The 71,398-nt window shown below is 37.3% G+C and overlaps 1 protein-coding gene across 1 annotated transcript; it reads right to left on the reverse strand.

The window, feature by feature from the left end:
* Positions 1-9,164: 9,164 nt before the first annotated feature.
* On the reverse strand, positions 9,165-48,791 carry kita (KIT proto-oncogene, receptor tyrosine kinase a). The gene is made up of 21 exons (XM_088627426.1): positions 48,629-48,791; positions 43,355-43,618; positions 42,147-42,431; positions 40,235-40,374; positions 39,684-39,846; positions 39,191-39,377; positions 38,322-38,437; positions 38,110-38,224; positions 32,268-32,452; positions 24,234-24,340; positions 24,010-24,136; positions 23,099-23,203; positions 22,878-22,988; positions 21,248-21,389; positions 19,975-20,072; positions 18,845-18,972; positions 18,405-18,527; positions 17,852-17,963; positions 17,669-17,768; positions 14,121-14,226; positions 9,165-13,452 (listed from the first exon to the last, which is right to left on the reverse strand). The coding sequence occupies exons 1-21, from the start codon at positions 48,690-48,692 to the stop codon at positions 13,294-13,296; spliced, it is 2,937 nt and encodes a 978-aa protein (XP_088483552.1). The 5' UTR covers positions 48,693-48,791; the 3' UTR covers positions 9,165-13,293.
* Positions 48,792-71,398: the final 22,607 nt, after the last annotated feature.

The following is a 71,398-nucleotide window of genomic DNA, read 5'->3' on the forward strand; positions in this document are numbered from 1 at the left end:
GGATCTGCGCCTGTGGCTGGAAGGTTGCTGGTTCCTATCCCATGGCTGGTGGAGGAATCCTACTCTTTTGGGCACCTGAGCATGGCCCTTAATCCCAGCTGCTCCAGGGGTGCTGTATAAATTGTTGACCCTGCACTCTGACCCCAAGCTTCTCTCTCCCTGCCTGCGTGTCTCATGGAGAGCAAGCTGGGGTATGTGAAAAGACAAATTTCTATAACAAGAAATTGTATATGGCTAATATAGTGATCTTATCTTAACTGTTTGAGGGATGACAAAGTTTTACAGAGCAGGAGAAGGCTGTGTGGGAGGACATGAACAAAAGTGTAGCTGATTGATTGATATCAATTGGATTTCTACTTATTCACGATGATGAGATTTGTGCTGTATGCAGTAGGCTGAGGTGAAAAGTTTGAAAGTGTTTTTTAAATTGCATATAATGGCTTTGAAGTGGCTTCTCTGCCTGAAACATTAATTTCCCAAGGCTTCTCTTTTAATGTAGAGTGTAATCAATAACACATCTTAAAGTTGCTCTATGAAAAACATAAATTAAGTGAAATATTATTGATCTAAAGACCTGTTGTGCCCAGTGCAAATCATACACTGAGTCAGATAGCTTCTTGTTATTGAGATGTACTGACTCCTTGCATCTTAGGTCTTACAGAGATGGCAAAAGGTAAACAGTTACCACTAACTGTTTGATGGGTCTGGGAATCTGTTACTAATGGGGTAAAAATTGTGGCAAGCTACAGTAAGTGTCCAGATTATTAGCTTTCCAACATAAAGATTTTAAATATTGATTTTAAGTTAAAGGATAAATAAACACCTTATTTTTTTTAAAAAGAATGTGTTTTATTGTATTTTCTGAATGATATGATAAAATGTCAAGGATGGAGAATCCAAAAGTCATATCAAACTCAATTGACCTGAACTAAACAAACTAGCAAAAGCTGAGGACAGAATCTATTTTACACAGATAGAATGTTAACAATGCTTAAGAAACTGATTTAAACAGTATAAAGGGACTGTTTTGTACAGTGAACAGAACAAAAGAGAATGTACAGTAATTATGATAAGTGAACTAATTCTGTTGTAATAGGTCACAGAGTTGTGAGAGGTTGTGTATGTAAATCCTTCAAAGTACACCATTTCCCATACTTTGTTTTTATTATGGTGCAGTTCCTCTGCAATATAAGTGGTTTGTCTGAGGGTGTTATTGAAAGCTATAGATCCCATTTAACCTGCCCCTTCTTGTCTCTGATGTATTCTTCAATGCAGCTCAGGTTGAAGAAAATGCCATCCTGCAGCATCCTTTGGTTAGCGATTGCCTTGGGATACTGTTAAATGTTTATGAATGCTCATGGTTATGCAGGGCTAGTTGCTCTGACCAGATCCCCATTTCAATATCCACCTTAATTAGTAATTATTCAATTCCTGGTTTTCTATTTAATGCCAAGGTGCCGCTTTGGCAGTGTGTCATCACTATTCATTTCACCCTGGGTTTTCCACACTTGCAGTGCTGCTTTCACTCTCCATATTTCTCCTCTGAACCAGGCTCACTCTTCACAGAGGTTGCAGTCTCAAGCCTGATCTTTGAACTTTCTAGGGGGCTTGCTATTCAGTTTCTCCAATTCCTGAGGCTCCCTTTTTCCCAACTTATGGGCTGTGTTTATCAGCAGTTTCAGCCTCTAACCAGCACTTCTAGTTGTATAGTAGTTTTCAGCCTCAAGCCAGCACTTTGCTCTTCATAGCAGTTTCAGCATCAGGCCTGCTCTTCTAGCTCATTTGGCTCCCTTTTCAGGAGGCTCACTATTTGTTTTTTTTCTGTACCCAGGGCTCCCCTTTCTGACTGGATTGTGTGTTTCTACCTCAACTTCAAGCCCGCACTCCACTCCAAACTTATTTTCACTGTTTTACTCTTTTATTCAACCCCCCAGCTTGCCAACCTGCACCCCTGGCACTCCTGAGGGCTGCTCTTCAAACTCAAGCAGTTCTCTTTTCAGGGGGCTTGTTATTTGGTTTCTTTCGGTACCCGAAACTCCCATTTTCCAGCCAAGCAGGCTGTGTTTAGCCTTAGTGTTTAGAGGGGTACGGTTTGCTGGCTTCTCCTTGGAGCAAGGCACCTCCCTGTTTCCTTCTTTTCTATTACTGACAGGTCTGGGCTGACTGAGCCCCACTGGCCAATAATTATTCTATTAGCACCTCCTTTCACTCTTCACTCTCCCTCTGTCCCAGAGTGCTCACACCCCTATCAGTTGGGTCTCTTCAGGTATTCAGTGGCTCGCCGGTCTCTTGCTCTTGGGTTCTGACACATCCCCACACAGCTGTATCCTGCCCTGCCATTACAAATACAGTTCTTGTCTCTTCTTATTCAATGCCAGCACTTGCCACTTTGTCGCTTTTTCCTTTCCATTTAACTGTTTATAGAAAGGGATGCACAGATGTGTACAGTATACCAATGCACATGGTGAAAAAACTACATTCTCTACATTTAAATTCTGGAAATGTATGTGCCATACAGAGGTCACAGAAGAAATATATCATCAGTGTTCAGGTATATTTCTCTAAATGAAATTCAGGAGGAAGGTTTGACTCTTCTTTCCTTTTTATTCAAGACTCACACCCTGGGACTTCCTGTAGTGCAACTCCCTTGTACCTCTCCTGCCACCCCATCTACATTTCTGCAGCAGTTCCCTTGCTCAATCCTTGCAATATAGAGGGAGAGTCTAAGCAGCCTGTCCCTGTTCTTTTCTCTGTAGGATGAACGTCTAAAAGACCAACAAATTATCGGTTTTTATTAACTTGGAAGACACTAAATTTGATCTACAATGTTTCAGAAATTATGTAAGAACTGCTTCAGTGTCATGAGACTTTTTTAATATTAAAAGGAAAAGTCTTTGATTGAACAGATGTTTGTGAGATGTTACTGTTATAGTGTTTAAATTTAATACCAGACTAGAAGCATGATCAGCTCCACAAGTCTGGCTTTAATAGTATTTCCCCTGAAGGCAGTTTTTTCACTGCTTTGTGCTTTTCAGAAAACATTTTCAAAAGAAAAAAGAAGTTCTTTATCATGAAGGGTTTTATCTGTTATCTGTCAAAGGTTTAGTGCAACTGAATTCCCCTTTTTTAGGTCAAAAGGGAAAGAAGAAGTTCATGCAACGGTTATCCCACACCAAATTCAAAATCCAAGACCCATTTTTGTGGTGGTACTTAGAGTCTAGCCGACTGCCCACAAGCAGAGTGAGAAACATCCAGACAGACCATGGAAGTACAACATACCTACACTGCCCCTAAAAGTAAGGTTAAACAATGTACTTGAGATGCTTAGATATGGGAAACAATCAGTGGTATTTTACTGAAACTCTTCTTAAAGTACTTCACATAGACAGGGACACAAGTAAACTACATCCCGTACATTGTACAGTATACAAGTAACTAAAGTGAACTGATTATAAGGAATATACTGATGACTCATTATAAATAATGAGAATAAGTAATATTGTTTATGAAAGTAAGTCTCTGTATTTTTTATGAACCACCCCTAGGAAAACAAACTAAAAGCAGTCTATAAATATGGAAGGTATGGCACATTTGTTTTGTTCTTACTGCCAAGCTGAAGAGCTAAGGAATAATTGAGTTCCTTCTAAAGAAATTAAAATCTTCACATTGTCTGTTATTCTTTTGACACTTTGAGCAGTATAAACACAAATCAAAGTTTTTTTTTTTATTCACAAGATCAGGCATCCAACTAAACAGCCTTAACCCCACGTCAAATATTTATTCCTTGTAACTGTATGCGTCCCCTTTTCTACTCAAAGAGCTCTCTAGTGCTCTCAGAGCTCTCAATGATTTTCACTGTCATTTTTACTGAAGGAGATAGGATTAATATTTTTTTTTTACCTGGAATTAATTTAACAATTTTAGGTGAATAATTGCTTAATGGATGATATGTGAAGCACTTAAACAACTGATAAGTGATAATGCAAACCTTTCCCTGCTTTAAGACGTAGGCAGTAGGAAACCAATACCCTAGATGAATTTTAGAACAAAATTACTAGATAATTTAATTCTTAGAGTTGATAAAAACGGAAGCTGAATTTCCTGTATCCATTAGAAGTATCACTTCTCAACATGACATGACTGGGACTTCTTTAGCATTTTTATAACAATTTCCCATACATATGCAGGTGTACACAGACTAATCTTTGATTTAAAATGAGCGCAAGATATCCCGTGGCGATTGCATATCACTTTACACATGTTGTGTATCGTGTGTATAGTGAGAAAATTGAGCTTGTACAGCCTTCGTAACACACAAGAGAATCCCTTACAATAATAACATATTGTTTAGAGGAAGGCAACATCTGCTGACTGCTTCTTAACTCCTACAGGACAAAAGAAGGCGAAGAAAACATGACCAGCTCTAAAGCAATAGCTCTGTAAGCCAGTGCCTTTCTAAATTATGCACTCCTTATGGCTTCTGAAAAAGGCTGTGTGGTTTCACACACTATATTTAGCGAAGACCAATAATTGCAGTTGAAATAGTGAGATGGTTTTCTTCATGTTTTTGTGATAGAACACAAGCACGATGTTCCTCCTTGGGCTTCTTATAAATTACAAGCCATTAGTATTTATAGACTCGACTCTGTTTTTTTTTTTACAAGGAGGAAACCTCTGAGAACCACAGCCCAGTGAAACACAGCTTCTTTAGACACAGCAGGACCATAATTGTTACACTGATCTTGCTAGTTATTAAAGGAGTAAGGAGTTGGTTGTTGCAATGTTCTTTACTGGAGTGGACTGAAAAAAGCTGTAAGATGAAGAACCTTGATCTTTATAACACTAATATCCTGATAGCATGACTGGTAGAACGAATGGCTTTTTCAGAATGGTTTTTTTCATGAACAGCAGTTTCACAGTTGTCAGGGTTTTTTGCAGTGAAAAGCAAAGGGTTTATAATACAAAAAAAACATTAGTTCTGTACTAATAATTGCACCAAAACACAAGAGCTAACTGTACTTTCTCTGGGTTTTTCTGCAAGTGGATTTTAAACTTTCGCTTTGCATTTTAATTTTTAGAAGGTTTATTGTTTTCCTAAGCTTTTGCATTAGCAAGAAAACAACAGTTTCTACTTAATTTTGCAGTTGGACGTCTATAGCCTTAAAATATCATCTAATATACTGAACCAAAACCATTTCCCCTCCTTTTTAAAGAAAAGTAAGAATAAATGGTGCATTTGATATAAAGCTGATCACAAGTTGATTGCTTATTTGTATCCCCATTTGTTTTTGAATATTTTATTATGAAACCCATTCAGTTGTGCAACTGAAGTGGGAGGTCTTGCCAAATCGGAGCTCGGGGTAGAAGGAAGCTTGCTGCACCTTAGATAAATTCTGTAGTTATTCTTGATTGTTGTTGTGGTTTTCATGTCCAAGAGCATTGCTAAAAACATTTCGGGTCAGTCTGAGGTAAAACTGTAGCAGGCCAGTTCTCCATTTTGTACCGAAAAGTGCTAGTTTCCTGAGCATCTGTGTGTTCATGGGAAGTTGGTAGTTACGATCTAGCAGTCTTGGTGCCCCATGTTTCCCCTCCTTAACTGTTAAAAACATAAAAAAAATTACACTATACGGAGAAATATTAAACTGAAGCTTTAAAAAAGCAAGAAAATCATCTTCATACCACCGTGTCACTGATAGTATTTGGCATTTATAAAAATGTATAGCAAGTTTTTCATAGTACAATTTTTATGTGAACATCATCCTAACTTATAAATTGCTGTTGCTTTCAAAAAGTCCAATTACTTCAACAACATAGCTTAATTGTCTCTTATTAGCATATTCTTGCAAAGCTTTCTTCTTTGATGTACAGTTCTAGGAATTCTAAAAATGCCATTTTTGTCTCTGCCGCACATTCACATTGATATCTTACCTTTATGTAGAACAAGAATCATAAGAGCTCAATTTCTTTCCGGGACGAAAGAAAGCACAGTCAGTTTAAATATGCTCTTATTTACGTTAATTGAAATCTGTACATCACTTAAAATTTGTATGTCTTCTCTTGTCATTACTTGTGTACTTCTTTCTGTATTCTTCATTATTTTGGGATGTGCTTTGTTTAAATTAAGGATATGAATGGATTCACTTCCTTGCAAATTGTTGATTCACCCTGAAAACCTTTGATATGATGCTGCTTTTCAGAAACACAGCATCTCTAAACCTAAAACAATTGAAATATCCAGCAATGAAATGTAATGTCCAATTACATAAGATTATATCATGCTCTAAACATGGTAAAAATCATCCTTTTTATCATTTAAGGTTGAATGACAGAACATCAACGAGTTCTTAAGATATTTTAAAATGTCATGAATTGGAAAGTGTGCTAGAAAATTGAGATGGTTAACACTGCATTGTTAAATTAAGGTTTGGGGTTTTTACATCTTTCTTCCAGGATCTTTATCGCAGCAGGTCCCCTGTGTTGGGGCCTCACTGCTTCTCCACCTTCAGAGTCGGGAATGAACCGTCCCTGTTGCCACAGAAACCACAGGAAACTCTGACCCTCTCATAAAACATAACAGAAGTGTGCAGAGAGTTGGGCAAGACTAAGGAAAATGGGCAGCAGCAATATGAGAAATCAATCCAAAGTAATTTGTAATACCATCTGTAATTTCTTATGGTTACTTATTATGAACAAGTGGTTAGGACCTTACACTGTTTCAACATTTACAAAGTGACCCCTAATTTGAAATGAAGTATCTCATGACTGCACATCAGAAAAAGTTGAGAATGTTTCTCTTTTATTAACATACTGTAGTTCAGTGTTGTTCAATAACATAATGCATTTTAAATGCGTAATAAACAAAAAAAAAAACTCAATAGAACAGTTAACAAGTTAAAAATTCTTTAACTTATTGTAAATCATTACAGACTACAGATAATCTCCATACATACTGTACAACCTACAGGAAGTCTTCACCAATTCACTTTACAGTTAAATTTACTTACATATGGGCAAACCACTCTATAAACAAGCATTAGAGCCCACCGCAATACAAATTACATTGACTCAATGGATGAGGTGGATCTTCTTGAGATCAATAGAACTGTTTCTTACTAATGTGATTCACACATTTTGGTTCTGATGGAAAATTAAGTTTGTCATTTAGTAAAGCTGTTATTGTAATAGAAGACTCTAGTGGAAGTTTTGAGTGCCTTACTACATAATATGTAAAAGGGTTTGTGCGTAATGTACATGTCGCATTGTAGTACAATCTAATTAATGGATTGTAGCTATCCTGATTAACTATGCTATCAGGTACCTCATTATACCACCATAAACCTATAACGCATTCCAATCCTGGTACTGTACCTTTTGATTTTCATTTTACTCTATCAATCACATAATTGAACCCTTGACACACATAATAAGGGGCTGAATTTAAACTTGGCTTTCATTACCTAAAATGTAAGAGGTTGCCTTTTTACTTTTCATTCTTAAAGTAACTTGTCAGTCTTTTAAGTAAATTGCCAGCCCCCTTTGAATGGGGAAAAAAACTTCAAATGCTTCTCATATCACAAAAGTTGTATGCTTTAGGCATGCCTTTAAAAAAGTGATAGTACATAAATTAAAAGGTGTGATGGAAAAAGAGAAATACTTAAGTCATACTTTGGTGACTTTGTAAAAGGGTTTCAGGTATTTTTAAGTTGTTATTTTGAGAGTATTATCATAAATCAGTCTTGTATAGTTGGTGACTACATTTGCTCAGCATGTATTAATCAGCATACCAGACAAAAGTTTACTGTATGTGTAACATTCAGAGCTACTGTATGTGGAAAAAGTGTGACTATAATGCAGCTCCTCCATCACACCGTCACATAAAATGTCTGTTCTATATTAGTGTATTAATACAGAAAATCAGGAAGCAAAAAGGACAGACAGAAGGTCACAAAAGAGAGGGGTCATTCCCCTCATGTCCTTTGGTTTGGACTAATCTTGAGTTGTTCAGAGCTCATCCAACTGTTTCCTAAAACCAGGGTATAGGTCTCAACAAAATTGTCAGGATTGCTGGATTGCAATTGCCTGGATTGCTTTAAAAAATGTCCCTCAGTTCAGTTTTAATCCAAATTCGCTTTTCCTCTGGTTCATGTTTCACTCTTGATTCTGTAGAAGTCTATTGAAATGACTGTCAATGCTCTTGCTTTGCCTTTGAATTTGGTCTTGTGATCATGATTATGGAAATGTTGCGCACTATTAGCGCACTGCTTATTAAAAAAATATATATTTCAAATTTAAGTGCCTGTTTTTTATACATACAGTACATGATCTATAAGTAGTCAAATGTATAAAAGCACAGGTCTTAAACAGTATAAAAGCAAAGGGTTATGGATATTTGTATTTTATGAATGTTGAAGTATATTATGGTATACAGGTGTGATTTTTTTATTTCTCACACCAGAATCCAATGAAATGGCAGTAGCCTGTAAACCCAGCCAATCGGAACCATTTTTACAAGCTATGATTACCCACTGTTCTACTGCTACTATTCTACTCTATTATTACCAATCTGACGATAAACTAAAATATAAAAATGCAAGTAATCTAAGGTTATTCTAGATATTTGAAATGTATGAAAATTCAGCATGAACGCTACTTTGTGGTTAGTTGCTTTCAATATATACTGTAGTTCAGCTAACTGATTTAATTTGATAAAATGTTTACATTTGACAGGGAGCACTGTGCCAAATTTAAAAAATGCTATCCTGTTGAGATATACAGTTGTTCACGAGTTAACGAAGGCAATTTAATTGTTCTTAATAAATAAAGTTGTAGTATTGCAGAATGTGCCATAGGTTACTGTGTTCAATAGATTCCCTGGATAGTTTAAGATAAAGAGTAAACATTTTTTCCCCCACATTGCTGAATTGTGATGAGTGTGGTATTATTTCAAGCACACAAAACAAAATGAAATCTGCCTGTAAGGTGTTCACTGTATGATATGCTGTATATACGTTTGCTGCCCAGTCCATGCCTTAAAGCCTTTAAAATAAGTCAATCTGTTAGTAATTATCTATTTCCTAATAGATAATATTTTATATCTATTTCAAGGATAATTAGCAATATTCCAAAGTTTGTGTGGTTGTACAAATGACAGAGAACAATCCAAATTTCCTTTTTAAAATTTACAAATTTATTGACATTTAATTGCCAAAGCCAAGGGAAAAAGGCTGATATGGACCATCAGTGGATTTAGCCTCCATGAGGAGATGTCTCCAAAAACCAGTTTATCCAGTAAACAGGAGGACTTTATTCCAATATACACATCAGAGGCATAAAATAGTTTATTCATGAATTTAACTGTACAGAAATGTTTTTAATAACTAAGAAATACTTCTGATATCTCAAATATACAGAAAAGCTAACAGACATACACAATAGTGGTAAACATTAAAGCAAATCTTATTTACAGATGTACAAAAAAAAACAAACACGAAAATAGCTCTACATTGCAAATGTTTGTGCTTCTAGAATTACACATAGAGAAATTTTGTACTTTTCTTCTCAATATCTCTCAACTGACTTTTGAAATGAACAGAACCACTAAAACATGGAGACAAAATTGTCAGGTCATTTGACATTTGCATTTGTTTCAGGCAAATGAACCTAAAATAGTTTTAACCGAAATGGAAATGCTCAGAAAGATTGTGTATTTGCTTCAGTCTTTTCAATCCTACATGTTTCGGTTAGACGTAAACTTAAAATGGATCTTCCTGTATAAAAGAGATTCCAGAATCATTTTAACTAATAGAACAAAATTAATTACAACTATATCAAGCAAACAAACGTACAAATTACAACAGGAAAAGAAGGAACAAGAACTTAAATATAGCATCAAACTATGCCCAATGAGTAGTCCAATATACTCCAGATTTGAGCTTTACTAATTCTTTTTTACTTCTGTGGACAGTTCAGACTAAAATACACCAAAGAACTATATATATATAAAAAGACAAATTTCAGTACCAGTTTCCTTATTATTTTATACTTACAGATTAAAAAAGCCCTATACTGTTTATTACCTTTTTTTGGACGAGTTCCAGTTTCTAAAAGGCACAAGCATTAGTTTTCCCATAATCATTTTTTAAAACTTCTGGCTAAATGAATGTATTCAGTGTCTTCATTTTCTTGATCAAGCCAAGAGCCAAAGAAAATTACAGAAATATCTTAATGACAGCATTTTTTTAACATAATGTGTTTTGAAAAAAAAGAAACCCCAACCCCTCCAAAAAAGCCAAAAGGTGCTGGAATTGGGGAAAAATACTACTGGTCTGGATTTAGGGAACTACAGACAGTATCTGCTTGTTCAAGAAGAACAAGACTCACTCAGCCTTCTTGACTAGCCCTGACCCCACATCAGTTTAATTTGTATATTCAGCATAACTAAAAAACCTACAAAGCAGCCTTACCTTTATCTTTAATTTCTGATAGATTAGCTGCCAAAAGGTAATCTACACCGATATTAGCACATCTATGAAGAAAAGTATTCCTGTAAACTTGCCACATCTGAAAGATGAATCTGAAACCATGCAAAGCGTATGATAGAAAATACCCTTTGTCACTAATCTTTCTGCCCCAGAGTAGTATAAAACGATTGGCGTAATGATGAAATCCAGGCAGGACAACAAGTTTTTATTGTCCACGGTCATTTTATATATTGAATGCATTAGGCTTAATTAATGACTACTGTATGATAATATGCATCTGCTTTCAAGTTTCTTACAAGTACCGATATGCACTTCAAAAAGATGTAACTAAAAATGTGTAGAAACACTCATATTACTTGAAGATGCATATACAGTAACATCTTTCAGCACAAATTGAAAGTTTCTAAAATGCAGCAATGGTATAAAGGATTTTGATGTGTGCAAAACATCTACACAAAGCCATTTTGTAGGATTAAGGAAGTAAAAGCTTGTACTTGTTCAGGGCTGTGATGAGTAACACATAATGACAACACGTGGAAGTGAAACATCCTTGTAAGGAAACTGGAAACAAAGCACAAGAGACTTGCTGTGTGTAACTCAATCCTGTCAGGATTCCAACAGGAGGAAAATGTTTGAGACCAGTGCCATTTACTGATCACTGACTCAACAGGGCTGTTTTACTTTAAATATGACAGTTTATCAGATTTATATTTAACACTTGGATTTTGCTATGCTACAGTGTTGAAAATCATAGTAAATATTTCTGTATCTTTAGTTATATCCAGTGGAATATCTTCACTTTAATGTCTTAAAAATAACAATCATTTTGATAGTTATGCTGACATCCTTACAGAATAAACCTGTGGTATAAGGTACACATAAAAAGAGATTTTGCAAAATGAAAATAATATAAAATATTAAAAACCAATACAGGTTTGATTTATGAATTGAGATTTGAATTTTAAAGATGTACAGTATAGTAGTGCACCTTTCAGAACAGGAAGTTTATGGTAAAAGTCAGTGTATCAGCATAAAGTAAATAAATATACCACTCAATGAAATAACTACAACCAAGATGTGCAAAGAGGGTTATAAGTGACTCTGCATTTTTATACTGTACCCTCCACCACAACAGCAAATTAACCTTGTAAAGAAATGAAATTTCTCATGTAATAAAATGTCTGTTAGATTTACTATTCAAAATGCCTGTTTGCTTGTATCTTCATAGACCAATTAATAGAAAACAGCTGCTTATGTTAACAATATTCTTATGTCAACTACATACAATACGCATCCTCGCCCAAATTTCTCCTATATCGCAGGCTCCATGTTTGGTTTGAGACCCTACAATATAATTTTTTATGTTGGGGTGCTCATCATTGTTGATGAAAGATGCAAATCTGCTGCTCTGCAGTGCCATGTGATCATGATATGCAAGCTGGACACATCAGGCCGTTTGGATCACCACCATCCACACTGCCAGTGCCAGGGTGGAAACATCTGTCATACAGACAAAAGCACTTGTATGAGAGGCTTTCTATTCCTGAAATCTTTAGTTACAAGTTTCATTTCACTTTGACTCAGTGGTTCATTAATAAGATTTCTTTCCCAATCAGACACATCAGCCTGCCTTCTGGATCTCGCTTGTTACTACTTGTTAACCTAATAAGAACAAGCCAATGTAAGTTTCCTGAGTGTGGAGTATTCCAGTAGAAGACCCTTTCAGCCTCCCTGGTAGCTCAAGTAGGAACGGCACCCAGAGCACAGCTTCGAGCTCTACAGCTCAGATGTAGCCAGGTCCAGTCTGGGCATGTTGACAGTCGACTGGAATTCCCCACGTGCAGAGAGCGCCAGGATAGGCCAAGTGGTGGCTGCCCTGAGTTTCCTCAGATTTCAGTGAAACATCGACTCCTGGGACCTGACAAGTGCCGGAAGGTTTACGGTGATGACAGAGAGATGGACCACTCCTTCAGGCAGCTCCAGCTCTTCTGTCAGGCTTTGTGGAGCTCTTGGAGTGTGACAGGGCACAGTGTTCTGACAGCTGTCTGAACTGTGCCATTACCGAGCCACATGAACTAGAAATCGATGAAAATCCCAGTTTTGAACAACATTGCTTTTGAAAAAATGTGTTGTGCTTCCTATTTGACATATTTCATCATTTCATGAGAACACAGTACAACAAACTCATGTATTCAGCTTCAATGCATATTTGTCACTATCCTCAGATTACTGTCTAGCTAATTACTCCAAAGATCTTCATAATGTTCCAAATAAAACTCTGACCAACAGAGAAAGACATGGCCAATTTTGTTAAACAACATAGTTATTACATGTCATACAGCATTGGTGGATAGGCACACATCTGCAATTCACTTGAATACTGTTAGTTCTGAAATTAAATCTTCATTTTAGTCTAACGGACACTAAATCTACCTATTGGCTTAGAAGCAGTGGTTTAAATAAAGGTGCATCAGGCAATAATTTTATGCAACAATATAATTGTTTAAACTTTTTTCTAGCTTCATTTAAACATGGAAAGTTTAATAGAGAGCTTATCTGAACCATTATAAATATTTTAAGAAAAACGTTTGTGACTATCTTTGAGTGACACAGGAACAACAAAGAGACTGAATCGCATATATAAGCAAAGGCAACAGCCACATTCTGACAGCTAAAAGCACTACCTGCATTACACAGTTTATACCCCTTGCTGTCTCTTTAGAAGCTTCCTTCAGTTTCTCTTAGGCACATCTGAAATACTCTTCTGAAAAGTTTAGTAGACCTTTAGCGCTCAGGCCAGCCAACAGAAGGATCAGACTCTCTGGTGTCTCTGCTCATCCTCAAAGACCACATCTTCTCCCACCAGGAGAGGCTGCGTGGAGGCGGTGCTGCTGCCAACGGAATTGAGCCGCCAGAAATGGGAGTGCAGCTCCTCTATGTTTGAAAACTTACTGGAGAAGTTTAAGTAAATCTGAAAAATAAACCAAATGGAAAACAAATAGTTTTACATTGTGTTCTCTACGAGACTAACTCTTCTGCCATTTGCCAGGGATTAAGGTTTACCAATTTTCTTACAACCATGTAAAGAATAATAATTTATAGTGAGAAAAAGGGATGATTATGGAATAATGAAGCAAGTCTGTAAACCTGTGACCCTATCGTAGAAATTCCAGTAGGAGACAGACTGGTAAGTAGCAAGCCAAAAATGGTACTGGCCAGGTCTCCATTGGATTGTTGGTTACTCTCAGAAGTTAAATGCTATGTCTCCTTACTACCCAACAAACTTTAGTTTGTTGGGTAGTAAGCAAGCTCTGAAGAAATATGTAAATTCCTAAGCTTCTTGATGGTTTATAAGGCTTATAATTGTTGGAAATGTCCTATGGAAATGTCTTGGAATAAACATAAGGACAGTTTGACATAAGGTCGAAATAATTCCAAATTAAATGTTACCTCTGCTATTAAAAGTCAAATGTATTTTATCTGGAAAATTTTATTACTAATAGCATATCTGAACAAATCCATAAGTACAGCAAACTACAATCAGTTGCTTAGATCTTTGCTGATTTCCTTCTCATTGAGATTAAGGGCAACACAAATACACTATCACTAAAAATAAGTAATACAGACAAATTAACTCACATGTTTAGTGCTGTCTGACAGCTGAAGTTCAATCATCTCAACAATCTTTGCAAATGATGGTCTTTGAAGAGGGTCTGTATCCCAGCAAGCCTTCATTATTTCATACCTGTAAGAAAGTGTTATATACAAAATAAAATTAAAAACTCCAAAAGAACATCAGAAAGACGTGGATGGTGCAATGAATGCACAAAGAAGAGGCCCGTCAAGTTAATTCAGTTTTTCCCAGCCCTGGTCCATATCTCTGGCTCTTCTCTTTGTGTTCCAAACAAACTCTTAATTAAAATTATTGAACCTTTAGCTTACCTAGATTTTAACAATTTTCTGCAATCAGCTCTAAGTTCCAGAAGTAATCTTTTCTGTGTATAATTATCAAGAAATGTAGTAAACAGAACTCCAGATATCAATGAATGATATGAAGAAACAGGTGGTATTGACACTGTGCCAATCTCTAACTTTATAACTGTTTAAATGAGGGAACTGTTGAAACCCAGCTTCTGCCACAGGTTCATGCTATTACTAAAAACCTTAATTTCTCAATAACCTTAATCAAGAAAGATCTCAGTGGACACAGGCATTCTCCAGGTCTAGGTTAGGAAACACTGTTTTTCCACATGTAGTCCCATAACAGTACATGGAACAAACTACCCAAGTATAAAATCCCAGGGACCCCCAGAGCACTCAGTAAAACCCATATGAACATGAACATGAACATGGGGGGCATGTGGCCTCCACAAAGACAGGTACCTCAAGATGGAACTGAACCCCAGGTCTATGGGGCTGCAGCACAGACCACCAGAAACACTTGTCAAAATCCCACGCAGCCCCTGTGAGGCAACAGAGCTAACTAGCATGCCACAGTTCCAGCCAGACGAATCATTATCTACATGCTACCATCGGGTCATTTTCTTCACAAGCATGGAAATCCATGTAACCTCAAAACCTCAACCTCCTGCATTCTGCTGCTGCGCACCACAGACATGAAATGCTTTTTTGAAGAAGATAAAAGACATATAACTATCCTTATTCCTCTTATTATAGTCTTGGACTTAATTATTATTCATCGTAATATAATGTTTTATTACTTTTACAACGTACAGTGTAATATTATATTTTTTACACAGCACCATTCCTTTGTTTTTACAAAACAGATGCTAATGCAATTGCACAGTACTTAAGGAAATTGTCATTATTTACTTCTCTCTCAGATTAATCATGATGTGTGCTTACAGGAATTTCTAGTGCATTATAAAACACCAGGTAAAGTTCCCTAAAATAAACTAAACAATGAATTGGATAGGATTTTAAAATGTGTAATAGAACTCACTCCAAACAATACAGATATTTTGATTAATTTTTGCAAGGTATTACTACAGGAATGTTTCAATCTCTCATTAATGTCAGACAAAAAACCAATAGACACTACTACTATTAACCAGACCTTTTCTTGATTGACACAGTGTAAAGAACACCTAGCATTCAGATTAGATAGGCAGGTCCCTTTTCAGGCCATAAAGGCCCAGGGGAATGGGGGGCAAGAGCCAGCATTTTTCTTTGACCATCCAACACTGGAGATGGAGGAGATGTGGTCAGCATCACACACCAGCCAGCCTGTTACCCCCAGAAGGATTAACCACCAGTACTCATTTGGAAAGCAGGCTGAGTGGACCTATTTTAAAATCAATTTACATCTGAGAACAGGAGGCAATTCTTTGAAATCCAGCCAAATTGAAACAGATTTTCAGCCATTTGTTGAGAGAAACCAGGGTGAGATCCTTGTATCACTTATCTCCTAAGACAGGGGTTCTTAACCTTTTCGAGAGTGCGACCATTTTTTGGGGGTTAAAAATATTTTTCAACCCCCCCTTCCACACACACACAGATTTAAAAATTGTCAAGTTGTATCAATTGTAAGCCTACTCACTTAATAATGATAATAATAATAATTATTATTATTTATATAGCTAATAATGATAATAATAATAATTATTATTATTTATATAGCACCTTTCATATAATTTTTTGCACCTCAAAGTGCTAGTTACCAAAAAATTTAGTTAAATAAACTTTAAGGAACTTAAAATAAGCAACAATAACAAATTAAAAGAACCATCCACAAACAATACAAATAGCACTGAAATTATACAAGACAAATCATGTAAAAGCAAGAGTAAAAAGTACGTTTTGAGCTGCCGTTTAAAATATCCAAAGAGGCAGCCTCTCTAATATTTTTAGGAATACTATTCCACAGTTTGAGTGCATAGTAGCTTAAGGCTGCCTCTCCAGTCATCCTATTCTTAATTTTTGGAATAATCTTTAAATGTTGTGCACTTGTTGCACTGGCCTTGATGGAATTTACAGTACAAACAGGTGCATCCATTACTTGTCTGAGTTCGGGGGGCACTTTCTCAGGTGTGAGGGCTTGTTTATGAATCATACGATGACTCCACAAAGCGAACAGAGCAATGGCCTGTACTTTCAAGACTGGCCCACTGTGTTTGCCAGTCATAGCTCGTGCACCGTCTGAGCAGATTCCCACACACCTGTCCCAGTCAATTTCATGCTCACGTACATATGTGTCCAGCCAAACGACAAGTTGAGCGCCAGTGACACACTCGGGAAGAGGACCACAGAACAAAAAATCCTCATTAATTTCTTCCTCCTCAACAAATCTGGCGTAAACAAGCATTTGTGCATCTCCGGAGACATCAGTGGTCTCGTCAAGTTCTAAAGAAAAATACACACTTAATTTTATCTTAGAGATCACCTGCTTTTCCATATCCCTTGTCATATGCCCAATGCGGTTAGACACAGTTTCATTTGACACTGGTATCAATGCCAGCTGCCATGAAGTGCTTTTCCCACGCATGATTGAAACCGTTTCCTTAGCGCACGGTAAGAAAAAAGTCACCTAACGTGTGTGACTTCCCAGTTTTGGCAATCCAGTTAGTTATGACAAAAGATGCCTGAAGTGCCTTCTGGTTCACAATGTTGGCTTTTTGGAGGGTAGATTGTTGGCCTCTTAGCTCCTGTAGCTTTTGTTAAAAAAAACTCATTTTCTTCATTTTTCATCATTTTTTTTCCTGTTCTGAGTTTTCTGCTGTGCGATTTTCCACATCGTCTTCAGCTCTCACTCTTCCAGTGCCACCTATTAAAAACACTTAATTGCTTGGCTAAGCACGACTACCTTGCACAAAAGAAAAAAGTGCTACATATATCAATGCAATCATGGCCCACTCAATAGAAATTAATGTAGCGCCCTCGCCAGGTGCACTGCAGAGCAGGCTAAGTCCACTAAGTCACCCTGCTAACGTAAATAGTCTTAACCGTGCAGATGTATATAATAGTTAATTGTTTACCTCTTATCCATACAGAAGTGTGCTCACAGTCTCCAAGAAGGATACTCTGTGATGCCACTTTGGAATTCCGGTCAAAGTTGAATTGCCCATATTCAAACCACAGAGTTCCAGACTATGACTACTTTTACAGGCTCAAGTCCCTCATGAGTTCCTGAGCTACAAATAAACACTCCTCGTTTTTTTTATTCTTACATTTCATTGGGTGCAAATTCAGGTCCTATCATCCGGTAACCCTCCTTGATCATCTTGTAGAACTTGGAATCCACAGGCATTCCGGGGTAAGGGCTGCTACCTACAAAAGTTGAATGGTTTGAATGTAATTTTTTTTGAAAAGATGAAAAATTGAAGCTGTTCAATGAATTAGGCAAGACTCACCTAATGAGAATATTTCCCACAACAATATGCCATAAGACCAGACATCACTCTCAAAGGTATATACACATTCAAAAATGCTTTCTGGTGCCATCCACTTCACAGGAAGCCGAGCCTGAAGAAAAACAAACACCAGAATTATTCCAGATGGCAAAACTGTAATAAATACATGCAGATGTTGCTCCTGCCATCCATGATTGCAAATATGCAGTATATTCAGGAACAAAACAAAATAACTTTACAAAATGCACACTAAACTACAGTTATTGTGAAACACACTTAGATGTGATTAAAAAAAACTGCTCCACATACAAAATAATATTAAAAAGATATTTTGGAAAAATAAAATAAAAATAAAAAGTAGATAAGCATGAATTTTAGTTTAAGCTTTACGTCTCACACAAAATGGATGGGGTGACTGTTGTGGTATTGAGGTCTCTCTTTCTAAAAAGACTGTAAGATCCATATTAGGAAATGTCTGGCCTCAGGTGAAGGGTCCAGAATCCTAGCCACTGCTACTTCTCCTTCTCCATTGTAAAAACAGAATTAGACTTACGTTGCCCTTTACAACATAGTTGGAATCATTTTTGATGTCCCTGGCAAGACCAAAATCACAAATCTTAGCCACCCGCCCTTCTGTAAGCAGAACATTCCTTGCAGCCAGGTCTCTGTGAATGCACTGTGAATGCACAGAACAACATCCATATTGCAAAAGGTACAAGAGTAGGGTAATGTAAAATACAGACCATGTAAATATTATTTCATTATCAGAAATTAAACACTCAACAAATAAATTCAACCAAATGTGGCAAACTTCTACAATAAAGCAAAAGAAAATGTAATAATTGTTTTATCTAAAGGAAGACTAAACTGTACAGGAAGGTAAGAATTATCTTGAGATATTTATGACCATAAAAGAATTTCACAATACAGTTCACTATTCATTTATAGTTTAGATTTAAAAAAAGCTTTATCACAAATGAAATGTAATCTTACATTTTTTGAAGCAAGGAAGTTCATTCCTTTTGCAACTTGATAAGAAAAGCTTAAGAGATCTTCTGTATCAAGTGACCTTGTATCTTCTTGTAAAACATCATTGCTGACATCTTTATCACCATATGACCCTAATCAATAGAGAAGCAAAAACAGAAAGATATTTTAGTGTTACAGTCTAGATCTAAAAAGCCTGTTTATTGCAATATACAACCCTATTTTATTAATTTAGGGATGTATTTAGTGGAAAACACAGCAGCAGCAGACAAAGCACTGTAAAATCACACTTGCACACCTTTTTCTGCCCTTGCAAAGGCCTCCTTTCATTTAAGTTCTATGACAGGTTATTGCTCAGCTTTAAGTCTTGAAGCTTGAGCTGCTCACTGTATCTCCGATCTTAACCAATAAACCCCAGAAACAGTGCTTTCGTGAGACCGCTGACCTCTTGTCAGGAATTCTGTCCTTTTTATAAACAAGACGCCTTAGGTGAATGAAATGTAATAATAATAATGTAATGTTTATTAGCCCTATACAATTTCTTGTATTAGGAATTCGTCTTTTTGCATACCCCAGCTTTTCTCCATGGAGACACAGACACACAGACAGGGAGAGAAGTTTGGGGTCAGAGCACAGGGTCTGCCATTGTATGGCGCCCCTGGAGCAGTTAGGGTTAAGGGCCTTACTCAGGGGCCCAACGGAGTAGGGTTCCTTTGCTGGCCCCGGGATTTGAACCGGCAACCTTCCAGTCACAGGCGCAGATCCTTAGCCACAGAGCCACCGCTCTGCCCTAATGAGTCTGGAGTGCAGTACAGCTCACTGTAGCCTTTGCATTCTGACCTCTGAAAGAATATCTAATTGGTGTTAATTAAAACTAGGTAAAATCTGATACTTAAGGAAATTCATAAGCAGAAAGTATTCTTAAACAAGTTTTTTTTTTTCGCTGCAAAAAGAAAAGTAAGTTTAATAGAATTAATTTGACGTTTAAAATGACTCTGTGTATTTACTCTAAATAGAACTAAGAAACTATAATGAAAATTGTACATTTTTAAGGATCTAAGACTAAAATGTACTGTAAATAGGAGGAGGTCTTTAAGCACTTCCAATGTATTTTAAGACTGATGACGTGCACTCACCTTTTCTCTTTAATCTCCTCTTCTCTGATGGGGCACTGTGTAAGCTGGGGACAGCTGTGGACGGTCTCATTGTCATATACCCATTTTTGCTTTCCTCACTATGGAGAAGTGAATAATAGAACAGACATCTGCTTTAGTTACATATAATTATTCAAAACATTGCATGTGAAGAAACATCTGTCTTTTTATCTCAGCAGCGTCAATTACAGAGAACTGCTGCTGTCATCTCTACCCACTAATAAATACAAAAGCATACCAGAACATGCAATATTCATGGTACATGACTACTGTTAAAGAAATCCAGAGCAGCAACATTAGACACAACAATTTTTAGGCATCATGCAAGAAAAGTAATACTTTATTCACAAGTCATGTGAACCTGCCCAGCATTAACACTAACAGCAAAACCTGTTGCCGATATTACACTGATCGTGTCAGTTTGCTTATTAAATCACACCACAAAACAGTAACATTAAAGAAAAAACAGATATTAAGCAATTTTTAAACAATTTTCCAGAAAATATTCCTTACAATCACCAAATGTTTTTTTTTTTTATTGCACTTGGCTGCACAAAAATCTAAATAAAAAAATATGGCTTTGCTGACTTGTTTAAAGGTTATTCTTTCCCTATAGTACTCTCTGTACAACTTGTAACAGCTTTTAATGTTCTAAATACAGTTAAGTTTGGGTGAGAATAAGGCAAACTGGTCTTTTAGCATGAATAACATACATTGATCTTCAAAGAAACTTAAAAGTCTTGGTCACAACAACTCAGGGTAAAGTAGGCATAAGCAACCAGTTTGAGCTGTAACAGCTAATCCATCACAGCCCCCAATCAAATCTAATTGACTCATTGCCAGGTGGTCCTTGTAATCAACATATATTCCTTTCTACACATCCATAAGGCTAAAATACTATTTTTTGTAGGATGAAACACAGATCTAACAGGATTAACTTTTATCTTTAAATATAATTCTGATTATTAGATTAATCAATTCTGATCACCACAGAACGTTTTCTGCATAAATACAGAAAGACAATGAGAGAAAAGAGTAGAAAGATGTATAACCAAAATATTTTTTTTCATAGCAGTATAATAATGTGAAATATTGTATATGTTGTCTATTTTAAGTATATTCCTAGTGGAAAAAATACAACCTATGTCAGTTATGTGCAAGACAAAAACATTCTTAACTTTGAACTCATGGCCCAGAAGCAACAGGAAAGTTGTAAAACAAAAGAAAGATGTTTTTAGATAAAGGTGACCCTTACTTTTCAGTTCCTCTTTTGTTCTGAATATTCTTATAATGTGAGTCATCTCCCAGTCTGGAGCAAAAGAACATGTCTCTTTTCCTTCTGAGAAAGTTCAGGAGGTCACCAAAACAGCAATACTCTGTTATGACCAACGTCGGACCTGAGAGTAGAAACACCAGAGTTTTGTATTGGTGTGAGCATTGCTTGTATGGATTACTGCATGTTTTAAATTATACCATTAAAATGCAGTCTGACAAAAAAAATATATTTTAAAAGTGTTCAATTTACATGACTAGAGATTGTTTATTGTAAACCCACTTAAAGCCTGTTTAAAGAATTTATGTATATGTAACAAATGCACAAGTTGCTGAAAGTTATAAAGAGAGTTTCACATTGGTACAAACTAAAACAATCCACAGTTTCTGTCAGCATGTGGTAGATGAAGAAGAATGGAAAGCTTCTTGTACTGTCTCTATTTTGCACACATCATCCTTCACTTTGAATATTCCACTTTTCCTTCTGCAAACTCTACAATGCTGTACAATTTTTTAAACTTTTGTCTCACAAGTCCCTTGTTTTGCTTTTTATTTTGTGCTTTGCATCCTTAACCCTAGCTTAATGACTCCATTTTCCCTTTAGGTTTCATGTTTAAGCACACTTCATGTCTGTTTCATGTGTTTTTGCATTTGTTCTGTTTTGAATGCAAAAAGTTCAATTGCACTTGAAACTGTTAACAAGTTTGCAGTTTCAAGCTAGTATCTTCAGTTACAAAAACACTGTATTGTATAATAAGTGATATCTGCTCCAGATATCTGCTATCTGCTCCAGATAATTGTATAGGAATATCTTGTTATCCATCTTCTTGTTGGCAAACTTACAATACAAAGGCCAATATATTGCCATATATATTACATATATATATGTAGTTCAGGTGGGTAGCCGTGTCAGCATGTGTAGGCTGCAAAGGAACAAGTAATAGGTTTATTCCACGCTGAAAAGAGAAGAAAGAAAACATAACGTTTCGTCCGTGGAGCCATATTCAGGTGGATAGGACAGGACACCTGAAGAAGGCTCCACGGCCAAAACGCTGTGTTTTCTTTCTTCTCTTTTCAGGTTTTTCAGGAATAAACCTATTACTTGTTCCTTTGCACATATATGTATACATATTACATATATATTGTACGCAATATATTGCTTACAATACAAAGGCCAATATATTGTTATAGAAGCTACAGTATGTTATTTAAATGTTTAAGTGCTGACTGTAAGCTGAGATTTACATTGTGCCCAATTCGTCCTCCCACAGCATCCTCATTGAAACATGTCACTATCCAGTAAAACCTTGTAACCTGGCTATTCGGTGGCTGTTAGCCTTGCTTTATGTAAACATCAGGCGCTTCTAAACAGAGCACCATACTAATCTGTTTGAACTTCATTCATCTTCTTAAGTAAATAAGAAAGGTTACAAAAAAACCTAAGTCTACTTGGCTCTGTGAAATAGCTGGAAGGGTAACTAAATGTGTACAAGTAAAAAAATGTAAGTAGCATTCATACATTTATATACATAATATATCTGAATAAGAGATTAATTTTTAAAAACTCCAAGATATAGACAAGCTACTTAAGGAAACAGGTTTAACAATGTTACCTCCCACTGTGCAAGCTCCTAACAGGTTGACAATATTCATGTGATGCCCTAGGTAGCTCAAGACCTTGAGTTCAGACATCAGTGCCTCTTTCTCAGTAGCATGAGCTCTTGCTGTAAAAAAAAAGTTTAAAGTTGTAAAATGTAAGTTGTATTAAGAAGACTGAACAAAAAAAAATTCAAAAAAGTTCCATGAACTAATTTAAAGAAATTATTTAACTTACGTTTCAGCATTTTGACAGCTACAGTCATTATTGTGTCTGCTTTTGACATTCCATATGCTGTGGCCTCCACCACTTTTCCAAATGCTCCAGAGCCCAGTGTTTTACCTAGAAGTTAATTTGGGTAATTATAGGAATTTTATGTCTTCATAGGTCTTACTTTTATCAAAATCTACAGGACAGTTCCTCTTGATCTGCTACTTTGACAAACCAGTTCTAACTCAACTTTAATACAAAATGCACTCTGGGCACTTAGTATAAACAGTACGAGCAATTTCTATAAAAACAAGGTATAATGATTTATAGCAGTTTTACATAATGCTTTGGAAACAGTATTTTATGTGTCTCAAGCTGATGAAGCTCCTTGCATAATGATACCAATGTAACCTTGATGTCAAAGCACACATATAAATAAGCTAGAAAGCTATCAGTGATCATCATTATTTACTTGCCCCATATAGAAATCATGATGAATTTTTGACATTGACGCTGACAGTAAAGGAACCACAACAATGATTCAAGTAGAGTAATAATTCACTACACTGAAAAAAAAACAATTAACCCTTCTAGTCTAGTCTTCGCATAGCAGAAGAAAGTTTCCCAGTCCAAATAATTTTCTACGTTCTTTTCACTTTTCAGTTTGGATCTAACCTCTATATTTACAGCTCACATGCTGGCACAGCTGCCCCCTCAGAAGTAACATTTTTATTACAGCCCAATGCCAAAAATATTTTTGGACCTTTTTAGAGTTTCCAGAAATTTGGTAGCAGATACATTTTGTTACTAGTTAACATTCCCGAGATATTCTATAAGATTAATAATGGAATTACTGAATTAGGGGGCACACTCTATATTTATTTTCTTAAATATAAATTTATTATTATTTAGCAGATTAAAAGCTTTTGAAAACTTACCAAATCTGAGTTTATCTCGGGGGAACTCCCATTTTTGATCATATGGTAGCTGTGATGGATCAATATATACATAATTGTTGCCATTTATTCCTTCAATAACCTTCCATTGAATCTGATATTTTGGCTTCTGCAACGAAAGAGAGGAGATTTCTTTCTTCCATGAACACTACTAAGTATCTGAGCAAAAACATGAGCAGCAGAGCGATCAGACTGTGGTGATGTACCTGCAAGTACTTGTAGAACAGAATGAAGAGAATGAAGCAGAGCCCTCCAGCTGCGGCAGCAAACCCAGTCAGTAGCGGAGTAAAGAGTTCATGCTGCACGATCCTCTCTGAATCAGAAGTCAGAAACAAAACAAACAAACAAACAAACAAACACTGTCATGTTGTGGTGATTTTTCTTCTATATAATTCTGACACAAGCCATGGTTGAAATCTTTAATGTCAAAGATTTCTCTTCAGTCCACGCTAACAATGCTTGTATTCGTAAAGCACAACCAGCTCACGTTGGTTTCTGTGTTGGATAAAGCTCAGTTCCATAAGGAAGTGAACATGTTATCAAAAATCCTCCATCACATTTAGATGCCCGAATAGTTTCAAATCACGTAACATGTGGGTCCTAAGACCCAGTCTTGGAGAACACGCTCTCTGATGCTTGAGTTTAGAGTGGAAACATTAACTGAAATCTAGAGTGCACATCACCGTAAGCTTTTAAATCGTAATGTCAGGTAGATGGAACTCACATAGAATGAAAAACCTTTAAATACAGGAAATCTGCATTTACAGTATTATAAATCCCACATCTTATCCATGTGCTCCGATGGTTTCACATGGATAGGAAACAAAAATCATGTCTTGAAACTTGTTTTTATTCCACATTTTTGTTATAAAGCTCATTCTCAAATGTTTTCTTAGGCCACATTTAATTCTTGTTGTATTTACAAGTTCAAATGGAAGAAATTAATATCCTTTCTTCAGAATTTTGAGTCATAATAATATTATAGGAATTCATATTTTATAAACATACTGTAATTTTTCCTGTCCTTATCATTGCACTTTTAATTGAGCTTCCAATTTCATACAGCATAATTCCCTTGGAAACCTAGTAACTGGAAGCGTATTACAACTCTGACTAGTGTCTACTAGTGACACTGGATTGAACAATAGTACTGTATGTTACTTTAAATGAAAGACTTAAAATGCCAAGTTGAAAATATTTTGTTTTCACACAATAAAAAGTAAAATATAATGCTTGTTTGTTGTATCTTCAAGTACAAAATAAATGTTTACTGTTTAATTTACTTATGAGAATAGATGCAAAAAAGCAGTATTTTGCAGCTTGCATAAGAGCTGTCACAGCTCTCAATATATCCTTGTTTTAAACCCTCAGTGTTTAAAAATGCATGCCATGTTAAAGTTTAAAACACATATGAAGTTAAACCTGGAAGTTAATAAAACAAAAGGGACAAAAATATCTCTGCTTTAAAACACTGTAAATGCACAGTTGTCACAGACACACATTAACTCACATCAGAAATGCGAAGACTAATTCTCTTAGTGTCAATGTTTGAATTTTAAAAAAGGCATCAAAACATAAGGCAAGGAAAAATAAAAAACACTGGCATTTAGAAAAATTCAAAATAACATTTTTCAGAAACATTCAGTGAAAATGAACCTAAAACATTAGTACTTGTGTTATGAGTGTGTCAAGTGTTATGAACATTTGAAAATTTGATGTGTCTATTCAGCCATCTAAATATTATCTAATCCTGTTTTAGAATCTAAAATATTTTACATCATAGGCAAAGTCTTATATCAGAAGCAGAAGTCCAATATAAGGAATTTTAAGTATGAATATCAGTGGATATTCAGTTAAAAGTGACTAAAAATGCCAAAATCTGGGTGTGTAAATTTGGCTTTATATTTATTGGTACAAACCAGTACACACATACTGTATGATAGTTGATCCAGATTTTAAAAAAATATTAAAACATGCTGAATGCATTATTTTAATATTAAGACGTTTGGATTTCCTTAAAAAGAGATGCATTTCATGAACACTTTAATTTTAAAAGGACTAAAATTTTTAAAATACTGATAAATTAGTTGAACAAAAGAAACATATTTCACTAGGAATGATAACACCCAAGAATAAAGTATCATGGAGGGAAATTTTGGCTTAACCCGCTTGGCTGAGGGCTGACCTCCTGGCCAGAGGACAAGGAGACCAGGACCCCCAAAGAACCAAGCAGGACCCCAAACCACCCATGCAGAACTATGAAGCATGGAGGAGGTGAGAAGAATTTGTGGTGTGAACTGTGGGTCATCGCAGAGGTTGGATAGCAGCTGGTGGAGAGTTTGTTCAGGGTTACTGTATGTAAAGAAGGAAGGCTTCTGAAGACCCGGGCGAGCTGCTTATTAAATAAATATGCATGAGCAGCAAGGAGGCAGCCTTGATTAAACAAGAACAGATCAAGCAAAGATGGCTGGAGTACTTCAAAAATCTGTTAAATGTAGAAAATGAGAGGGAGAACCTAGTGGAGGCAGACGTAGTGTGTGGACCAATCCAAGAAATTTCAGTAAAGGAAGTGACAGAAGCTATCAAAGAGATGAAAGTGGGCAAAGCAACTGGACCATCAGGAATAGCAGCAGAACACTTTAAGAACCTCGATGAAGAGGGGATTCAGTGGCTGACGAGATTGCTAAACAATATTGCAAAGGAAGAGAGAATTCCAGAAGAATGGACAAAAAGCAGTATGGTTACCATCTACAAGGAGAAAGGAGACCCAATGGAGTGTAAAAACTATAGAGGAATAAAACTTCTGGAACATGGATTGAAAATCCTGGAAAAAATTCTGGACAAGAGACTCAGGAAGATAATCAGGATCCACAACTCACAATTTGGATTCTCAGCGGGGAAAAGCACAACAGATGCCATTTTTGTGATGAGACAGTTACAGGAGAAGACACTAGAGAAAGGGAAAAAGCTGTATGTGGCCTTTCTGGACTTGGAGAAGGCATATGACCGTGTGCCCAGAGAGGTGGTGTATTGGTGCTTGAGGAAGAAAGGAGTACCAGAAAGCATGGTGAAGTTAGTTCAAGCAACCTATAGAGATACAACTACAAAGATGATAACACAACAGGGAGAGACAAAAGAGTTTGAAATCACAGTTGGAGTACACCAAGGATCAGCACTAAGTCCTTTCCTTTTCATAAACATTATTGACACACTGACAGAGGAGGTAAGAACAGAAGTGCCTTGGGAACTCATCTTTGCTGATGATGTGGCACTGATGGCAGACTCAGAAGTAGAACTACAGGAGAAAGTGTTCAAATGGCAGAGGAGTCTGGAAAAGGGTGGACTGAAAATGAATGCAGAAAAATCTGAAATAATGGTAATGGAGAGAAGAGGAGATACTATGACCAATGTTGAGGAGACAAATGGAGGAAAACTGAAACAAGTTGATGACTTTAAATACCTTGGATCAAAACTGGTAAAGGGAGGAGAAACACTGGAGGCAGTAAAACAAAGAGTGAAAGCTGGATGGAACAAGTGGAGAGAAATAACTGGAATAATCTGTGACAGGAAAATTCCCAGAAAGTTAAAGTGCAAAATGTACAAGACTGTGATTAGACCTGTATTACTATATGGAGCTGAATGCTTGGCAGTTGGAAAGAGGGAAGAGAACTTGATGAGAAGAACTGAAATGAGGATGTTGAGATGGATTCTGCAGATTTCAATGAAGGATAAGATCAGAAATGAAGAAATCCGTAGACGATGTAGGGTGGTGGATGTGGTTGAGAAGATGCGAGAAGCGAGGTTACGGTGGTATGGACATATCATGAGGAGGGACGTTGAGGAAGTAACAAAGAGGGTAATGGAATTTGAGGTGGAAGGTAACAGAGGAAGAGGCAGGCCTAGAAAGAGATGGATAGATTGTGTGAGAAAAGATATGGAGGTATGTGAAGTGAGTGAGGAAGATGTGCTCGACAGAGACAAATGGAGAAGAGCAACCAAAGCAGCTGACCCCAGGACAGTCTGGGACTAAGGCTGTGAAAAAGAAGAAGAAGAAGAAGAAGAAGAAGCAAGGAGGCAGCCTTGAGCTTGAAGAAACGTCCGCAATAGCTCCGGATTTGCGAGAACTTTGATATCTGGAAAGGAAGTCACTGGTATTATTCAATTGACTAAAAATGGCGGTGTTATCTGAATGGATAAGGGCCCGAGTTTCCAATTGTACCCCCAAAAGCAGCAATGGAAATTGTAGACTCCTCCACTTTATTCGTACTGTGAACAGAATAAGGGACAGAGGTAAACGGCAACGTCTTGGCCTTCTATAACCATTGAATTTGATGAGAGTCTCCTAGGCAAATGGAGCGAGTGCATAATGCTGAGGCGTATAAACCTGTTGACTTGTAACCTCTTGGTATCTGGGGCAGTTAAGTATAAGGGATTAACGGCTTGGATTCTGGAACGGAACTGAAAGCGCTGTTGACCGCTCAACGAATCCATGTGGGTACTGTGAAGAGGAAAACAAAAACTCCCATTGGGAGAAAATTGATGCCCCCCCTCCAGGCAGCTAATCGTTTGAGTATGGGTCAGCCCTGTAGAACTGCAACTGAGAAGATGCTGGACTGACCCAGAAGCAAGTGTGGCTTGGAAAGTGAAGTGAGAGCAGAACTGGAGCTGAGAAGTTGGCATTAGTAGCAGTGCATTGGACGCCAGGGATAGAGACACAAATGAGTCAGGGACACATGTAGGACTTACCTGTATGAATATCAAGCTTTGGTAGCAGCAGAGAACAAGAGGGATGGACCTGAGGCCGAACTGGACACCAGGGATCAAGACACAATGTGACAAGGACACAAGACATAAGGCCTGAATAGGACACCGGGTACAGAAACACAAATGAGACAGCGACTCAAGACATGGAACAACTAGGCCGGAGGGAGAACGCTGGACAGCTGCTTAAACGTTGTTTAGTGACGTTGTGCTACTGTCCAGGTGATAACGGGAGGAAAGGTTTCGAATGGGAGACTTGCGAACGTGGCAGCGAATGTACGTTTTTTGAGAGCAGCCCATTTAAAAAAAACAGGAGAAGTAAGTGGGTAGTCGAGTGCTAGGGGTTTGGAACGTTGACAACGGCGGGTCTCGGTCTTGGGAAAGGCATGACCTGCAGATGAAGCTGGCAGATGTTGAAAAGCAATGAAGAGTCAGATCAATGGCCAGTTGGTACGCGGAGAACAAGGAAGTCTGCGGATCCTGGCTGAGATCAACTGTGCATCGGAGCAGCAAACGGGAATAATGATTGTATGGTGTAGGCAGGGTCGTAGTACTGTCTGTGTAAGAACACATGCGAGACAGTGAGGCTCATGCAAGAGACATGCAAGAGAAAGAAATAGGGATCTCGTAGGTATTTTTAGCGTTTTGGGAGAGGAATGGATGTCAGGAGTGATTGCTCATTACTGACAGTCGAGTTTGATGGAACTTGGTTGTTGTCACCACTCCCAAACTTTTGTTGTAATCTCCATTTTGTCAGAATCAACATATCTTATAATTATCTTTTTCTCATATGAGAAGCCTGTCATTTATTATTTTCTTGTCACTCCAGTCATGTGTAATGAGCTCTTCAGCCTAAAGAAGATTGCTCTCTATTTCAAATCTCAGAATGCAACGTCTGCAAGAACAAATCCCTTGCAAATCTGTCAATGGCTTTTTAAGCCAGCCATTCTTCAGTGCTCTACAGAACCCTTCTTATAAGAGCATTAAGTTATTCTTCAAGTGAGACGCCCTATTTGGAAATCTTGCACATACTTAGGATACTGTGTGTACTCTAAGCCAAATTCTGATGTAACAGACTAGTTATTTATTTAGAAAAATGTTGTAACATGTTTGGACTGCAGTTATCTTACTGACACAATGAACAGAAAGCACAGTGTTAGAAATGTGGGCTTGGTGTCTAATTGGAAGACAGACGGTTTTCACTACAGTGTACACAGGATGAGCCTCAGTTTCCTACTTCACAAAGAGGTCTTTGCATCTGAGTGTGTTGAGGTCAACACAGAGATTGTTTTCTTTAAAGGTTGTTAATAGTACAGTACAAACGTAGTACAATGGAATAGAATAAGAAAAGGTTTCTGTTGGCTTTCCGTCCACTGTATATCCATACAATAAGGAAAGGTTAACAGGAATAAATTAACACACTTCTACAATGTACAGTATACTGTAGCTAAATAATTTGTTGAGATTATTTTTACTCTGGAAATAGAATTGCCTTTTTATCTCTGCACCACAATTTCAAAATCAAATATCAGTTGTGGTGACACTGGACTACAGACAGAGTATTATCATAATTTTAAAAATAATAATGCATTACTGCTCTGATTAAAAAGTGAGAATAATTCCAAAAGTGAAATATATATATCAAGACAACTACAAATAACTAATCAGTCTTGAACAAGAGGGATGGACCTGAGGCCGAACTGGACACCAGGGATCAAGACACAATGTGACAAGGACACAAGACATAAGGCCTGAATAGGACACCGGGTACAGAAACACAAATGAGACAGCGACGCAAGACACGGAACAACTAGGCCGGAGGGAGAACGCCAGACAGCTGCTTCAACGTTGTTTAGCGACGTTGTGCTACTGTCCAGGTGATAACGGGAGGAAAGGTTTCAAATGGGAGACTTGCGAACGTGGCAGCGTATTTTTACTCTGGAAATAGAATTGCCTTTTTATCTCTGCACCACAATTTCAAAATCAAATATCAGTTGTGGTGACACTGGACTACAGACAGAGTATTATCATAATTTTAAAAATAATAATGCATTACTGCTCTGATTAAAAAGTGAGAATAATTCCAAAAGTGAAATATATATATCAAGACAACTACAAATAACTAATCAGTCTAGACCACAACAAATACAGCTAGAAAAAGGAATCTGGATAGACATTCAGCAATGAAACCAAAAAGAAAGGTTGGATATAATTACAAATCAAACTGAGATTGATAACATGATGCACCTTTTACATAAAGCTTAGAACAACAACAATCTGTGCTATGAATGCTGACTTGATATAATATAATTAATGACTCTGCTGCCTTCTATGACTTCTAAACTTCTCTGTTCTAAACTTTATTTATAATGCAGATGCAGATTTAAAAAGGCATAATGTACAGAGAAGATTTATAGTAACCAGGAATGAGTGACAGTTTGAGGGAACAAAGGAATTAAAAAAAATGAGCAACAGATAATACCACCAACAAATGCTGAACTTGCACTGAAGTCTAATCCATCTTGAGCAGATTCACAGACACAAGAATAAAAAGAAAACAGATCACAATATCAGAACAGTATAATAGTTCATTCTTCTAATATATTAAGGCCAAATTGCAGGTTTTTTTTTGCAGGAAACAATAATATTGTCAGTTCTTGCTTTGTTTGAGCCTCCTGCTCAAGATCTATAATATGCAAGATACTAGCAACACGCTCACTTTTGAGATATACATTCATATAAGTTTAGCCAAAAACACCACAAAAACAAAGTGCATTCCAACCTAATTTTTTTCTAAAAATCATATGCTTAAAACTACACAGTATTTTTATTTCCCAAAAAAGTCTAATGAATCTAAAACCACAGATTTACAAAAAAATAAATAAAAACTTAAATCAAACGGATAATCAGCATTTTATTTTTAGTTTTTTTTTTCTTATTTACTTGGCAGGACCTTGACTTTGTTGCCCTGCTATACTTTGAGAATACTTTGAGAATGATTGATATCAGATTTCACTTGTTACCTTCAAAAACACATTACCTTCACAAAGCTTTTACATGTTTTCTTTCACCTTCACTGTAGCAAACCCCACTCAAAAAGATTTGTTCCAACGACGGATTACACACCAGACATTGTCTGAACCAGTGTTTAAGGGGCAGTATGGTGGCTCTGTGGCTAACGATCTTTGCCTGTGGCTGGAAGGTTGCCGGTTTGAATCCCGCTGGCTGGCAGAGGAATCCTACTCCATTGGGCCCTTGAGCAAGGCCCTCAACCACAACTGCTCCAGGGATGTCTACGCTCTGACCCCAAGCTTCTCTCCCTGTCTATGTGTCTCATGGAGAGCAAGTTGGGGTATGAGAAAAGATAAATTCCTAATACAAGAAATTGTATATGGCCAGTAAAGTGATCTTATCTTAATCTTAATTAAGCCATTGTTGTGTTTGGACCATGTCTTTAAGAAAAAAAATAAACTACTTACCATTGACAGAGAACAAGTTGTAAACCTGCTCATTGCCAATCTGAGCCACACATTCCACGGTATGAAAATCCAGTTTGGAAATGTTCAGAGTGCTCGCAATTTCTGTCTTCCCAAATTCTGAGCTCGGTAAAGTGATGGTACTGACTTCTATAGTCTCCTTTGTGGCACCAGGCAGGTCTGAGCACCTAGAAATCAGAACATTGTAAATTTTATTGCCAAGCATCAATAATGATATGGAAAAACAAGACAGTTTTGTGCATTGATGTCAGCTTTAACTTTATTGTTGTAAGTAATGCGAAGACCCATCAATGATAAAAAATAATTTTATATCACGTATAGCGGTGCTTTCAATTCTACTGAGGAAATCAGTACTGAAAGCGGAAATGGTGCTGTCCTGCAAAGTGAGAACATGGGTGAGGATATTGTTAGAAAGAAAACCTGCCTCAACAATTTCAGGTGCTCCTTTGAAAATGTAGTCTAACGCTTTGGTTTTTTTTTTGTTGGCTGAAAAGTTGCTTTCAGTAAAACACCATTCAAGTTCCAACACCACCCTTTCAGGCCCTGCATTCTCACCCAACCATAAACACAGACATCCATACTCCCCACTCAGTTTCTGAAGGGAACTACAGTATCAGTGTGTTTATCTGACTCATGTCTCTGACTCATGTCGATAATCCTATAATCACAAAATAAGGCCTGTCAAAGGTAAGACTGGGGTCTATTCAGCTCCAAGAATAAAATAGATAGTTCTCAGAGAGCAAAATTATGAATGTCAATGCAATGAGTTACTTAACGGACAGGAACATATCTCAAAATGTCTAAAGCAATTCTTTAAACCTGAACCAGTCTATGGACAAATCTGATTACGCACAGTAAAATTTCATTACCCTGAATCCCAACAATTGAAAGCCATCATAATATGAGACCTTTTGTCATGAGCAGCTGTCTGAGGTGTAGTAATAAGAATGAGTGCAATGGAATGAAGCAAGTCCAATCATGCCAGGGTACTACTGTCAGAAAAAATATATAAATATAGTTATTTTGTATTTTATTATTTTTATTTTTGTCATTATGGAAATGATTCCTAGAATTAGTATTTGTACTCCTATTTAAATTGGTTCTGACACACTAAAAGCACAATTGCTGTTGGCATTCCATTTTTAAACATTATAATTACTAGCTCCTACCCTGCCCAGGTCTTTCCCATCATTTCAAATGCATAATGTACCTCCTGTAATGCACAAAATACAAGAATTTAGACAAAATGAATTTCCCAAAACATCGTTTGTGTGTTTCTATTTAGGCACAGGATTAGCTTTGCAAAAAAAAGCCATGCAAATAATCCTGAAGCACTCGCATGCAAAATAGTTGGGGTCAGAAGCACTTAGAAGGGAAATTCTTTGAGATCACAATTTTAAAAGCTGTAACGACTGTAGAGATCAGTTCGCAGAGCCCTACATTAGTGCACAGTCTTATCTCTGCCTTCCTCAAGTCACCAGCCCACCTGAACAGTATGTTCATACTGCTCGCTATACTGTACTCAAAACAATTGAAAGTTTTTTTTTTATATGGACACATTTTACATAACTACCTTTCTGATCATTTAACACCATTTGTAACAATTCTGATCACATCATAAAAAGGATATTACATGTTATAGCTGGGAGAGAGAAATTAGAAATAAATCTGTTTGCAAATGGAGATATTGCTGCCCTGAAGAGTTCAGACCAGAGCCACTAGATCACTTTCTGGCATAAAGAGACACAGTAGAAGAACTTAATTCTTCTAATGCGTCTCTGACTTCTTTTTCAAATTCTTCTTGAATTAGATATTAATACTGATATTAAGAAGGAGTGAATTAAGAATAAGAAGTTCTTCATTTCATAAAGTATTGTGAGATATAGAAAAAAAACACCTCAGCTGTTGTTAGGAATAATTCCATCAGAACCTTTTTTTTATATTTTTGAAACAAAATAAACTCTACAAATGAAAATGCTGATAATTATGACCTCGACCAGTAAATGAAACAGAGCATTGCAATAGTGTGATCAGACCTACAGTTACTATTAAAAATCAACAATACTTCAGAAATTTCTGAGCATGTGATGCATGCAATATGACATCCATAGACCAGCGCAGTACAAGCTACACACTATTCTGAGACCTGATTAAACTACCAAGTTGCTGGGTCTCAAGTTCAAAGACTGTCTCTTTAGAGAACTCCCAAGAAGTAAAGCCTAACTATTCAAATATAATCCTAATAATCCATTAAGGTGCTCAACTGGGAAAGAGTAACATTGAGTTAAAGATTCAATACAATGTAATTCATAAAAAACTAACAAGCCCTTTAAAAAATAATCCTTTCAACACCACTAATAGGTTCAGGTACTTCTTGTTAGGGACCATTGGTCATTTCCTCCATGCAGGCCATTTCCAGCTCCTTCAGATTACATTTGGGAAGTTTGCATTTTGGAAGAGCTTTTATAGTTCTCACCACAGGTGTCCTACTGGGTTGATGTCTGGGGATTAAAATGGCCATTCAGGAACTCTGATTGAATACCCTCTTGGCATGTACTTTAGCTAAAGCTGTATTTTAGGTTATTATCTTGCTGGGAACTCCATTTGTGACCAGGCATGTATCTGATATACATTGAAATAAATTCCATCTCTCAACTCTAACAAGAATGTCTGGACCAGAGGATGCAAAACTGATCCACTTCCATACTTCACAGTCACCAAACCATTCTTTTTCAACATAAACTTTACCTTACTATGTAAATCATACTGCTTACGGAAAAAAACTCCACGTTCAATCTAAATACATTACTTGGTCCCTTTTTGAGTCAATTGGTTGTTGATTATCAGGTCCAAGTCTTTTCTTTTTATGTAGCTTTGGACATCTGCTATAGAGACCAGATTCATGAGGTCAACCCTGAATTGCAGTTATGGCAAAATTAGAAGTAGAAGTTTCTTTGAAGATTCCAACTTGTTTCCACTGGTAGCACGTTATTCACCCAAAACACTTTTCAGATCACACATTTGAGTAGAACTTTATGTCCACATCCTTGTGGGTTATCAACCATCAAATGAGACTTAAACTTCCAGAAGATGGACACTACAGTCACAAATGGAATATTTTACAGCCATCACTAGAACAGTCAATATTAATGCACTTTAACATTAGACTACATTAGACTACATTGATATGTAATGAGTCCTCTGCTTCTGCATTCAGTCTCCTTAATAGCCAGTGAAGATAACTTCTAGAAACTTTTATAATCTTTTAAGACTTTGTGAAACTACCTAATGGCTATTAAACATTTTCATGATTAAATTTTCAACATTTGTTTTTCTTTCAAAACAAAGCACAGTGTGTGGATACATCTACTGTAAATGTCATGATTTTAGAAACATGCAATTATTTTGGACAGATCTGTTTTTGCAATATACAATACTGTTAGATTTACAATTGTCAATTTTCATTTATTCATGCAAAAAACTGATGAACATTTGCATTTTGTTAAAACCGACTTCCAGTTACTTGTGAAAACAGAAAATAAATATAGAGCAAACTTTATATAAAAACTAATTAAAACACAGCTAGTAAGAAAGTAAATACATAAACCTTCACTACTTCAGTGTTCTCTTATCAGAACCCTATTTATCCAGATTATCTAGTTATTATCTAGATTATCCAGACTGTCCCCACTGCAGCTGCCTGGGATTGACATGAACATGAACATCCTGTATTCAGTGCTTCAGTGGTGTTATGATTCACATTTTCAACAAATATATACTGTAAATAAGATTTTCCTAAATGGAGAAGCATGCATTCTGCTTCTCTGTTACAATGATTAAATCAACTTTAGAAAAAAAACTAATTTCAAAATCACATGGTGGTTTCATATCCCCATTTTGAAACCTTATAATAAGAATAATAGCTTTAAAAAAACAAAATATGCACTTACAGTCTGAGGGTTTATCAAAGCAGGGTTCAGTTAAAACAAACTTTGACAAAGAGGATTTGTTTTTTTAGAATTAAATGCCAAAGTCTTACTTAGATATCATATAAGAATTTCTAGCATATCATTTACACCAATTCCACACCCAGGGACAAACTCACTGAAAACTTCATAACCTTGCCTGACTTTGTTAGGTTATGCCCCCTGCAAAAGTAAATAAAACTCTCAGCCTAACTACATAATAAACATTACATAAAATGCCCTTGTTTTAAGAAGAGTCACCTGCAGTGAACTTTGCGTTCTTACTCACACACGTCTTCACTGTAAGAACCTAATGCAAATGAAGTAAGCCTCTGCTCCAGGCTGTTTTCTCTGCTCACAAGCAGTGGAGCTTTAACACAGTTATTGACTCACTGTTTTTTTTATGAGACCAGCATCTGCCCATGACATTTTCAGGTTATGTGAGTGAGTACTAAATATGGACAAACTGAGAATTTACAGTATCTAATTAAACAATAATGGCAAAGTTAAAATAAAGCTTAAATTGGATTTATTACAGTAAAGGAAGGGTACATTTCTGAATTATTAGAAATGTAGGACTTGTTGCAAGTGTTTATTAACATACAGTATACATCATCATCAGATGTTTGGCAGATAAAAGTTGTGCCTCCATATTTTGAAATGTCTTGTCTTAAGGCTTTACGAAATTGTCTGGTGAAGCTCATTTTAATGGAAAAGAATTTTTAGTATCAATTCAGATGTCTTTCTTGCTCATTGCTTCCTTTCACATAAACAATGCAGTGTGACTAAGAAAACACCACGAAAATGCAAAGTCAAGCTTACCTCAATTGTTTTCTGACCCAGTAGAATTATTTGTTTGAGTTTGTGGGAATTGTGTTTTACAACAGCACACTGAGTAGAGGGTGCTACTGTAAAGATGTAATACTCAGATTGCATTAGCGAGTTCATTGTGGTAAAGGCAGTTCTGCCAGCTGGGAAGAGCTCTGGCTTGGCAGTAAATTGCAGCAGTCTAAAAATTGCACTTTAGATGTGGCTTTGGAAGAAACCAATCTCTGTTCAACTTCTAAACACATGGGGCTCTTTCAAAGCATTTTATTCTTGAGGTACTGTATAACTTGTGCCTTTGTTCAAAAGAGGAAAGACATCCATCAATGTTATAGAATCAGTGTGGGAAAAATTAAATTAGGAATCCTATGCTGTTAACATCAGGGTATCTTAGCCTTAATAAACATTTCTCTCCTCTATTACAACAGGAATTGATTTTACATTCTGAGGAAAAAAACTTAGAGCATCACCTTTGTTGATTCGGAGATCAGGGGAAATCCAAGTTAGAGCTTTCTCACTTAACAATAATCATAAGCAAAACAAACTACCAAATTTGTAACAAGAAGAAAAACATTGTAAAAGAGCACAGTTATAACAACCCAGTGTTGCAAGTAGCCTTAAGAAACACAGACTCAGGAGTTATGGTTTCTTTGTGTCCCTGTCTGTCCATGCCTCCCTGCCTTCACTATTCAGATCCAGGTCATGAGGGGATAGATGTGCTTGCCATGGGAAAAGTCAGATGACTGCATGTAATTTTTGGTGTTGTAGATTTATTTTAATTTTATACATGACGAAAGATTATGTTCTTAGCATGTATGTTTGAAAGCACTTGTCGGAATCAAAAGGATACAGATGTTTGGCTGTGTAGAACATGATATCAATGTACATCTGTGATCTCTGAGTGGCTAGTGGATGAAAGACAGATTTCTTATCATACTCTCTCTGCCTATCCACATATGTACCTCACTGTCACAAGCAAGCTTTTCAGAATGCAGTTTTCACTGTAACTCTCAACCTTAACAAGTTAAACTTACCGCACATGAGGCTGTTTACAAGAGTACCAAGAGATTTCAGGAGCCATATACCCAGCTGCAACACAGCGAACCTGGCCATTGATCGGTCCTTCCTGAGATATAATCTCTGGTTTACCTAATACATTGCACGGAAACAAAAATAACCCTTAGGTCTCAAAAAATCCATGTTAAATACACACATATACACTACCTATTACCATCCCTTAACTTACTTAGAACATGAACATCGAAGGTCTGGTTCACAGCAGCGTATGAGTTTGATGTGAAAAATGTGTAATTGCCTCCCTCTGATCCTCTGAGACGCACAAGCTTCAGTCTGCTGTGGTACCTATAAAAACAAAATAATAATTGATCTCAAATGTTACATACACCTTTAATCAAACTCTGTGAAACAACTCGAGAAGATGGAAGAAATACTTTGTTTGCAACTGGCCAAATAAAGAACCCGATTTGCAATAAATCTTTTATCAGGCTACAATAACCCCTAAACAGATCCTCAATATTTTTTTAAATGGTTTCCAGCATGTTCCATGTTCTATAGGCAAACAACACCTGTCTCTGCCAGAAAGCCACATGAGGCAACAGACAGTCATGGCTGTAGATAGCTGACCGTCACTCAGTGGCACAAATCATTAGCTTTTCTCCTGGATCCTGTGTGGTACAAGGCAGATTCTTAAGAATGAAAGGTGACACTACATTGGGTCCACTGCAAGGCTCACACGTACTCTCACACACTCTCACACACCAGGGCCAATGTTTTCAGAAGCCAAATCAACCTAAAACTAAAAGAAATATCATATATTTCCAATTATATTGTTAGTTATTAGTGTTTGGAGTAATTTCTTGCTTTTCCCACTTCATATTGGTACAGACAAAAATGGAAAAATTCCCATTTAAAACTGTACTTTGGCTTTAAAGGCTTTTTAAAAGACAGATGGTATCATGTTCTAACTCAATTGAGGGAGTAACAGAAAGCATCCACAGCCTGAGTCACACAAACTACTTCTGTGAAACATTCTAGACAAAATGGAAGAATTTAATTTTTTAATACAATGAAACAAATTCTTAAAATCTTGATCACCTGTAGCTGTCTTCTTCTGTGGCAATAATATGGTCAGAGGCGTTTTGCAGCTCTTCACCCTCATACATCCAGTAAAGACTCTCAGGACGAGGGTATGCCTCAAATTCTACTGTTAAAGTTAAACTTTCCCCAGCTTTAACATTAATGGTGGTGTTTTCTGATGCTGAAATGTTAATGAATCCCCTCTCTGGAATGAAGTAAAGACAGTTCTACATAAAATACAGACGAGTGATGTTATGAACAAATCAAGGCCTGTTAGTAATCTACCATACTATCACAATATACAACAATAGAAACAAAGCAAAACCCTACCAAGTAAAAAATAAACATGTATATAGTGTGAATTTCTCATTTTATAAGCATTTTCCTTTCCACCAACACCTTACTTAGGAAGTAAAAGCATACTGAAGGTAAGAGACTAGATAAATAGACAATGCTGTGTAGAACTTCTTTGTATTGTACACTCACGTGGTAGACAAAAACATTTTCTTACCTAGAATCTGTAGTTCAACTGAAGTCATAGTTTTTCCTTTTTTATTTTCTGCTGCACACTGATAAATTCCTGAATCCGTGACTTTAACCGAATGGATCAGTAGCTGTGAATCTTTTGAATAATTATCAATCTGCTTTCTGGTTTCCCGCTTCACAGTGCAATCCTATTGGTATGATTTAAAATATTTTACCCCAAATCAAAAGAAATAGTGCTGATTAATTGAGATATTTAAGGTCCTGAAAAGATCTTTATTTAGTGACTGGTTCTAAATAAATCTTTAATGAGAAAGTAATATATAAAGGCAGTTACATCTTGACCACTAAGCATACTGCAAACAGCACACAGCGCACAGCACCCACTGACCCTTACAGCAATACAATCCAATCGACATGATTTCACAGGTCCCCGAGATGGTATCACATCTACAGTAATTAACAGTATTCCCTTTCAAGTACGTGCTGATTTTCCTTGTTCAAAATGAGCAAGCTTAGGGAAACATTAATTTTCTTATTAATAAATTGTTACTAAAAACATTAAAATTAAGTTCTTACCACAGCTTCTGGACAAATCCACCCCAGAGTGAAAGCATGATCCACATTGACAGTACTGCATTTTACTTCAAATGTCTCGCCTTTTATCAGAATCACTTTTTTGTTTTTATCCAATTTAATGTCCGGTGCGTGCGAAGAAGCTTTAGAGAAATTAACAAATATTTAATCCACCATATGTTTTTGCTTCTGTTTTTAGTACAAAAGTACCCACAAAGACAAATGTTGTTACAGGTCCACTATGCTGTCCATCACAGCTCCATGGCAAGAGAATTTCATAGAAAAATAATGTGCACAAGGTCAAAAAAGAAAAGTGATTTTAGTAAATGTGAAAATTTCATTTGCAACATAAATTGTTCCTAGTCTTATCTGTTAGCTTTGGAGGTGAAGCATATGAGAATGTGCAGTTGTGCACAGGGTAACCAAGTTCCATCCAGACCGAAAACCTATCGATGACGTAATGAGAGGACAACATTACCAGTCTGGTGCAAACCTGACAGATTACACACCTGTATTCTCTATTGCCATTGTATAGTACTTCTTAGGCAGCCTTTTATGGAAGCTTTGAATGCTGAGGTATCATAGAAAGTGATGATGCTAATAGAACTCATTATAGCATTCAATAACATATGAAATGAAGTGAAAACTGAAAAAAATACATGAAAACGCATGTATACATGTATGTTTTATACATGAAAACACAAGAATGTTGGGCACTATAGTTAAAGCACAAAGCACTAAAAACTGTTTCAGCCGTTGCTTTTTTAAAGGTGTTGACAGTCTGGTGCAGATGTATTTGCATAGGTGGAGCTCGGGGCAAACTCAATGATCTGCTCTTCAAATCCTTACCCAGGGGACTGGTATATATTTAAATATAAGATTTGCCTACAAAGCACACCTGCAGTTACGCAAGACATTCAGACGAACACCTCTGAGCATTACTTTTTGAGCAGAGAAACCAGGGATGTATCCAGAGTGCAGCTTATAGAGCAGAAAACTGCAGCAGTCAGTTCTCAATACAGCTCTTCAGTATTACCACCTACTTTGTCTATCTTACAGCAACAGGTGGGAGGGGTTCTCCGGGGAAGTAGTGAAGATTTCAGTTTTATCTCAACCCTTACGCTTCATAAAAAGAAGGCTTGTTTTTTAGTATGATTTAAAGCAGATATTTCTTGCAGAAACCTTGCCGTTTTTCTTTAATTAATTTGTTCTTTTATCCTCTCCAGATGTTTTGCAGGAGTACTTAAATAATCATACAGTACATGCCTACCTCCTCCAATGAAATTTAAGTGCTAATATTTCAACAGCTACAACAGTGATGAATACAAAATTAACTTATTGGTTTGACTACTGTAGGCTGATTTGCAAATAGGATGTAGAGTATGGATCACTGGGCACGATTAATAAAAAAATCTACACATATCTAAACAAGAATGCACATGATTCAAAAGATAAGGAGGTATTAAATGTGCACACTTTTGGTATCAAGGGTTCGGTCATGATCTCTTCCTTTAGATTGAAGCAACATACTCTGACTTAGTAAGATACACAAGAATGATCTAGCTGTTGATGGTTTCCAAATAACCCCCAGGAATTGAACCCAGGGCCCCAGCACTGTGAGCTAGCAATGTTAAACACACATCCACTGTGCCACCCATGTTATGTTATGACGGTCACTAAGAATTTATTATTGAAATAAAAGTTCAGATTTATTACATTCTAATAATCTGCTCACAACTACTGATGTTCACCAACTTTTAGTGTTATGTACAAGCACAGAAAATGTGCGTTTTTATCCTCTGATTTAATACTATGGACATTTATTTTTATGCAAGAAATACATACAGTAGGTATGACTGTACAGTGATTTGTCCAAATTCCCCAATAGGGTAAGAATCCAACTCTTTTTTCTTACCAAGGCGTACTATTAAGTTATATTCATCCGACTTGACATCTTTTCCATTGTACTTTGCAGTACAGACATAGCAGCCTTCAAATATCTTTTGTACGCTATTAATGGTGATCCCCTTTTCAATGCTGGCAGTGGTGTTCATCTCCTTGGGAACTGGCTCCCCACTGCATTTCTCCAGCTTCAAACCCTTTGTGTCTGGGTCAGTCACAAGGCAGGGAATGATAGGATCATCCCCCACTCTGCTTATGACATCCACCATTATGGTCTTTTGAAAAAGATTTGGGGGGTCTGTAAGCACAGAAGAAAATGTCATATACTGTATTCCAGTCGAATGGTAGCCCCTTCAGTAATATTTTTGCAGAAATATATATAATTTGCTTTACACATTAATTAGAAGGAATTAAAATATTATCCCATCTAAGCTTCTGTTAAAACTGATTTCTTTTGGGAAAATTATAGGTATTGAAGGGACCATTCCTTAAGAAAGAGCTTTTGTGATAATTCCCACCTCAACAACACAGACAGTAAAATATGACATTACATTTCAACTTGATGATTGAAAAAATGGCAAAATCATGCAATCTAGCAAAGTTTACAATTTCAAGTAAAACTCAAATATTTCACTATATATTTGTATCATAAAGGTCCACAAAAATTAAGGGAGAACTTTAAAAAATGAAAGAATATAAATATACCCATGCGGTATTTACTTACAAATAGTATACACAATCTAGAATATGTAGTCATAGTTTGTTTTTTATTTAAATAATGTATATATCTACATCCTTTTTAAAATAAATCATTGCTACAAATGTGTTGCCACCACATGCTCAGTAAGTTAAGATACTGTACTTTTATAAACTAGACAGGAGTGACAGAGTGACAGATGAAAAGAGCTGTTTAGCCCATTTAACATCTCAGGATATCATGACTTCCTAACACTTCCTAAAGATTTACTCTTGTTATATAGGTTTAGGTGTAATGGATATTATTTAATCTCAGATCTTAAATCAGCCATTTAAAATAAACCAAATAGAAAAGGCTACTTAATAAGCATTTTAATCAAAAGCATTTAATAATCACTGGTTGGGAGTGGTGGTTATTAGGATGAAAACGAATTACAAAATATAAGTTTATCAAAAGTTTCCTATAGACATATAGAAAAAATCTCCTATTCAGAGTAAAAAAATAACAATAATGATAAGCCTTACCTTTTACAAAAATGTAGACTGAGCTCTGTGCCAATGTTTGTTCATTTATACAAACATACCGACCCATCACATCGGGCTTTGCATAGGAAATAGTTAAATAATAACTACCATCTTTGTTTTCAGATTTGAGATCTTTCTTATATCCAACATCTCTTTCCAGAGACCACTTCACACTGGAATTATCACGGCATTGCAGCGTGAAAGATCCACCTTTCAAAAGCACCATATAGGACAGATTTGGTGTAATCACAGGCGCCGTCCAGCCTAAAATGAAAAAAATAAAAAATATAGGAAAGTAATTTCATATAACAGAGACAATGCATCATACGTAAGTAATACGTTTACACACATTTTAAATCCAATTCAGGGTGTCTTTTAGGAATACTGCATTTCAGCTCACTTTTAGTTTATCAAATGTCAACACAATTAAGGCTCACAACAGATAAATGCTTTGTGTTTATTATTACAGTTTTGGATTAAACCTAATCTTTTCTTCTGCTAAATAAGATGCACTACTACTTTTTCCTTAAAGTTATAATTGGATTGTTGATTCTGATTGTACATCTGATATCTCTATATTTACTGCATTTTTGCAGCTTTACTTCCATGTGAAGACCATGCCCACCTCCAAAAATACATTCATACGGATGTACTATTTTTTTTCAAATGCTCAAAATAAGATCATCGAGATGTTTACTGGGTTTTGCTTCAAGAAGTAACAGACCTCTTATGACAAAAGAACAGTAGTAAGAACATAAGCATTATTCTTATGTTCTTATTGCCTTTACAAAGTACCAACCAGCAGTACTTGGTCATGTCCACCTCACGTGAACTGGACTCAGTATTGCTGTTAGCAAAATATAAATGAGCCCCCACATGGAAAAGCAAAAACGCGTGAGTCTCTTTGGCTCCACCAAATGTTATTCTTTGTACTGAAAATTTGGTAAAAGGCCCCTCAGGTAAAAGTGTGTCTGGAGCAGTTGTGCTGTACTCCAAACAGAAACCACAGGGGGACCTAGACCTTACATTTGCAAGACTTTAGAGAAACTGCATAATCCAAATAACTTTTCATAATTTTGAATGCTCCTTTCAGTGTGTATACGTCTGTATGTTCCATCAAATGGTATATAACGAGTTTAGAGCTTTTGCACATAACCTCATATCATACTGTGAGATCAGTCTTAACTACATTTTTTCTTCATAAGAACTGGTGTTTCTCATTGAAGGTGCTAACCTCTCCTAAAACATCTAAATGAGAACAGTTCACAGGAAGAACAGAAGCTTAAAATAAAAAAAATGTAAAAATTCACATCAAAAGCATGATATTGGTCAACCAGCATAAGCAAAGCTAAGGTTAAACTCTATAGACATTTACTTTTTCTGCTCAAGACATTTTATTTATTAAATTTCCATCCCTATTTTATTAGGTTGAACGGAATAGTCTATATTGGATTGACTAAAGACCCCCTTCCTTCACTTAAATGAAGGACAAGTACATGTCCCCTGTTTGAATAAAATTATTGTATAACACCTTTCCAAAGTATTCAGACCTTTGCACAGCTTTCATATTCTCTTGTTTTCAAGTGGGCTGCCATGGCACTTTAAAGCAGCAAACATTTGTTATACTGTATCTACAACCTACTTCAACACTCAAAGCAAAAACAATACATAGTTCAATGAAAAATGGAAGTCATTACAATTATAATAATAATAATAATAATAATAATAATAATAATAATAATAATAATTGCTAACACTTATATAGCACTTTTCTGGACACTCCACTCAAAACGCTTTACAGGTAATGGGGATCCCCTCCACCACCACTAATGTGCAGCATCCACCTGGATGATGCGACGGCAGCCATAGTGCGCCAGAACGCTCACCACACATCAATTCAGTCCCTTTTCTGTTGCAAATCTAAATTAATTTAGGTTCACAAAATTACCTATTAGAAACATAATTAGTAGAGTGGTCTGTGTGCAATAAAGGTGGTTTAGATGGTTTAAATATAAATACAACTACAGTATCTTTGTAAGGTCTCTCGGGAAGATAGTGGATTTCAAGCAACAATTTAACCATGAAGACCAATGGGGTTTCAAAACAAGTCAAGGATAAAGCTGCATAAAGGCGCAGACGAGGAGCAGAATATGAAAACAAAGACCGTTAATGTCTCTTTGAGCATGGTGAAGTCAATCAGTAAGGAGTCGAGGGCAGCCAGACACTCCATAGATCAGCCTGTCCTTCCAAACAGAGCAGCTAGGCAAGGAGGAAACTGGTGAGGGATGCCAAAGGGAGCTCAATGGTGACTTACAGAGTTACAGAGTTCACTCCACAATGAGGCTTGTATGGAACAAAAGAGAACATCTAAAATCTCCTCATGGGCTTTGCAACAAAAGCCTTAAGTGATATGCAATCATTTAGCGAAAGGCTTTGTGATCAGACAAGAAAAAACTGGACCCTTTTGATCTACATGCCAAGTGTTATATCTGACACAAATACAACATCGATTATCACTCAGTCAAACCCACCCCTGTCGTCAAGCATGGTGGCAGCACCATGTTATTCTTCTGCTTCTCATCAAAAGAAGAAAGCTGATGAGAACATAGACAGAGCAAAATACTGGCAAATCTTAGAGAAAACCTACTCGGATCTAAAACGCAGACAAAAATTACTTTTCAGCAAGATATACTAGAGAACCAAAGCACAAGGCTAAAGCTGCAATTGTGTGGCTTTAAAATAAGAAAGTTAATGTCCTTGACTACCCCATGAAAACATGTACAAATTATTTCAACATCTGTAAATACTATACACATATGGAAGCTACTGACTGAAGCTGTAAATGAAAGGTCATTGATTTCTTTGTTCTGCAAAATCCTGGATTCAAGTTAATTATGTACTGAATGTTATAAAGACAGACAACAGACAGCCTGACAGGATACTCAGCCTGCACGCAACTGTGAGGGATAAATAGGGGAATAATTTCAAGGCAAACAGATTTATGTTATTTTCACTTTCAAATAATAGATTAATTTCCAAATGTAGAGCAGCACTGTGCTACAGTGGTCAGCATCGCTGCCTCGCAGCACTGGGGTCCTGGGTTCAATTCAGGACCAGAGGTGCGATCTAGAGCGTGCATATCATACATTCTCCACTTGTTTGTGTGGATTTCCTCCCATAGTCCAAAGACATACTGGTGAGTTAATTGGCTTCTGGGAAGACTGGCCTTGGTGTGAGTGTGTCTGTGTGTGTGTGGCCTGCGATAGACTGGGTGTATCCAGGGTGTATGCTGCCTTGCACCCTTTGCTTGTTGAGATAGGCTCCAGCTCCCCCACAACATCGTCCTGGATAAAGCAGTGTAGAAAACAGACTGATGGACAGATTCTAAATGCCTAATTTTAGCTCTAAGGTTTACCCTGCGTACCCTCTAAATCGGAGGGCTAATAAAAAGTCCACAATGAACAATCGTGACCATCGGACTTGCAAGGACAAGACAAAAGACTATATTCAAATCATGTATTGCATGACAATTACATTACAATTTTGTACATGTAAACATGTACAGAGTTGTAAATTCCGCAGACTAGGTTTGTTTTGCTTGCTCCTCCAGTCACACACCTTCCGCCTTTCCTCACCGAGTTTGCAACTGTTTAAAGATCCAAAGAGAAAAAGATTGTGCAGTCAAAAGCACATAAGAACACACTCTTTGTCATTTTTTGATACAAGGGCTGGATGGCTTAACTGCTTTAAAACTACTAATGCAAGATTATAGCCTCGCAAAAAGTCAGATTTGTAGCATTAGGCTGTGGGATAAGACGGTGTTTCTCCAATACAGACTAATTAGATACTTGTTTAAATGGGAAGCCTGTTATTATTGCAGAGAAAAACACTCTGGGGATTTAGCTTGTGAGCGAAAACAGAAGCATACATAAATTCACGCAGTCCTGTCCTCTTCCGTGAAGTCCTTGATGACCAGACTGATACAGCTTGGACACTGAGCTTTAACTGTCTCCACGAATGTAACAACAATCCCTGTCTTCAAGAGAAAAGAAATACGTCTGCTCCTTCACAGCAGGCTATGGTATATTCATTTAGTTTTGCTCAAATTACCGCTTCACTGTCCAGCCAAAGCGCTCTGACTACTCGTACTACTAGTATCACGTTTCCAAACCGTTTTCCTCAAAGGGGCTACGGTTGCAACTTTAATTTAGCAAAAGCTTTGTTGCTTTTATAATGAACGTACGTTACTATCATACGAGTTGCAAGCGCTGGAAGTTTGTCTTGTGTAAGGCGTGATCCATTCACTGCCTAAATGCAACACTACCTACATCCGTGTCCAGGCAGTTTTTAAAGCACCCTTAAAACAAATACGGCCGCTCCTTGATGCTCCACCTCCACGTTACCTGTCGTACCTAACAACAAAGTCAGTCTGCTCCGAAGCGCCTTTTAATAACATGGTATGTTGTGCAGCAAGCATGCAAATGTACTTTTGTATTGTAACGACAGAAAAGAAGGAATCGATTTCTTCATGTAAAAAGTGGTAAAATAGATCATTTACGAAGAGGAGAATGGAGAACACACAGCATTTTAGTGATATGTAATTTGTTGTACAATAAATGTTTTAAATTATTAACGAATTAAGCTGTTAGTCGAATTCAGCGCCAGCACCCCTGCCGATGCGCTTATCCTGCTAAGTAAGCCAGTGGTGTCGTGGAGTACGACATTCATATTACAGGTGCTCTGTTGTAATGTATCTCTTTATAACTTTTTGTAAATATTAAATAAAAGAGCAAAAGTCTAAATACATGTAACATTTTTTTCCACAACTAGCAAACAACTGTTACATTAATGAACGGTAGTTTTTTTTCACCGATATCATAAATAATTCACTATATTATATGCATGAAAGAATAATGTAACTTTAGGGGTTAAAACTAATATTTTATAGAGTCCTGTGCTGATAGATGTTATTAATCCAGTTCGCATAAATTTAAAATGAGAAAGTGCTTTCCTATGTTAGGTGCAGAGAATCGAAACAATTTAAAGTTAAATTATACACTAACCATTTGAGATACACAAACAAGATTTTGACATCCCCAATTAAAGTAACTTCATCCTCTTAAAAAAAACTTTAGTTTAAGTTTAGTTTAATGTAATTAAACTTAGATTTCTTAAAGTGAAATCCTGCTCCGTTCAAGCATCACTGATAAATCATCAAATTCCTACAACACGCATTAGCGACTTCAGCCTGCTTTCACCGGTGAAGAACCCTACCTTTTTCAAACCATAACAGCATCAAGGTAAAAAACGAAACCCAGGTATATCCCATTGTTAACATTCCATTTATCTGTTTGTCCACCTCTCTGCTATAGATCTGCTTTGTCGCCTGAGTTGCGCAGCACTTAACACTACAGCCTGCTTCGTTCCACCTATTCAAGTCTTAAAGGCGCAGAACACTAACTACCAGCAGCCTTTCAGTCTGTCTCCAAGACACCACCGCAGGAAGGAAGAAAGAAGAAAGTTCCTTTAAACGTAATATGATTGGCTTAATTGGATAATTAAATTGTTTTACAAGACTAAGTTACAGTACTGCAAAAAAATTAAACGAACTTGTAAATATATCAATAAACATTAACAAAATAAACCTCAGCTGCCAAAGTTTATTTTTAATGCTAAATGCGTGTATTTTAATACACTAGTTTCTTACTGTCACCTCGAAAGCAAACTTTAGTCAGTTTTTCTGTACCGTGAAACACTGGGCACAACGGAAGTGTCCCACAAGCAGGGATTTTGTTATTCTAGTTGACCTCGTATTTCCCCAAAATATGTATTTTGGGGAAAATACATATTTTATGTGGACTTTGTTTAGTTACAGTGTATAAGTGACACCTCACATAATGATTGGGCTTTGAAGTCAACATTTGCAGATCTCAAGGATAAGATATCTTTGCATTGAATCATTCATCTCCAATATCTGCAGTATAATTTTATAATCAGTATGACAATTTTCTGTGGTTTGTAATGCTTTGATCATCTTAAGTAGTGAAATGATTAAAGATGCTTATAGTGTCAGAAAATAAACTTTGTTACCAAATTCCTGTCTTTCAGTTCCTTTTTTTGTTTGTTTTTGACTGGTCTTTCACACCAGAGGTGGTGGCTGCCAAGGTGCTTGACTGGAGCAAATATGAAACTGTCTGCAGAGCTCAGTGTCTACCTCGGGGTAAAATGCACTTTAAATATGACAATATTTTGTTAAAAAATAAGTTACCTTCATAGTAGTGGTTGTAAACAACTCCAAGAACTCGGTGCTTCTAAAGCCTCTTTTCATACTGACACAGTATGTCAAATTCTCAGTGAACACAGTGTCTGCTGATTTGGAATTCAAGTTCCTCTTATTTCTGTGCAGATGAATTTTTAATGATGTACAAAATTCTGCCAACAGCTGTAGCAGATATCCTTCTTTAGTACAACTGTATAAAAGGATTTGACATCAGGGCAGACATGATGACATTTGCCCATCAAGTGTCTCTCTGGGGGCTGAGACATAAGCAGGTTTTATGACTTTGAACAGTGATCCAGGAATCTGTGTCCAGGAGCTAATCTGTCTTCTTTTCAACATAAATATGTAAAATACAATTAGTTCCCAAGGGTATAAGCATATGTTGTCAGTTATTTTACACACTTATTAAGAAGATCAAGTGTGATCAATACATGTCGCACACAATTTAAAAAGATAAAAACTATGGTTTTTAACTATACTATAATTGTACTGTATATATATAATGTTCTATATAGTCAATTCATTGGCCGTGTATATTTGTTTTGTTTCAGTGGATTGTGGGATTTTGAACTGCTGGGTGGGGGACACTGAGGTCTATTGGTATGTCATTAACTCTGTGGATATTTGTGTTTCTGTGCTGAACAGCTGTGTTTTCATGTGTATGTAGTGGGTTAGGCTCCTTCAAGTTAGTATAGAAAACCAATGTTGTTAGTGAAAATGCAAAGGGTAAAACATCTTTTTTAAGAGAATCAGAATAATAATGAGGATAAAGGTCAGAGTTCTTCAACATTTATTATTTCTTCCTCATAAAATGTGCTTCCATTCACAAAAGCAACAACGTTTTATGAAGTAGTTCAAGTAGGAGGCTGCATCAGCATGCGTAGCAACAACAAGGACACAGGCATGCCTACTGACGTTCATGTTTGCATCCATCCATGCAGTATCCCAGTATCTATAGTGTATACAGTAGCTGCCATTGCCAATGGCCAAAGCCAAACATAATATAAATGTCAGGCCTACATTTTAAAAGAAATCTGTTGTATCTTCCTTCATAAATTTGCCCTTTCAGAGTGAGGAATTTTGGAAGTGTTGACCAGTTGTTCTGAGTGGTTTTGGGGATACCCAAGGGGAGACAGATATTCTTCACATACTCCCATGAGATACCATCCTTTTGCCCAAGTTCCTTGTAGTGTTTTGGTGACACATATCTGTCAAGGCTGCAGGGTTTACTTAATATTAGGGTGTATTGAAACAAGTAATATTCCATGCTGAAAAAATAAGAGAGAAAACACAACGTTTTGGCTGTAAAGCCTTCTTCAGGTGTGAGAAAGACAGGGCAGATAGCAAAGATTAAATAGCACGAAGAACAAAAACTGAGAGAGGGGAGGAGGCGGGAGGGATAGAGAGGCAGAGAGGCCACTCAGGAAGTGCAAAGTGTAGAAAGGTGAAGAAAGGTGTGAAGTCAAAACCTGCATGAGAATAGAGAAGATTACACAAAAATAAGTTGGTCATTGAGAGAAGGGGGAAGGTGTGAACCTAGTTTCAGGTTGAGTTTTGTTTCTGTTGTCTTTCTTCTATGAGAATTGAGAAACCCTTCTTTGAGAACAGAGACAGTGAGATCAGTGTGATCATGGCCGTCTAAAGTGAAATGAGAAACTATGGGCTTGGAGAAATCTTTAATCTTCACAGCCCTAACATGTTCGCTGAAGCGGTCTCCTACTTTCCGGTTTCTCCAACATAGATAGCTGGGCATTTTTTGCAGGAGATACAGTAAGTGAGGTTGCTGGAGGAACAGGATGTTGTCTGGGTGATTCGGAATTGACCTGAGGGGCCCTGAATGAACGTGTTGTTAGATATGTATTTGCCGGTGATGTAGCAAGTTCTGTTACAGGGGAAGGTGCCGAAGGTGCGCTCAAGGGAGCTGAGAACCAGATGTTTACGTAGATTGGGTGGTCGGCGGTGTCACGGTCATCATCCCTCCTCTGGAGGGCGCTCCGACCTTTTAGTATTAGTTCCATGATTGCGTGCTCCTGTCTCCTGTTTTATCCGTCACTATAAAAGTAATGTGCCTCCTAAATTCTAGGTTCAGTACTGGAAGAGGAATGTCTGAAGGCCCGCCTATCCACCATGCTCAGGAGAAGCCCGAGGGCAAGGCCTTTTCCCCAGGCGTCCTGACCATCTGAGTCTGGGTCTCGGAGCGCCTTGCTTCGTTATGGTTTTATTTTCCATGTTCCTGGATTCCTTTTTTCCTGTCTTCATCTTGGATTGATCTCCCAGCTGCCTGGACTGTATTTCCCTTTTGGACTCCCAATGGACTTGTTCAGAACCACCCCCTGTCAGTCCTCCCATCCATTCTTCTCTGTGTCTTCCCCATTGCTCTTTTCCAGTCACTTCCAGATTATACCGTCTGCACAGGGTCCTAAATACGCACTACACGGGAGTCAAGACCGGCTCCTGTGACAGGCCGTATGAGATGATTGGGCGGTCAGAAAAAAGGGTATCGATGAAGGGATAACCCTGTAAAATGGAGTAGTTGTTAATAATGGTCCTGGGGATAGAAAGTGTGTTAGAGTGGTAGGGAAGCACCAGTGGAATGCGGTTGTGAGACCAGAAGTGGTGCATTGATTGCAACATGTGGAATCTCACAGTGGTGTGGGGGATTTCATCCTGAATTTGGCTGCGATGTGTTAATGTGTTCAGTCATGTTGTTTTAACATTATGGAGGCAGAGTCTAGAGGCATCTGTGAATGACATAGTCTACACAAGACCCAAATAATTTCGTAGCATTAAAAAACAGGATCTGAAACACAAGACAAAACCAGCTAAAGTACACACTCAGAAGTCAAAGACTCATGATGTTTTTGTTAATAAGGCTGCAAAAACTTGCCACGCAGAAAAAAGCTTAAGAAATGAGAGGGAACATTTCTTTTCCATTTTTCTGCCAGTGGAGTGATGATCCAATAGGCTCCTCTTGCCTCTTCCCCCAGACTCGTCCACTGCTCACATGTCTCTGTGGGGGAACTTGCCTCCTGTACTTGTTAATCCTCTCTTTGATGCCTGTCCTCCTGTCTTGAAGCACTTCAGGAAACTATACCAAGGAACTATTCCTGTTTTTAGTTGACATAGACATTGTTAGATAATGTATCTTTACATTATATGTATATATTTGTTTATTGTATCCATACACAATTTCTTTAATGAGCAACATACAACAAAAATACAAATAAAGATCAAAATTTTAGTTCATGACACCAAACAAAAGAGTGAGACAAAAATCTCAGAGAACAGTAAGAAAATGTCTAACGTCTTTGATTGCAAAGAAATTCAGACAACTTCAGAGTCAATCATGTTTAACGTTTTGCAGGCTTTGGATGATTTAAGGTCTCCAGTGATTTCAGGGCTGAAGGGGAGCAGCTGTAGCTTTCCTTGGTCTCCTCTTGGCACCTTCTGGTCTGCGGTCAAGTGCCCCTGCCCTCCTTCCACAGCCCTCCCGGGTGTTAATTGTCTCAGGAAAGCCCACAGTGCATTTGAGGGCACTTATTTTCTTACCACATGTTAAGTACAGGTTACATTTTAGAACCTTATGATTACTTGTTGCTTAACACTACAGTAAACACAGTCTGACACAGTGATCATTAACCTGCTGAGTGAGTTAATATGCAATTTTATGCCTTGTTCTTTCTCTTCCATGTCCCCAGGTTCCCTGTTTGATATCTAATGTATAGAAGCTCCAAGAGCTGTTTCATCTGTCATCTGTGTTTTATGGGGATATGACTATTAATCAGCTACCACTGTTTCACAAATGGCAGCACCATTTAAAGAGATTTTTAATACTTCATAAGTAATGACTGCCAATTAATATGAATATATCCCACAATTCATAGCCTCTAAACACAATTACTCAAAATATTGAGATTTATTATATCACACTTGAATATAAAGTTTGTTTTAAATCCCAGCACATCATTTAAAACACATATTGTTTTAAGTGTGGGTTATACAACTGTAAAACACATTTTGTTTTAGATCTGTATTCTACTTTAGCATAACTTTCATTTAAGGCTAAATGTTAAATAATTATATTAAATCATTTCAATTTTTCAGAAATTACCAGCTAAAAGAGAACGCCTAGGGCTTTTTTCAAAATAAAATTAACATTCAAACCACAGTGCCCACACAAAGATTCGATTGTGCTGTTTTACACCAGCTTTTCGTAGTCCAGCACATGGCTTGAGGGTACTACCAAACTGTATTTTTGTACTGGGTTGTTGTCTCTGTCTTTGCCTTTCACATGACAAGAGTCCAATATATTCCACAAATTTAAGCTTATAAAGAGTTTCTATTGTCTTAAACCTATCACGTGACTCCTGTAGTCTTTGGCTATTTTTGTAGGGCACAAGTTGTGGTGTAACTAAAACCTCACAACCACACCCGAAAGCAGACAGGCTGAGAAGAACCCCACAGCCTTCATTTCTGCACCAGCATCTGTCCAGAAAGATGGAGAGATATGAGGAAGATTACTATTCATTTTCTTCTATTCGTTTTGAGGAAAAAAAGAAACATGAAATTACATATGCTTTAAATGAAAAAGAAAAGGAAAAGTTGAAGGTCACTACATTTCACAAAATAGCATTTTTAATTCTTAGGAATAATGACAGTTATAAATGAAAAGAGGTCATTTGGCCAAGCTAGTTTGGTTGCTAGTAGCTAATTAATCTGAGAACATCATCTATACATTTTCTAAAAGAAGCCAGGGTATCCAATTCAATAGAATATAATTTTGAATTGTTTGTCTTTTTCATGGATGGATGCTTCAGTGAGAAAACACCTTGATTTGCTAAATAGTAACCCTTTTGGTTATTTAAGAAAACACCAGTTTTATTCTAGAGTACCATGGTAAGAAATTGTAATTCACACAATTATATTGGGGTTTTAAAAATCTTAGCAATTTTCTAAGCCATAGGTACTTCCCCTGTACTGAGTGACTGGTGATTGTTCTGCTAACAGTCTTTGGTACAAGTGAGTTTGCAAAGGATCCTTTCTTGTGTGAAGGATTCAAAACACTGCTGCTCCTGTATTACAATGAGGTCACCACAGACCGTGTCACTCCTCCTAAAACATGTCAGTTTTCACTTCTTAAAATAAAGACTGTAATAAGCTGCACACAAAATACTTAAGAGAAAAGAAAATGCTTTTTTAATCAGGTATCCACCCTGTTTGCTAAAATGAAGATATAAGTAGAAGTTAAAACTCTCGTGTGATCACTTTGTTTTGTTAGGGATTAAATGGACACTGTTCAAACATTTACTTGTAATAGTTGACAAGCAGAACATTTCAACACCAACACCCTTAATTAAGACAGGCTGACGCATATGAAATACTGGAGTCTTAGAGAGGAGATGGTTAGTTTATACATGCTTCCAATGGTATTGTTCACATAAGAGGATAACAAATGTAAGTAGAACTTTCCAGATTTCCAAACTGCTCCTCTGTCTAGGTTTTAGCATGTTGATATTGAAGCCAGACCATGTACAGTGTTGAGGGTGCTGTGTTATTTCCTACTTTGCCATGTATTAGAGCCCAGCTGCAGCCATGAAAATCATAAAGCCTTAGATTTCTGTGCCTTGTGTTTGAGAGATTTTATCATTCAGCAGTGTGATGCTGCTTTCAACATTTCTTTTTTTGTCTCTGATTTCAGTAGTTATAACTCCCTTGCATTTAAACTAAAGTATTAACCTCCCACTCTCAACTATAAATAGCAGTCACCCAGGTCCCTGCTAAAAGAATATGCAGATTCTTTATGTCTGGTCCAAGGATACAAAGTTCTTGATACAAAATAAAATCACTTTATTGGCCGTATACAATTTCTTGTATTAGGAATTTGTCTTTTCACATATCCCAACTTGCTCTCCATTAAACACACAGACGGAGAGAAACTTGGGGTCAGAGCGCAGGGTCAGCCATTGTAAAGCGCCCCTGGAGCAGGTGGGGTTAAGGGCCTTGCTCAGGGGCCCAACAGAGTAGGATTCCTCTGCCAGCTGTAGGATATGAACCAGCAACCTTCCAGCTACAGGCACAGATCCTTAGCCACAGAACCACCACACCACCCCTGATATATTCTTTTTGTAAAAAAATAATTTGATTAATATTGTGAATAGGGGGCAGTTATTACTTTATCTAAAAACATTCGACATAAAAGATAAAAACAGTACTTCAGAGAAATCATAATAAAAGTCATCTCTGTATATAAAGCATGCATGAATCACTCCTTTAGATACATTTGTCAACAGACGTTTTGGGAGGATGCCAGTATGACAGGAGTTGAAGGGGAAACAAAATATAAAGACTGCACCAGAAACATTAAAAGAAAATGACATGCCCTGGGGGATCTCAAGTTAGACTATCATAAGACCATTGACACGTTTCTCATGTTGAGAATAAGTTACTGTACATTGTTCTTCCTGTAAGTACTGTTTATTTGAACAACATTTGTTATCATTGCCAACACAAACAATCAACTTTCATTAAACTCTCCAGTGATTTTCAGAATGTTCTTTCCACATTTCTCCTGGGTTTCACCTTGCCCATCTCTTTCTGCACATTTCACCTACCTCTTCCTGTTCTTACAGCATGCTTCATTTTGATGATCTTCCCTGGCCAACAGTTTTGCTCAGATCCTCTCCCTCTCTATAACTCAGACCTGAAGAAGCTCAGGCAATGCTTTTTACTTGTTAAGTTTCAGAACAACCTGTACTTATTTCCCTATAGCACACATCTTATTACAGCTCCCTGTGCTTTCTTTCCAGTTATCTCCAGTTATCTCAACAATACAAAGGTTTTACAATGTGTCAATGCAACCACTCATCCTTCTTGATTATGCAGTCACTACTTTTGCTCAGGCCCCAAACCTTTGATTATGCAGGGTAGGCCCTGAAGCTGCCCAAAGACAGGCATTAGACATCTCTGATTTATTGCATAACTCACTTACATTATATTTACTTTATACTTTATATTACTTTTATTGTACTTTTCATAGTCACTTAATACAGAACTTAGTGATATTTTATATCGACGATGCTTATAGCCATAAGCCATTTCTCCCTGCACCTCACAGCTGGCAACTCACTGAAGCCTAGCAGGTGTGAGCCTGGCTAGTACTTGGATGTGAGACCACCAGGAAAAAACTAAGGTTGCCATTGGAAGAGGTGTTAGTGGGGCCAGTGGGGGGCGCTCACCCTGTGGTCTGTGTAGGTCCTCATCCCCCAGTATTGTGATGGGATTATTTTTATTATTATTAACCAGATGTTAAACTATAAGAGTGGCCTGACCATGCACTTAAATATATTTTTTCATAGAACAAAACAGTTGAAAGCCTTGCTGTCATGTTAAAATTGTGAATTTAACATTTTAATTGTAAAATAATCATTCGTAACTCCCAACTTGTGAGTGATTTCTCCAGAATACCTTATCTCACAAGCACACATCTGGCTCACTGCCCACCCCTATGGCTTGCGATTCTCTACAAGAAAATCAAATCAGTTTGATTTTGTCGTAGCGAGTTGCAGAGAGTCATAGAGGTTGTTGAGAGCACTATGACTGAGTCGTGGGGGTGTCACACTACACAACTGATGGTAACAGATGCATGCTATGACTGAAAATCCTAGGAAAAGTAATCCTAGTGTGACGCCGGCATTACTATATCTACAGTACACACAAGCAAGGCATTTCAGAGGCGTAACATCCTAATCACCCTCAAAACCCCCAGACATCTACTTAGTATTAAATCTTAATGCCTACAGAGGCCAAATAAGAGATAAGCTACTTTTCTAAATAAATGCATTACAACCTGCAGAAAAATCTCTCTCTCTTCACCCCACATACTACAAAATAAATGGGAGCCTATCTCCCCATTCTAAAAATGCACCCTAAGCAGGGAAATGTCTCTAATTAAATTATATTTTACCCAGGGGATCAACGTTCCCTAAAAACACAGAATAGCAAGCTCTCTCTAGCACGGTTCAAATACTTAGCTCTTTGTTTGGATGATCATGAAGTAGGGGGCTCTCGCCTGGTGCAGGCTTCAAGTTCCAACTTGTCCAGACTCCTCTCTTTTTTATCTGTCCTTTCTCCCTCTTTCTGTTCTCTATTCTGTGTTCTTAAAGTGATCTTATATGGTGTGTTTCTTTAGTGCCAGGGGTCACAAACTTTATCTAAACTCTAAGAGACACTACCTAGTCACCTTGAACTGTAACTGCCGCTAGTGCCAGCATCTGTAGCAAGAGAGAAAGAGTAAGCAGACTAGTGATGGCAACTAAACCACGATAACAGGGGAGCCAGGAGAGTAACAATCTCAAAGGAGATTGGAGATCATCGAAGGAAATCTGACAGGACAAAGAGATATGAGACAAGTCTCAACGCAAAATCTGAATACAGCAGTGAAAGAATCCTGATAAGGGACTAGAGTGTGAGCAACACTCCTGCAGGTAATTGTGGAGGAGAACTCTGATTGGGGAGGGAAATGGAGAGATCCTGTTCCAGAGGGAGTTAGGTTTAGTTGTGGAGCCTTAATCCACTGGCTGGGCATGGGTGCAAGGTGCACCAGAAGCTGTGTGTGGGGTGAAACAGTGGGGGCTGTGCACAGGAGAAGGTGATCCGGCAGCTGCGAGGGCACAGCCTAGGGTGTGAGATCAAGATACCAGAGAGGTTCTATAAGGACTTAGGGAAAGTGCATTGTGTCTCAGCACAAGTAGGATGTGCTGAAAAGAGACTTGGGTGTTGTTAATGAGAGAGACATCAGATTCTGTAGGTTTCTGTGAGAATGTGAAACCCAGACTGACATCGTGAGGACATTAATGGCTGGAGGAGGACTTTGGAAGTCCTGGGGCTATCTGAAGGGAAGAGCCCGAAGTTCTTGTGTGGGTGTAATGGGAAAGGAACAGGAGACTCCAAGCGTGTGTGTCACCTGGGAGAAGGAGGCTCCACGAGTGATAGGTAGCTAAGGAGTGTCATCAGGGCTGGAGGTGAAGCTCGAGCCCAGGAATCCACAGGAGAAGAGCTCAACAAGGTAAGGGACATCAACATGAGTGAGCTGGAGACTTTTGGCCTGGGAGTCCAGGAGCTGAGGGCCCAGAGGTCTCTGAGTATGTACGCCACATGTCCTGGTGCCACGATGAGGGAGCCAACACATCACCACTCTCGGAGGAGATTGCGTGTCAAGGAGTAGAAAAGCGTGTAAAAGTTCCCCAACAGGTGAGGGGCATGTCCAGAGTGATGGACATGCCTGTTCCTACCCAAGGCAGCAGCCAGTAATAGGTTATAGAAACAAATTCTAAAATAAACAAATGTTCCAAACACATTACATGAATCATTCAATCTAAAGATCTGATAGTAAAATGGGATAGCATTTCTCTTTAGGAAAACTTTTTGATTTTGTGACATGTTCAGAACAGAGAGAATTGACTATTCCCAATGTCCCTAAATTACCTGCACAAAATCAATTACTTTTTATCTTGAATTTTTTTTTGTTTTCCATGACAATATTAAAACAATAAATGACAATATTAAAACTTTGCAGTACTGATATATTTGAACCTCTAGCTTGTCAAACGTGCACATTTACAGTCAGCAATCTGAGCATAAGTCATTTTGAACTAGGATCTGTGAAATGTGATCTTCATCATTCAAAACTAAAGGCAGCCTACAACCAGCAATCATCATGGGAAACACAACAACAGAAGTCTCCCACACCACAGAGAGGGAAAGAAATTGCAACATTTAAAAAAAGCTTGATGTGTTGTTTATAATCAAACTTTTCTTAAACACTGTTCGTTGGTCAAAAAATGTTTCTAGACTGTGAATTATTTTTAAAAATGTACCCACACAGAAAAGCGCAGTAAGGCATAGTCTGTTCCGGTTTTCAATCTATAAGATAGAGCTAAACTAGCACAATCAAATGTCTACTGGAGACCTTATATTTTAAACTTGCACCTAAATTTAACATATATCTATATGTAGGTGTCCCTGCAATGGAGCAGCCCATCCAGGGGGCCAGGGCAGAGTCACTTGCTCTCTGCTAGGGTTAATGCTGCAGTGTAAGGATTCTGTCTATCATAGAGCCTCTTGGGTCTAAATGTACTTCCCTATATTTACCTCTGCTGTCCTGTGGTTGGTGTTTTCCTAATGCTTCTAAAGTCAGCAGGGGTGACTCTGTTAATGCCTTTCAGTATTTTGAATACTTGAATCATCCCCCTTGTAGTTTTCTCTGTTCAAGTCTAAAAAGATTCAGCTGTTTTAGCCAGTGAAGAAGATTCCTTAAACCTAGGGATGTGTCTGGTTGCTCTTCTATGGACTAATTCCAAATATGTTTTTAGTAACATTGTGACCTAAATTGTACACAGTATTCTAAATGAGGTCTTTTAAAAACCATGCACAGCTTTAACATACGTGTCCTTGCTTTTAATTCTGTTTTTAGCTTTACATCTCCTTACATTTTACTTACTTTTGACTACTGCCCCACAATGTCTAGAAAACATAAACGATCTGTCAACATACACTCCTTCATCTTTTTCACAAGTAGTCTATTCAGGCTTGTCATTTCAAAACTTTATAACTACAGTTTATGATTTTACTACTTTCACGATACTCCCTGCACTTATTTGCGTTGAAAGTCATCTGACAGGTGTTTGCAGTCTTTGCACAATAATTTTTCCTTATTGATTTTTCTTTATCAAAATCTTTTTTTATTTTTATATTTTGGCTTTTTTAACATGCAGTTTGTACTTGTACTAGTTTGTACATGCAGTTTGTTCAACTGTCTTTTGATTTTTTTATATCTGAGTTGTATGTATATTATGTAAACTTTTAATCTGTAAAGGTAATACAGAAAACATGAGACACCAATGTTAAAAATATAATACAAAAGCACTGTTTAAAAAACATATAATAGCTGACAATGAAACAAATCCAGTAAACAGAGTCCTCATGTTCTACATTGTCATTGCAAAAATACACAACTCCCCAAAAGTAAATATTTAAACCAGTATTTCAAAAAATGATATTTACAGTTTTGAACTTTAATTGTATCATGAGAAAGTAAACTGGCTGAGAAGGAACCCTTTCAGCAGTTAAGCATGGATACACATGGAGAATTGCACTGCTCCAAAATCCAACCTGTTAGTTAATTCATTTTGACAGCCTCATGGTCTTGTTTGCTAACGGAACAGTTAACAAGCCAAACAGGATGGGACATGGAAAAGATTAGCTCTATTCTTCCCCCAGTTTCCTTCAGATACTGAATAGCTACTAAGCACAATGAGGAAATTATAAAAATAAAAAATATATACTGACTTTTTTCCATTTCTGCTTCAACATTCTGTGACTTTTATTGTCTCAGGATGACGGCTTTTTCTACAAGCAAAGGCATTAATTAGGCCAGATTAAGGCATTACTTCTGACTCAACAATTAAAAAATGAAGTGAAAATGGGCAGTATACTGCCCCAGTGGTCAGCATTGCTGCCTCTCAGAGCTGTGGCCCTGGAGTGATGTCTGCATGGTGTCTGTATGTGCTCCCCATATTTCTATGGGTTTCATCCAGGTGCTCCAATTTCCTCCCACAGTCCAAAAACATGCTGGTAGTTCAATCAGCCTGTGGGAAAATTGGCCCTGGTTTGAGTGTGTGTGTCTGTGTGTGCCTTGTGATGGACTGGTGTCCCGTCCAGGGTGTATCCTTTGCTTGCCAGAATAGGCTCCAGCTCCCTCAGAACCCTGAATTGGAAGTGGTTAGAAGATGAATGGACAGATCAATTGAAAATTAACTATATTACCTCTAGTCCACAGTGAACACAACGCCTCACTTGTGTTGTCTAGGACAAAAGATCAAGTGTGGTGGAATACGAGCTGTAAAATACTCCTAATAAAAAGGTCATATAATTTGTGCTTGTTTGTGTTATATAAAGTCTATTTGAATGTAAGAGTATAATAAAGATGAAAAATGAGTGGAGGCTGTTTGGTCTGTGCCCGGTAGCATTTTCTGTAATTGATTCTATTAATAATACAATAGTACAAACCAGGAGAAAAAAACTAGTTAAACAAGTACAGTAAACTGGCCCAATAAATATTCTTGATGGCTGCTTCAAATCAAATGGGTTTAAACCTGAATAAGTTGGTATTGAAGTGTGTTCTGGATTCTGTAAGATGAAATACCTTCTGCTTCAGATCCTAAATATATTCCCTCTTAAACATTACGAAAAGCTAGCAAAAAGCAAAATGTTTTTTGGATACAAAGATTTATATATATCACACCCATAAACTATGTGTAAAGAAGGCTCCACAGCTGAAACGTTGTGTTTTCTTTCTTCTCTTTTCAGCAGGAATAAACCTATTACTTGTTCCTTTGCAGCCTACACATGCTGGCAGCTGTCCACCTGAATTACTGAATAAGGGCCAGTACAAAGACTATATTTACGTTGTTTCTTCATTGATGTTATACATTGTTAGGTGAGTTAGAAAACTTTTTTTTTTCAGTCAGGAAATACAATGAGATATATGTCTGCATGCCATCACATGCAGCTTTGTTTTTCTTTTGCCTGTAGGGACCAAACTTACCACCTTATCTCAGAGACATCTTGATGCAAAGAGCTGTTTAGGCTTCTAGGACTGCTCTTATCTGCAAGGAGTTAGAAGCAACATAAGTAACACAGTTCCCCCACATGTTCTGCAAAATAGTTTACACTTGCATCCTCGGGTTTGTGAGGACCTGATGTGCAAAATGGGATTTTATGCCAATAATGTTATTTTCACACCAGCTGAATTTTTTCAGCTTTTTTAGTCATATGAACCACTGGTATGAACACTGGTAGCATGATTAAATGTTAGCAAACCCAATACGAGAAACTGAAAACTTTTTAGAAAGTAAACAGGAAATATTTCCTTATAATGGCACAATTGTCCTTTGATTATTTAGTGTAAATGACATATTTTGCGCATTATGGATGGCATATAGCACAGCATTGTGTTTGTGACAGAGTCCCACAGACGGGCTGGGAAAAACCACTGCAAACCAGAAAGTTGCCTGTACTAATGCTGGGCTAGTCATTCATTGTAACATGGCTGTTTCCTCTCATTTTATTCACCTCCAGCGACAAGGTCCCTGTTCTCCCATTTCAGAAATTGTACTCTGTGCACAAGCATACATCCGCCACAGTAAAACTGTCATTATCACCTCACTGGGGCTGCTGACATGAGGTTTACATTCCAGTTACCAGTCTGTTTATATTTTTACACATTTAGAACACTTCAGCATTAAGAAGTGATGTTATAAAAATGTGTTAAAAATGTGCTGTGGATTTCCAACAGAAGACACAGATCACAAGAAGTTGCTACAATAAGATATTTACCAGACCACGTTAAAATTATAGTGATATTTATTTTGAATATTGAGAAGCACAGCATCAGACAGAGAGGTGTTGCTTCCTTTCTACACAAACCCATACCATTTATTTAAGCTAAAAAGTCTAGAGTAGAAAACATGAGAATTTGTTGTTGTTGTTGTTGTTGTTGTTGTTGTCAAATGTTGTTGTGATCCTTAACTGTAGTGTACAGAATAAACCTATTTAACTAATTTCTTAATTCTGACTGAGATGAATGAGAATGGAATACAGCAGCACGTAGAGGCAATACGCATCATACAAAAAAAGTCTTCAGATGTAAAAATACATTCAGCAAACATGTAAAGCTCACTTGCAACATTAACCGGCTTAAATGTTTAACTTTTGAAAGTTCAAGTGTGGTAAGTTGACATCTGCAATAAAAGGCATTTGATTCCAGGACCACATTACAGTTGATCTACGTCTCCATCCTCACCTATGGTCCCGAGCTTTAAGTATTGACTGAAAGAATGACAACAGGGGTACAAGGAAATGAGATTTCTCAAGGGGGGATGCTGAGCTTACTCTCTGTGACAGGGTGAGGAGCAGGCCAGGAAGGTCGGAGGAAAGTTGCTGCTCCTCCTTATAGATAGGAGCCAGTTGAGTTGGGGTCACATCTCCAGTGAGGGCACGTCTCGCTGTGGTGGACCAGGCATGGCCCACTGGGAGGAGATCCCGGGGCAGACCAGGACACGCTGGAGGGATTATCTCTCTCAGGGAGCACCTGGGAATAATCCAGGAGGAGCTGGAGGCTGTTTCTGGGGAAAGAGAAGTCTGGTCTGCCCTGCCCAGCCTGTAACCACTGCGACCCTCACCAGGAGGAAGTGGTTAGAAAGTAAAATGAGATGAGATATGTATGCTGTATATAAAGTATTTTTTATATGAGTTACATTACTTTTAACACTGTAGGCTTCATAAAAATGCAAATTTCTAACTGGAGCACATCTTATTTCCAGGAGGTTAGATACACATCACTGATATTAATGCAAACAAGGTCCCTTAAAACAGCCTGACAAACAACTTTAACTTAGTGGTCTTACTGCAAATACATTGGTAACTGTACTTTGCATCTCAGATTTCTAATTTTAAAAGCATTTCGATTGTGTAATTGCACCAGAATGATTGGTCTTTTCTATAAAAATAATATTAATTAGAAAGTCTTCTTTTCTCTCTCCTTAATCATATTCCTAGATTTCAGCTTGAGTGTTCTTGTTATAAAGAACATTGTAAAAACATATATGCAAATGTGTGAAGCAAACTGCAAAGTCTTCTACAAACCATGCCTAAAATAATCAATGGTAGTATTTCAAGAAGAAGGGGTATTGTTTTCTTTACTTAATATCAAATACACAAAAATATAATTAACCTAATGCTTTAATTAATGGAAAACAGAATATTGGATGTGTATTGTCCACCTTGAATGGTGCACTTGGTAATACTGCACTTTGTGGCCTCGTGCTTCCTCTTTGCTGACAATATTGTTAAATACTGTAGTAACCCAGAGTGGTTAGAGAAGGGAGCTGCATCGGCTCATGAGCTGCAGTGGAAGAAGCAGAGGTCTGTTCCACACTGCAAAGCAGAAGGAAGGAAGAATAAACAACATATCTGCTGGAGTGCCTGTGTTCAATCATAGTTTTTTTTTATTTTAATTACTTTACTTTTAATTATTACTTGCGTATGAATAATAATATGGTTTTCTTAGCACAAAATCTTAGCTTCAAGGATGTGCAAGCATTTAGTATCAAAATATATTTTCACCCTTAGTCCTAGCAGTTTTTTCTCAACAAAAACTTTTTAAAGTCAGAATATTATACTGCGGTAACAGGGTGACTAGCTAAACACACTAACTTTCCCACCTGGCTGGTCTTAATTAGATATCATATAGAGCAACTATTCTCAAACCCTGCTCCCTAGAGTAAAGCTGACCAGTACCTGACATTATTTTAATAGTGTATTCTTGCTACAGGACACATTTTAGCCTAAGTGGTCCTCAAGAAGGATGTAAAGAAGCTGGTTCCTGAAACAGAAACAAGTTGAAAAACAGAGCTGTAGATAGACAGCACACAGGCTCCACAGGATAAGGGGTCTATTTCCTGAGCACCTTGAGCCAGCAGAACAGAAACATGGGAATGGACTTCACCACCCTCAGGTCTATTTAAATTATCATTACCCTGTAAAAGGCAAAAGACATCTTACATTAGCACAAAACCAGGTATAGCTACCAGGGTCTTGGCAAATGCAGGTATTTTCTATGCAGAAAATACAGAAGTATTTTCTCATCAGATAGTGTCTTACTGGATAGTGTTTTGATAGTGATGCTATTTAAAGATTATTAGAAATGTCTCTTTAGTTCATTGACCTCAAATAAATGCTAAGGAATAACCTTAAATGGTGATTGGAAATTCATAATATGCTCACGCTTTGACCAATCGTAATCATTATTTCATCAATATTATCAGTTGTGCTTTTACTATATTGCTAAACTGTACAGGTTGAATCTAAAGCAAATCTTTCCGAGAGAAGGCTTTGAAATAATAAAACACACTTCAAGAGATATAATATAATATGAAATCAGAGGAATATGGATGCAACAGCTTTAACAATTTCAACATTCAGCATGAAGCACAGAACAGATTGACCTCAAAAGTGAGGAAATCAATAGGTACTGTAAAAGTACAGTATGGTTCAACAAGTCCTTGAGGAAAATGTAAAGGAAAAGAAAGCACTTTCTAAATGAGAAAAAAAACAGGATCCTATTAAAGAAAAGGATATATAATACATAGCAAATACAGGTATATATATTCGTATGAGCTTAACATGCAGAAGTTACATAGTTATATTGTCACAGTCAGGTGCCTCAGCCAGTCGCGGCTGGCATCATCCAAATCGATAAAGTTGCCGGGGCATCTGAAGCGAGGGCAGGAGTATAGGATGTGGTCGGCCATCTGCTCATTATCATCGCCGCATTCACAAGTTGGGTCATCAGTGAGACCCCACTTGTGTAGGGTGGCCCGGAAACGGCCATGTCCGGTTCTTAGTCGGTTCAGCTTGACCAGGGCTTGTCTGGGTAGGTCATTTCCAGGGGTTTTGTTGGATACTTTGTCAATAAATTGCTTCAGTCTGTGGCTGTTATTATTCCACACATCTTGCCACTTTTTGTTAGCCCAATTAGTGCCATTGTCGTTGTTTGCTTCTTTCATAAGGCGCCTCATTGTGTTAGAAGGTGAGTGCCGGTTTTCTAATCGGAGGACTGTGGGGTTCCGGTTGCAGATTGCATCGTGCAGCAGGTGGTTGGAGTCATCCGAGGCTTTCAGTGCAAGGTTGATGCAACTTGCTTCTCTGCAAAGGTTAGGTGGAGAGATGTCATTGAGAATCGGTAGCAATTCAGTGGGCGTAGATCTAATGCACCCGGTTATAATGCGCATGCTGTTGTTCAGGGCTGTGTCTACCTTCTTCGTGTGGCTGCTGTTGTGCCAGGCAGGAGAGCAGTACTCAGCTACCGAAAAGGCCAGAGAAAGCACAGAGGTGCGTAAGACGGTGAAATATGCACCCCAGCTAGTGCCAGCTAGTCTTCGCAGGAGGTTGTTCCTTGCTTGGATTTTTGCTGCTGTTTGTTCGAGATGTTGCTTGAAGGTCAGTGAGCGGTCAAGGACAACTCCTAGATATTTCGGGCTTTTCTCAAATGGAATAATTTTTTCTTCGCACTTGATGTTGATTGTTATGTTAGCAAGGCGATTAGCGAGGTGGAAAATGCTGCTCACTCTCTCGGTGATGCTAAGTTTTAACCTCCAGTCTTTGAAGCAGCAGTTCAGCTTGTTCAGGTCATTCGATAGTGTAGTTTCTATTGCTTTGATGTCTGTGGAGCAATGCATAATAGCAATGTCGCCTGCGTATATGTACTTTTTGGCAGTTGTACATGGCAGGTCAGCTGTGTGCATGTTAAACAGCATTGGCGCCAGCACCAAGTCTTGCGGGACTCCATTCTTAAGGTAAAATTTCCTGGAGGTGTCGTTGCCCAGTGTTAAGGTAAATGATCTGTTAGAGATTAGTTCTTGGATAAAGAGGACCATTTTGGTAAAAAAGAATAATAAAAATAAAATAAATAATGAAAATGCAGAGAGAGAAATTCAAAGGATCATTCCAATGCAGGCTAAAATAAACAAAGTTCTTTTAACAACAACAGCACAAGAACCATCAAGGATGAAGTAAAGTATATCCGGGACAAAAATGGGAAATGTCAAGACAATGAAAGGGAAATGCTTGAAGTGATAAACAAAGTATTTCACTCAGGTGTTCACTAAGGAAGAAGTCAACATGCCTGAGGCAGCGGAAGGTCAAAGTTCTGTATTAAATAGTATCGGCATGGAGGAGGGAGAAGTGTTTGGTACTGAAAGCACTCGAGCTTAATAAATCCCCAGGGCCTGACCATATCATACTAATTGTACTCAAAATGGGAAATGTTATTCAGAAACTATTGACGCAATTCTCCAAACCGCCAAGCAGTCTCTTCAAACTCAAGACAAGGTAATATCCAGGGAGTGGAAAATTGCTAATGGAGTACTACTCGCTAAATGGATGAGAAAATTAACACATTTAATTTGTAGAGATAGAGGAGATTATTTGCCATATGTACATGTACATTGGAGTTCTTCTTTATGCCATTGTCTCTGGATGTGCACAAAGCGCAGGGTTTTGCATGCAGGTATTAAAAACATAAACTGTAAACTGTAAGCTGAGTTCGGAGGTGTTCATGTTGACATGTGATTTACATCTTCTAGATAATGTGGGGGTTACAATTAAAAATGCAGAGGAAATTAAATTAATTTTAATTAATTAAAGATTATAATGAAAAATTATAACTATATAACTTAAATCAATGGATGTTATCTTAAAGGTGCGTAATTGGAATAGAGGAGCAACCAGAGTGACTGTCCTGCACTAACAGACTGCAGAATCTTTTTTGTTTTCAACAGAACCCATCCTAACAACATATTGGTAAAATGGCATCATAAATCGGTTTCCTTCAAAGGTGCTAATATGTTTTTCTGAAATTATAAAAAGATTGATTTCAGTTTAACAAGAATAATTCAGCAAAGCAAACAAGGGTGACAAGACTTTGGAGCCAGATTTTATCATATGTTACAATCAGTTATGACTTTCAGATAAAATCTGGAGACCTTGCAACACATTCTGTATGAAATCTTATGACTTGATAAAAGCTGTTTGAATACAATTCTTACAACAGATGTACAAGGTTCAATTTGACCCTTAGGAAATTTGCCAGAGGGTAAAACCAAAAATATAACATCAGCACCAAACAGCTCACAACGCAGAACAGTCTTTTAGAAATAAAAAAGACGCGCACTGAAGAGTATTTGATACATGTTAAATTAATAAAGATTTATTCAATTATATGGAATAAACTAACTCTAACAGTCATTTTTTTGTGTTATATAGTATTAGAACATATAATAAAGACCCTCAAAGAGTGCAGAATGGTTAAATTTATTTTTTGTTTGTTGTCTTCAGTCACTTTGAAACTGGAATAATTTTTATTAAGAACACATTGAGCAATACACATTAAATAAAATTAATACATAAGATACATTTACCAATTAATAAATTAAGATGCTGAAACAAACGAACCCTAATTTTTAAAGCTTTTTTCCTGCTTGTCTAGGTATATCATAAAATAAATTCATTTTGGCAGATATATACATGTGTCTAAAAGATACGGAACCTATGAAATATATGTTTACCTATAGAAAGCTTTGGTATTGCATACATAGCTATACTAAACAACCTAGTGAAATGTGCAGACTCTGACAGAGGTGTCTGCTAGTCTCTCTCAGTCACAGAAAGACTGTTTTATCTTATTTCGATCCACTGTAATGATACACTAAGGCAACTCTTCATATTTGCGCAGATGACCCACTTTTTCACTCTCTAATTCAGGCATTCTTACATCCCTACGACTGATATTTGGCAGTGTTTGACATGAGTTTTCTGTTTTATAACTTTTATTGAACAGTACAAAAACAATGTTTTTAATGTTTAACAGGATGTGATGGGAGAAATTATAACATTCCATTACTGTAATCTCGCTACATTATAATGGAAATATTTTTACACTCAATATGCACAAAGTGGAGCAAGCTACCATTCTTGTATCATAACTAATTTTACTTTATACCTTCTGCTGGTCTCCACTCCCATTGTAGATTGCAACAAGGTTATTTAGAACAATGCCCCTATAATCCTAGTAACAATTAAGATACATGTTCATATTTCTGCTTTCAGATTTGTCACAGTTTCTCCCTGCTGAACTCATACTGCAATCTTTACAGACAGTTGAAACATCAGGACATTTCAATACACAGAAAACCTAAATGTATAAAGGCATCACAATTTGCCTCCTCACACCCATGTATCTAATTAGCTGATTTATTCCAAGGTATTCCATACTGTTTGTAGTTGTAAACTTAGTTGAGATTGCAGCAGCAGTGACTGCAATTGGATACATCTAAAGATTTGTCTTAATTTTAAAGATTAATTTCTTTAAATGGTTGCAGACACAGGGTTAAGCAGCCTGTGGTCACGGGGATCTGTGACACTAAAATGAGTTTTATCCACCTATCCATTTTCTAACTGCTTTATCCAATATAGGGTCACAGGCATAACCTTGGGTTAATTTATTCTTTCTTAGCCTGTGAAGGACTGATATTTCATCCAGGGTGAGAGCAGCCCAAAGTACTCAGTGTCGACCTGTGCCCTAAGCTACTAGGTTATAATAGCCTGAAACTCTTGGGTCTTGAAGTCTTAGTGTAATATTTAGAATGTATATCCTTTACAGAAGAATATTATATGCTGTGTTTATAAACTACTGCTTCTGCCCACGCACTCTTGCACAAAACCTCTACAGACTTTAACAGATATTCCAGTGAACTCTTTCATGGATCCCAGAGGAACAACCCAGGAATCATGCAGCAGTTTTTTGCATGGCAGACTAATGTGTGCTGCCAATCTGCAGCTGGAGCTGAGCCACAGAGACTCTGCAGCCACACCAGCACAGCTGGAGTCTCCCCAAGCCCACACTGATACTCCTACCTTAAAATACAGGCTAGCTTAGCCAAGTCATAAACTTTTCCTTTCCAATCCTCCCATATGGAACAAACTCAAGTTTTAAACATATTTAAAGTGTATAAATATACAAAACATGTGAAAATGCATAATATAACATGCATCATACTGTTAGACAGTTACACTATGTTGTAAATGTATTTTTATTTACCATGGGAAACTTTCACAGAAAATAGCATTTGTGGAAACCTGAAATGCACAAGTTTCTTTCATGGAAAGCTAGTTTGTGTAATAATAACTGTTATTTTATATAGAACCACTTATCCCAAGGCACTGTACAACAAAACAAGACATAGGCAAAGTCAGCAGAGACACTTGTATACACTCATGAGTGAAAAGTGAAAAGCATGTGTATTAACGAAAAGGTCTCCCATTGCACCCCAGAGGGGCTTGAATCTCCTGCCCCTGGCTCCAGGAGGTCCAAGGTCTGACCTCTATGGAAAGTTACAAGCTTCTGTTCTTACTAGGTGTTAGAAAAGCAGAAGCTGCTGCCGATTCTCTCCTTCAGCCTGCCTCTCCTCACTGTCTTGCAAACAAATTCAAAACATTTTTCTTACAGATGCTATGCTTGTTGAAAATGTAATGCCTTGTCTAAGATTAATAACTGTATCTTAAATGCTGAAAAGAAAATGTAAAATAATTTCTGTGTGGGAAACATGAATAATCTAATTTCAATAAACATATAAAAAACATTATGCAAAGTCTTATGCAAAGTTTAACTATGTTTTTGCTTCTTTAGGCAGAAACAATTCTGCTGAAATCTTAACCATTTTTTAGATCACAATGAATACAGAGAGACAGAGATGTGCCGAGACCTTTTGGTGGGCAGTGGCTCAGAAGGGGAGAAGGGGCACTTTCTGGGACAGGATCTGTTACATTAGAGTATCCTGGACACAAATCAGTGCCCGCTTGTATTTCTGTGTTTTTTAATTTTATAGGAAGTTTGAATGTGACTTTAGAGGCATTATAATATTAACAACCTTGGCAAAAAATGGTTGTCCATAATTGCTGATTATGTTTGATTAACAGACAAGATATTACACCCCCTCTACTGAGCATATACTTTATTTTCCTAATATAACACATCTAACAAGAAGACAGAGCAAATAAAAGAATTACCATCTAATTACATGCAATACCAAACGCAACCTCTTTCCATCTTAAAAGTAAGAGTTCACATGATAGCACATCAAATCAAA

This window comes from Lepisosteus platostomus, chromosome 1, assembly GCF_059453375.1.
Source record: "Lepisosteus platostomus isolate fLepPlt1 chromosome 1, fLepPlt1.hap1, whole genome shotgun sequence".
Taxonomy (NCBI): Eukaryota; Metazoa; Chordata; class Actinopteri; order Semionotiformes; family Lepisosteidae; genus Lepisosteus; species Lepisosteus platostomus.

Coding starts and splice junctions, on each gene's coding strand:
- kita (XM_088627426.1), bottom strand. CDS start 48,692: ATGTTAACAATGGGATATACCTGGGTTTCGTTTTTTACCTTGATGCTG. Junction 39,378..39,683: donor AGTTGAACTACAGATTCTAG/GTAAGAAAATGT, acceptor ACTTCATTCCAG/AGAGGGGATTCATTAACATT. Junction 18,528..18,844: donor ACTTCCTTGCTTCAAAAAAT/GTAAGATTACAT, acceptor GTGCATTCACAG/TGCATTCACAGAGACCTGGC.